General features: G+C 36.2%; 6 protein-coding genes and 2 long non-coding RNA genes across 10 annotated transcripts in view; 2 read left to right on the top strand and 6 right to left on the bottom strand.

Annotated features, from left to right (window-relative positions):
- The window catches only part of LOC131005156 (cineole synthase 1, chloroplastic-like), a 3439-nt gene extending 368 nt beyond the window's left edge, over positions 1 to 3071 (bottom strand). Inside the window, exons 1-7 of the mRNA XM_057931972.1 lie at positions 2834 to 3071; positions 2419 to 2707; positions 1932 to 2313; positions 1624 to 1842; positions 1399 to 1537; positions 144 to 392; positions 1 to 65 (exon numbers count right to left, since the gene is read on the bottom strand). The exon at positions 1 to 65 is cut by the window's left edge and continues 368 nt beyond it. Coding sequence (XP_057787955.1) covers positions 1 to 65; positions 144 to 392; positions 1399 to 1537; positions 1624 to 1842; positions 1932 to 2313; positions 2419 to 2707; positions 2834 to 3046 — 1556 coding nt within the window. The 5' untranslated portion in view covers positions 3047 to 3071. The remainder of the gene's footprint in view (positions 66 to 143; positions 393 to 1398; positions 1538 to 1623; positions 1843 to 1931; positions 2314 to 2418; positions 2708 to 2833) is intronic.
- Positions 3072 to 8805: 5734 nt separating this feature from the next.
- Positions 8806 to 11549, bottom strand: LOC131005155 (uncharacterized). The gene is made up of 5 exons (XR_009095209.1): positions 11018 to 11549; positions 10208 to 10317; positions 9889 to 10021; positions 9287 to 9365; positions 8806 to 9081 (listed from the first exon to the last, which is right to left on the bottom strand). It is a non-coding gene; the product is annotated as an uncharacterized LOC131005155 (long non-coding RNA).
- A 22429-nt stretch (positions 11550 to 33978) lies between these two features.
- LOC131005154 (sabinene synthase 1, chloroplastic-like) lies at positions 33979 to 36619 on the bottom strand. Its single transcript, XM_057931971.1, has 7 exons — positions 36372 to 36619; positions 35950 to 36238; positions 35463 to 35844; positions 35141 to 35359; positions 34910 to 35048; positions 34598 to 34846; positions 33979 to 34523 (listed from the first exon to the last, which is right to left on the bottom strand). Exons 1-7 carry the CDS (start codon positions 36594 to 36596, stop codon positions 34230 to 34232), a joined length of 1797 nt encoding a protein of 598 aa, XP_057787954.1. The 5' UTR covers positions 36597 to 36619; the 3' UTR covers positions 33979 to 34229.
- A 5478-nt stretch (positions 36620 to 42097) lies between these two features.
- On the top strand, positions 42098 to 45032 carry LOC131005152 (putative late blight resistance protein homolog R1A-10). Its single transcript, XM_057931969.1, has 2 exons — positions 42098 to 42867; positions 43150 to 45032. Exons 1-2 carry the CDS (start codon positions 42261 to 42263, stop codon positions 44868 to 44870), a joined length of 2328 nt encoding a protein of 775 aa, XP_057787952.1. The 5' UTR covers positions 42098 to 42260; the 3' UTR covers positions 44871 to 45032.
- Positions 45033 to 45095: 63 nt separating this feature from the next.
- Positions 45096 to 47614, bottom strand: LOC131005153 (cineole synthase 1, chloroplastic-like). Its single transcript, XM_057931970.1, has 7 exons — positions 47373 to 47614; positions 46966 to 47254; positions 46479 to 46860; positions 46179 to 46397; positions 45944 to 46082; positions 45622 to 45867; positions 45096 to 45552 (listed from the first exon to the last, which is right to left on the bottom strand). The coding sequence occupies exons 1-7, from the start codon at positions 47595 to 47597 to the stop codon at positions 45253 to 45255; spliced, it is 1800 nt and encodes a 599-aa protein (XP_057787953.1). The 5' UTR covers positions 47598 to 47614; the 3' UTR covers positions 45096 to 45252.
- Positions 47615 to 48335: 721 nt separating this feature from the next.
- On the bottom strand, positions 48336 to 49944 carry LOC131005151 (uncharacterized). Of its 2 annotated transcripts, none has more exons than XR_009095208.1 (3): positions 49251 to 49944; positions 48658 to 48740; positions 48336 to 48574 (listed from the first exon to the last, which is right to left on the bottom strand). It is a non-coding gene; the product is annotated as an uncharacterized LOC131005151 (long non-coding RNA). The 2 variants fall into 2 exon arrangements; XR_009095207.1 differs by lacking the exon at positions 49251 to 49944 and adding an exon at positions 48828 to 48912.
- Positions 49945 to 53856: 3912 nt separating this feature from the next.
- LOC131005149 (putative late blight resistance protein homolog R1A-10) lies at positions 53857 to 56793 on the top strand. Its single transcript, XM_057931966.1, has 2 exons — positions 53857 to 54639; positions 54922 to 56793. Exons 1-2 carry the CDS (start codon positions 54033 to 54035, stop codon positions 56640 to 56642), a joined length of 2328 nt encoding a protein of 775 aa, XP_057787949.1. The 5' UTR covers positions 53857 to 54032; the 3' UTR covers positions 56643 to 56793.
- Positions 56794 to 66348: 9555 nt separating this feature from the next.
- Positions 66349 to 70021, bottom strand: LOC131005150 (sabinene synthase 1, chloroplastic-like). Of its 2 annotated transcripts, XM_057931967.1 has the most exons (7): positions 69721 to 70018; positions 68166 to 68454; positions 67711 to 68092; positions 67403 to 67621; positions 67137 to 67275; positions 66810 to 67058; positions 66349 to 66740 (listed from the first exon to the last, which is right to left on the bottom strand). In XM_057931967.1, the coding sequence occupies exons 1-7, from the start codon at positions 69943 to 69945 to the stop codon at positions 66447 to 66449; spliced, it is 1797 nt and encodes a 598-aa protein (XP_057787950.1). In that variant the 5' UTR covers positions 69946 to 70018; the 3' UTR covers positions 66349 to 66446. The 2 variants fall into 2 exon arrangements, with proteins under 2 accessions (XP_057787950.1, XP_057787951.1); XM_057931968.1 differs by lacking the exon at positions 66349 to 66740 and having other exon boundaries at positions 66813 to 67058; positions 67133 to 67275; positions 69721 to 70021.
- Positions 70022 to 71103: the final 1082 nt, after the last annotated feature.

The raw sequence follows: 71103 nt of genomic DNA, 5'->3' as shown, positions 1-71103 counted from the left end.
GCATTCTTGTTGTCATTCATGTAGCACTGGATTGATTTCGGCACGTCGCCTCTGCTCACCTCATCCTGTATATAATTAATTAATTATATACAAAATTGTAAAGAGGCAAAGAAATAATGAATATTATATTGCTTGCAACTAACAGCAGAGGTTCCCAAATCATCAGCAAGCCGCAGAAGCATTGATGACAAACGAACTATCTCGTGGTATCCGTAAAAACTGTGGATAGTCTCATTTGTAAGACAAGTTGTTCCTCCGAAAAAAGCATGGGTTAGTACAACAGTGCTTCCGATTGACCTCCATCCGTTCTCCACATACTCTTCCAGACTTGGTTTGTATCCTCTGTGGTACCACTCTGCCTCTACCATAAACCCCTCTGCCATATCCGTCCACTGCAATCCATTCATTGCATTCTTAGTTTGCTAAATAAGGAGGTGATTGGTATGATGGAATGGAATGATAAACCTTAGGTGGTTCCTATGCTTGGTATGTATAAGGAATACCAAAAGAATGAAATGGTGATTCTTTGTTCGATTCAATTCGTATGATTCATAGCTAGAAATAAAGTTTATATATGTAATGAAATTATTTTATTTTATTTTATTAATTTACCTTTTACCTCACTTTGAAAGTATAAAAATTATAAATATAATTGAGTAGATAAAAATTTTAAGTTTTATTTAAAAAATATATATATTTATTCAAAAAAATATTTTATATATTTTGGGTAAAAAAATGAATAATAATAATAATAATGTGTTTCGTACAAATATACATGTCAAAACTTAAATTTATAAGGATTAAGAATGTAATGGAATGGCTAATACCATGGTTGATGGAAGGAATGGTGGAATGAAATCAAGGTAGGAATCACCATTCCATTCCCACCTTAGGTATTCGGTTACCCAATAACCGCTTCGGTTACCCGATTCGGCTATTTGGGTATCCGAAATACCCACTTAAAAAATTAAAATTCAAATAATTTGATAGATGATTTGAACCTTAGTCTTTAGAAAATACACAAAGCAACTTATACTAGACTAAAGCTTATTCTTATACTTTAAATATATCATAATTTTATTTGAGCTAAGACTCGATTTTTTTTAAAAAATAAATAAATTAATGAATTAATAATTTAAAAATATATAATATATATATTAAATCATTTTCGGTTATTTCGGTTAATCCGTTTCGGTTATTGGGTTAACCGATACCCGAAATTTTTCTAAAAATGATACCCGAAACCGAACCGATAACCAAAAAATTTGGTTATTGGATACCCAAATCCGGAAATTTCAGATCAGTTAACGGATTATCCAAAATCCAATAACCAATTAGACAGCCCACCTGCATTCCATCATACCAATCAAATGTCAATGTAATTACGTACATACGTACCGATTTTCGCAGATACGGGATAATGTTGATACCTTGCTCCTTTAGAACATCATAGGCTGTGTCGTTAATGAAGTTGTTCAATGCAAGAAAACACAGCTGCATGTAACTAGGGAGTTGTTCCATTGAACTCATATCCCATCTGAGATTTTTCATCATCATATAACACTCACAATTTCAGTCCAAGATATATATATATACATGTGATTGATCGATTGATTAATTAACCTTCGAATGACGTCTGTGAATTGTTCGAGTTCTTCTAAGGTGCCATACACATCATAAACATCGTCTATAACTGTTATAAGAGCGATGGATCTGTCCACAGCCATCCTTGCGGTTCCATGTTGTCGATGCTGCACCACCCCAACACCCCAGAAGTAGCTTTCCACGAGCCTGTTCCTCACGAAGGGGAGTTTCTCTGCAAGGCTCGTATTTCTCCACCACCTATACGTATGATAATATATGCATCATGCAAGATTCATTCATTCAAGGATTTAATCTAGATAGATAGATATATGTTGCATGCACTTCACTGTAAGTCCTGTTTGAGTTCTTCTTGATATAGTGCTTGGGCGATATTGGAGTCCAGTATGGCAAGCTCCAATACTATTGGGTTCATGTCGGCTCTTCCCTTATATGCATCAATCCACACACTTGTATTTACCCTTTCAATGCTCCAATGAATTGGGATCTCCAAAGAATGGCGTATCCATATTAAAAGGTTATTGTCATCAATTTCATCATTTACTAGTTTTTCCTGCAGAATCTTGGTGGCGAATTCTCTCGCTATGTCGAGTGTGTTTTCACCTTCCGTCGACAAGAAAGAAGCTTCATAGAGTTGCAACAATCCTCTGGTGTCGTCCCTGAGGCTTGCTTTGAACTCCCCCTCCTCGTTCTTGAAACATTCAAACACTTCTGCCAATAACAAGGAAATCAAACCAACTTTATTATGTTAACTGTGAACAATGCATTAATTATGGTAATACACAAAAAACATCATTTATTATGTATATAAAAAACCTTGAGCAACTTGAAAGCCATGTTGTCTAAGGAGTCTGAATGCAAGAGCTGTGGAGTACAAATTCTTTTTGCCAGCCTCTTGCGTGATGATCTCACCATTCTTGTAATATTTATTTTCTAAATATCCAGAGTTTAAGATTTCTTTGAATTCATTGTGGAAATGTTCAGACAGACCCAACCTCTGCAACTCATCAATCAACTCAAGCTGTCGAGTGGGATCCGTTTCTTTCTCCAGCATCTTCTTCACTTGCATAATTAGCTCACTAGCCCTTCTCACATGCCTGTCTTCCTACATAATTGTTTAATATACATTAACACTTATTATTAGAATACATATATACACACGCAGATCACTTAATTTGGAGTTAATTAATTTGTATTGATTAATGAGAGATGATGCATGTGTATATGATACCTTATAATCACTTTGGAGTGATTGAATATAGTCGACATCCCAACGGGAAGGACTGTAGTTTCCAGATCGTCGTGGGATTGGGAGTTGATCAGCATTTAGTTGGGAGGAGCAACGCAGGCGGAGGCAGCTACTAGAAAGTTTTGAAGACTTGCTGCTGTGTAATTTATGGAGATGATTATAAGGAATCGCCATTTGCAATATAGAGATAGACATTTTGAGATCAACCTTTGCTCTCTTGAACCGCTTTCTTTGTGTTGGGTTACACATCTATTTATAGAGGTGCTGCATCAGTTTCCTTTTTTGTTAGGTACATGAACAGTTTTGAAGGAACATATTGTTCGCGCACGTGCCATTAATGAAATGCTTCTGCTCATTTCATTAGTATTAATTTATGCCTAGCTGCGTTTGTGTTAACATTCTTCTTAAATACATTTGCATAGTCATATTATAAACATATAATGACACGTACATATTAAAGGTGGCACTAGGGATGGCAACGGGCCGGATCTGGACCGGGTCTGGCCAATACCAGATCCAGATCCGTTTGCATATACCAGATTCAGATCCGGATCCAGATCCACGGATCTGAAAATTTTGGATCCAGATCCAGATCCGTCAGATCCACGGATCCGCGGGTCCAGATCCATGGATCTAGTATTTTCAAATTAAATTCAAAAATAAATTCACAAAATCAACAACTTTTAATATCCATCATGAAAAATATTGTACAAAATCAACAATATTTAATATCCATCATGAAAATCAAGTCATCAAAATATCAAAATAAACAAATCTCAATGCATGAGTCTACGAGAAGTCGAGAACAAGTCTTCCCCAATCCAAATTAATTCTATTTTTTTTAATATATCTAATATTATTAATAAAATAAATATAGAAAATAAATAATATATTTTTAATTAAATCGGATCCACGAGTCGGATCTGGGTCGGATCCGGATCTCAAATGTCAAGATCCAGATCCAGATCCGTTTTAGAAAATGAGATCCAGATCCGCGGATCCAAAAAATTGAGATCCAGATCCGTCAAATCGGATCTGGACTGGGTCCAGGATCCACTGCCATCCCTAGGTGTAGGGATGGCAACGGGCCGGATCTGGACCGGGTCTGGCCAATACCAGATCCAGATCCGTTTTCATATACTAGATCCAGATCCAGATCCGTGGATCTGAAAATTTTGGATTCAGATCCAGATCCGTCAGATCCGCGGGTCCACGGGTCCAGATCCATGGATCTGCTATTTCTAAATTAAATTAAAAAAAATTCACAAAATCAACAACATCTAATTTCCATCATGAAAAATATAACACAAAATACTTTTATCTAATTACTTTTAGTTTTTATTCTTTTGAATATAATTTATTTATTATTTTTAATTTAGTTAATATTATTAGTAAACTAAATATAAAATATAAAATATATATATATAAAATAAAACGGATCCACGGGTCGAATCTGGGCCGGATCCGGATCTAAAATTTTAAGATCCAGATCCAGATCCGTTTTCAAAACTGAGATCCAGATCCGTCGGGTCCAAAAAATTGAGATCCACGGATCTGGATCCACGGATCTGGACCGGGTCCAAGATCCTCTGCCATCCCTACCTAGGTGGCACTATATTCTCTTAATATATACAGTAACATATATATAGTACTTCAAAACTTAAAATGTATAAATTCTAGTTATTCTATGAATAAACAAAAATATCCTTTTTAGTTATCTTTCCTTCTATTATTAAATTTTGAAAATTGAATATAAAAATTGTTAAAATTGTTTAAAGGCCTCTCTTGTTATTCCTGATCCTGATCAATTAATTGATTGTGTCTAAAACCTAAAATCCTAGAAGCACGTAAATTTTTTTGGCACGCACCTAATTAATTTTTTCTCGATATATCTTTAATAGGACTGCATGAGAGTCAATTATGACTATAGAGAGTGACACCCTCATAAATAAGGATTTTCATCAAAATTCTTCTCTGCCACGCTATTAGATTCAAAGTTTAAAAAAGAACTATCGATTAACACATCCCACAATGCAAAACCCTTATTTATGATTAGAAAATAATGCTAATATATCTTGAGACGACAATTATGCAAACGTACCTTCCAAAATAAAATTCGGAACAAGAATCAAAATGGTGACTCCTCAGATCCATCGCGTTAGCCTTTTAACGACCGATTTTATATTTTCAACTATCGATTTTCGATAGTTAATGCCACTTTTTTAGAAATATTTAATTGTAAATATAATTATTTATATAAATATATATGATATCTAATAATTAAATTGATAAAATAATTTAATGGTTGGAGATGGAAATAGATTACTCTATATTTTACAATGACGTGAAATTCATTGTATTATTATAGTGTGGTCCGTGAAAATGCTCTAAAATATTTTTTTATTGTGAAATTCATTGTATTATAGAGTGGTCCGTGAAAATGCTCTAAATAATTTATTTGGCAACTAACTAAAGATTCTCTCGATATAACTTTAATGAATGAAATAGAGTTTTATTAGAAGAAAAGGAAAAACAAAGACGGAAACACCCTATATATTTAGTAGGACTGCAAGAGTGTTAATTATGACTACATAGAGTGAAGACATATAATATTTTTAGTTATTCCAATCTTTTTGATCCACACACAAATTTGAAATTAATATGAAACAATAAATATATGCAGCCACATTGTGGCCACCCACACACTAGTATAATAAGGAAAATCTTAATTTATTTAATTTATTTTTTAAAATAAAAATAAGATTTAGTTATTTTACTAAATTCTCTACATTGTACTTATTTTTTTTATTTTTAATTTATTTTTTAATAAAAATAAAAAAAATTACCAAAAAATTATAAAAAAATAATTATAATGTAAAGAATATGATAAAATAATTAAATCTTATTTTTATTTTAAAAAATAAGTTAAATAAATTAAATTATTTTTTATTTTAATAAATTGTGGGTGACCACAATGTGGCTGTTTAGCATATGAAAAGTGTTCGTTATGTAAACCTGCCATTTGTGAAAGCAGGAGAAGTTGTTGTTTATATGCATACTGAAAATATTCGTCCATGTTATTTGTGAATAGGGGTGGAGCAAAATACCGAAAAATCGGTATACCGCACTTACCGTACCGAAAAAATACCGAAAATACCGAAATTTCGGTATACCGAAAATTTCGGTACGGTATTGTACCGTACCGAAGATTTTCGGTACGGCAACGGTATCATTTTCCTCATACCGCGGTATACCGATACCGCGGTATATGCCGAAACACCGGTATATACCGGTGTTTCGGTATATACCGTGTTACGGTATATACCGAAACACCGGTATATACCGATTTTTCGGTATATACCGATAGTATATACCGAAAAAACCCGTATACCGTCGGAATCAATTATATATATATATATATATATATTATTAGTGGTAAATTATTTTTTTGTAATTACTAAAAAATTAATGACAACTTGTAAAATATATATTTATTAATAACTAAAAACATGTAAATAAATAGAATAAATATAAAATAAGTTGCATCTATTTTATTTAACTAAACGACTTTGAAAAGTGAACAAAAAAAATTATATAACTATACAAGTATGAGCTAAATATATAGCTATATTTATGAATTAAGAATTCATAAATTTTAATTACAATAAATCTTACCAATTCAAATTTAATAAATAAAATTAATTAATTAAAATGAGATGCACCCAAATTTTTGGCACTAATAAATACTGCACATTGAAAAATATCACATATATGAAAACTGAAGGATGTTAGATCACATGCAACGATTGGTGAACCACATAGCCTAGCATGTGATGATGGGTCCATATAGCAAGTGAGCTAACAATTTTCCCTTTTTCGTATAGACATAATGGGGCCAACCAGCCGAGTCACAATTAATTCACCAATGATGCCCACATGCATTGGCTAATGCCCATGTTACTTGTTTATATCCACAGGTGTCATTCTCACATTCAATACAAACTAAGGTACCATGCACTATACTGTCTACATACTATAATTCTAATTTTAGAATAACTATTTCTCTAAAATAAGTTACATCTATATAAAAAATTAACTAAAGATAATAATAAGTAATAAGTACATTTTAAAAAGTAAATAAATGGAATAAATACAAAATTCAAATAATAATTACAAGATTTACTGGTTATTGAAGAAATTAGAGTATTAGTCAATTCTAATATATAACTATATATAACTATGAGCTATGGAGCTATATCGTTATATTATATATGTTGATAATAACTACTAATTTTAGAATAAGTTAAATCTAGTGATGTAAAGTAAACAAATCGAATCGAAGCGAAATAAATATCATTGGATTCAATTCATATTCGTTAAAATAATTGCATATACCAATGGATTACTCGAATATCTTTTGAATTTTATTTGCCATTCGTATTCGATTCGTACACTGATTCACGAATATTCGAATTGAATCGAATATCCGTTTTAATTTTTACAAGTGTATTCGAATATCCTATTCGAAATTACCTACTATTTCATTTGACTTCCTACTATTTAATTCAAAATATGAAATACTTTCGTTTGAATTGAATTTGAAATCAATTTTTTTAATGCTTTGATTATTGTATTATTTTTTATGTAAGTAAATATTAATTTTTTTGTTTATTTTACTTTATATCTATTTTATTCTTTATTTTTAGGTACTGAATCGAGTATCATGATTTTGGGATCATATTTGATAACTAATCAAATCAAACAAAACTAGTGTGTAACCCGTCGAATTTCGACGGGAATCATTTGGTGTTATACTAATTTATATAAAAAAACGTAAAATTTATTTCTTAATATATTTATAAATTATGGACATTATTCACTTAAAAATTGTTAATATGATATAGGTCTACGTTACACATTAAATTCAAATGAAAAAATAAATTAAAGAGGACTTTTATCCTTAACATGACTTAGCAAAACGTATATTTGAAAAAATTATTTGCCACCCACTACTATTTGTCACCCATATTCGTGCCCCGCGGATACCCGCCACCCGTTGGATACCCGCCACAGTGCCACCCACTACCCGTCAGATACATGCCGAGGCTTGAGAGGTAGGGACACTATTGCTTTTCGGCGTCGACATCCTGCAATCAACCACCCAACAAATGCAATAAATCATCCAATAAATAAATCACCACGAAACTGCAGCAAATTTTAGAGAAAATTTCAACTTCTTGTATACTACTATTTGTCACCCTTACCCTTACCCGCGAAGACCCGTCACCCGTCGAGTATCCACCAACCCGCTACCTGCTGGATACCCACCACCCACTACCCATCGAATATCCATCTAGACGTATTCTCTTAACTATGAATGCGAGCAAAAAGTATTAATGAAAATAATATAATGAAATTATCATAACTATCACTTTGCTCACGTATTCTTTGACTTCAATTTTGTATTTTAATTAATTAAATCTAGTCATGTTGTTACAAATTAAATGCGTTTATTTTGAGATTTAACATCAATTGATAAAAAATACTTCTTCAGTCTATCAAAGTTATGTCATTTTACTTTCGGCACGAGTTTTAATAAAATGTGAGTAAAATTGGTAGTGGACTTTAAATGTGAGTGGAATGATGTGGACCCTATTACTAAAAATTGATGTGACATATTTTTTGGGAACGGACGAAAAAGGAAATTGTGGCATATCTTTGGTGGACGGAGGGAGTAATAAGAATAATTTCTTATTTGATAAGATAAATTGAAACTTTGGATATCTTAAAAACCTATCCATTTAAGTTGATTCTACTTTATTTAAGTCAATAATGATCATTTTTAACTTAATTACCATTGATACTTATAGGAATACTTTTAATAACTTGCTAAAATCTTTTTCCCAAGAAATAAAAATGTAAAAAAAGTCCACCCATTTATGTAGAATGATAAGTCAAAATAAAGTATCCATTTTTTTTTCTTGTTTTTCATACCTTCTTCCCACTGCTCCTTTTTGTTCAGTTATTGACATTAATAAAAGTAAAAAAACTACAAAACGAAAATGAGAAATTAAAAAAAATAAAAAAATTGGAGACATTTCAATAAAAGAGAAACAAAAAATTTCAAAGCTCAGGGGCTTAGGATTCCAAAGCTCAATGTTGCCGCTGCCAAGTCACAAGGCCACCAACGATGAACCAGAGTGGGTACTCCTCCGAATTCCAGGGGAAACCTGCAAATCTAGCACTGTTACCATCTTCTCAATTAGATAAACAAAAAACTAATAATTAAGAGATGTTATCAACTTAGAACTATAAAGCAATACAAAAAAAGAACCAAAAAAAAAAAAAAAGGAATTAGAGTGGGACAGAGGGAGTATATGTTGGAACTTGAAATATATTGCAAAAGTAAATAAGAAACAAAAAAGCCCATTATACCTTCAAACCCTGGAACATAATCTCCTCTTTTAATAAACAGGACTCTTTGCTGCCCTCCATTGTGCTGTGTCCATTCTATCTATATGCCAATTCAATCAAGCTAATCAATAATCCATAATCAAATACAGATAAACATGCGCGTTAGAATATATATACTGCAAGTCCAAACAAACACATAGAAGACAACATAGTACTATAAGCACAGGTATGTTGGGCTTTGCGAAATTTAAAATCCAGCGAGCATCAAGTAGATGGTCCTTAGCTCTCCTTTATATCTAAACGAAAGTGAAAGAAAACTATATGCTGAGCTCTTCCAGTTGTCTATTTTTTCTCTCTCACCCATGTAAGTCAGGAAGCTTTTCCGAGTATATAGTTTTATATCCACTCATCATAACTCCAAAATCCCAAGCATCTTACTAACAAAGCAAAAGTGTGAGTTCATACTTCTAAGAGATATTCTAAAGTTTACCAATAATCATTCTATGTTTATAATAGTCAAATGCATTCATTTTTTTTTTTTTCCAAAATTTGTTCTTTCTAAAATACAACTAAGCATTCTATATATATAGTCAAATCGTAATCTTTCCTTATAGATTACCTACCATTACCATGGCTGATCAAGAACCAATTCAAAGCTAACCGGCGGAGCAGTCATTGACGGCGACTGACTGCAACTGTGTACAGTTTCCCAGCTCTGGAGAAATTGCCCCATATAAATTGTTGTCATGAAGAGCCCTATAGAAAAGTAGTTTAAGCAGCATTAGCAAGGGTTTGTGAAAATGTGAAGTATAAGAAATTAAGAATCAAAAGTTACATACAGAATCTGCAGGGCTTCTAACTTCCCTATATGTGGTGATATGGGTCCACTCAGTCTGTGAAATTAAATGAATTCTAATAAACAAACTATCGTAATTAAGTTACCTGCTGTAACCTATGAAACGGATCGAGGACCGAGACTCTCTTCTAAGAGAAAACACGGAATGCAGTTCCTTTTCTTCCTCTTCCCTCGTATCTTCAATATTCAATCCAGCCTATCCATATTTAAATTGAAATCACCCATCAACATCCATCGAAAATCAGCCCAATATTTAAATTGAAATAACCCATATAACTAAATAATCTTTCCATATAACACTTTAGAGTGAAACAGAACATTTAGAGCATAGAGAATCAAAACCAGACAATCTGTAATCCCACCAACAACTAAATAGCACACAATCTAGAACTACGAGCTTCAAATCAAATGTCAACCAAGAACTCCTTAGTAGATCTGACCTCCAAACAACTAAGAGAATTTCGGGAACAGACAAAATGCTACATATTGGCCCAAAAGAACCTAAATCTATCTCCTGCGCCTTTAGCAACCACGTCGATTGGATAAGGAGACGGATGAAGATTATGCAAATACAGATTAAAATAGAACAATCAAGCCCAAGCACCAAATACTTGGATCAATAAGAATATGTAACTGAACTCATTAGCACGTTAAGCAACAAACAGAAAAAGTAATACGATCGCGACTCAGTTCCCAAATATCGACAAAGCTACTAAACCCAGTTCATGTATTCAACAACCCAATGAACTTTAAATTAAAGCTCCAAAACCCTAGGTCTTTTTAACACATTTCCATGTTAGCCCCCCAAAAAACACCCGCACAAAAATCATAAAAAATACATCAATACGTACACGCCTCTCATAATTAAATACACATCAAAAGGGAAAGGAAATTACCCGGAGAAGTAGTTGGAGAGACAGCAGTCGGAAGTTGTCAAAATTGAACCGTTTTCGAATTGAAGGTGGCGCCGACGCTAGATGAACCGATGCTGGTGTAGGATCTATCGGACGATTCGGGGCAGAATTTGTGGTTGGTGGAATTGGAATTAGACCTCAAGATGGAAACTGGGGGTTCGCATATTCCATTGGAGAATCCAACAATTAGAATCCTACCTGGCGCGCAACTGGCGGACTGCTCTGGTCGCGACGGGCAGGGCGGCGCAGGGGCGGCTGAAGGCGGTGCGACGGGGTCTTGTCGCGCCTCAAAGGACCGGACTGCAGCGAATCGAAGCGGGAGATGAGAGTGTGAAATTAGGATTTGGGAATTTTGGGGGAGAAAGAACCGGTGTGGAGATGGGAGAGGGAAGATCGCGGCGGTGGAAGGGAGCGGTGTGGTCCGGCGAAGCAGATCGCAGCGATGGGAGGGGCGGGGCGCGGTGGGGCAGATTGCGACGGCGGGGGAGGGGAGAACCGAACGTGAGAGATGGGAGAAGGGGAATTGGTTTTAGGGTTTGGGAAGTGGGGTAGAGAAATACTATTAGATTTTGTATTTTTTTAAAATCAAATAAGTGATGTGGATGCATATTGCCACGTCACCGATACAGAATTGAGCTAGAAGCTCTAGAATTGCAGGGATTTTGAATGCTAAATTCTTAGCTATGCCACGTAAGACCCCAGATTAAGGAGAGCGCATGAATCCTTAATCGTATTATATATTGATATTTATATTTGCTTTCGAGTTAATCATAAAATTTTGTATTCGAAATATCAAAAATTTGAATCGAATACAAAATTGAACCAAAAATATTTGATTTATTTACATTCCTAGTTACATCTATGTTATATAACTAGGTAACTATAAGATTTTGAAAAGTAAATGAATGGGGTAAATACAGTTGAATGATATTAAATAGAATAATATATAAACTATAACTATAATCGAATGATAAATATTCAGCTTTTATGTATAATTCTAGAATACGGTACATCTATATTATTACATAGAAAATAAATTTTTGTAGCCATGGTACACTAAGGGAAAAAAATATAATCATGTTATTTTTATAATATAAATTAAATTATTATTCAATACTCATCAAATAGTTGAATATAAATTAAAACAATATAATGCATTATTTCACAATATATCCCATAAAAAGATAAATACTAATATAACTATTTATTAAGTATTAAATATATAATATATATAATTTCAATGTTAGCTAAGTTGATAATTTAACTTAATTGTATTGAGTTAAAATAATTTTAAAAGTTATAGGGTTACGTGGATATTACATATATTAATATTAATATTAATAAAATTTAAAATATAATAAACTAAAATCACTCTATTCATTCAAAGGTAAATAAGAGGGTTGAAAAATAAAGTATAACTAAAGCCCTTCGTTCTAAAATATGTATTAAAATTACCAAAAGCCTTTTTCTTTTCATTCAAAACTCAAAAGTCAGAATCCCATCTTCAAGTTCAAACTTCATTACTTCAAACCCTACAAAGAACCAAGCACACTGACGCACCCATTGACGCACGCATCTCCATGTGAGTACTTGTGGTGCTTTTTCTTTTTTTACTAGATAGTAAATTTTTATTTTACAGTTAGCAGATTTATTGTATGGCTAAAGTTAGCAGTTGATTTATTGTTAGCAGATTAATTTATTGTGGTGCCTAAATTGCTGTTTTATTTTTCATAAAACAAACGTTTCCTGAATATTCTTCCATGGCCATCGCTTGTTGCTCACTCGCACTTTTGTGCATCGCTTGATATTATTTTACTGTGATGTTATTCTCATGATAGAAATTAGTAGTTGCTTAATTCATTGACCAATGAATAAATGATTGATTGAAATTTTGGACTTTTTTTACAGAATGGAATCTGAATGTAGTCACAAAAATCCATCTGATTTTGAAACAGAAAACACACCAACAAATGATGGTTGTATTAGTCAAAAACGAGATAGAGAAATTTCAACAGAAAAGCCCGGCCCCTATAGCTCCTAAACGAGCAAGAGAAGTTTCCACACAAAAGGCCCCTATAGTTCCTAGAAAGAGAAGTCCATACTGGGAGCATTGTGAAAAGGGAACAAGGAAGACAAGTGATGGGAGCCTGCAAGATATAGGAATATGTAAATACTGTAAAGGTGAAATACCAGCGACTTATGGAAGTACTAGCGGTTTGAAACATCACTTGGTAAAGAGGTGCAAGTCAAGTCCATTATACGAAGTGAGCGCGAATGAAAAAGGGCAAGCTGTATTGACTAATGAGAGTTTGGGGCAAGGGAATCACATTGTTTCTCATACATTCAATCAGAAAAGGTGTGAATTGAAGCTCACAGAGTATGTGCTTATGGATGAAGCATCCTTTCGGGCTGTTGAAGGGAAGGTGTTTGTTGGGCTTCTTCATGAACTACAACCAAGATTTCGAATTCCTGGTCGAAAGAAAGTCGCAGGTATGGTTTATGCTTTGTATTTATCTGAGAAAAAGAAAATACAAAGTGTGATTAGTGGCCAAAGGATGAGTATCACCACTGACACTTGGACATCTATTCAAAACATAAACTATATGGTTGTCACAGCTCACTTTTTGGATAGTGATTGGAAGTTGCATAAAAGAATAATCAACTTCACAAAAATAACTAGTCATGTTGGGGATGAAATTGGAAAGATGATTGAGGTTTGTTTGAGAGAGTGGGGGATAGAAAAAGTGTTTTCTATAGTAGTTGATAATGCATCATCCAATGATGTTGCCATTGATTACTTAAAAAGAAGAATGAAAATTGAAAAGACTTTGCTATTTGATGGGAAATACTTGCATTTGAGATGTGCATGTCATATATATACTTAACTTAATTGTTAAGGATGGCTTGAAAGAACTTAATTCTTCAATTAAGTCAATCAGAAATGCAGTTGTCTTTCTTCATTCTTCACCTGCTAGATTGAATAAATTTAGGGAGTTTGCCATACTAGCCAAGTTTTCTAGTACGTCAACGGTACCTATGGATGTTAAAACTAGGTGGAATTCAATCTATAAAATGCTTGAAATTGCATTGAAGTACAGAAGGGTATTTGAAAGGATGGCTGAAGAATGGTTGCCTTTTATGAGATATTTTCGTGAAAAGGATGACAAAGGCAAAGAGAAGATGGGGCCTCCAATTATAGATGACTGGGAGAATGCAAAAGCATTTGTATACTTTCTCAAAAAGTTCTATGATGCCACTTTAGAGCTGAGTGCATCAAAAAATGCTACATCTCATTTGATTTTTCAATCAATGATTGCCATTCAAATTGAGATTGAGAAGAAGTGTTGTGATGATTCAGATAGAACTCTTAAAGAGGTTGCAATTGCCATGAAGGTAAAATTTGAGAAGTATTGGGGGGATTGGAGTAAAATGAATTCTTTGATATTTGTTGCTAATGTCTTGGATCCAAGAAACAAGCTTCAGATGATCAAAGTCAGTGTTAAGAAATTGGGAGGTACTGCGCACAAGGTCCAGGAATTCATTGATCGAGTTAAAAATGACTTGATAACTTTATGGGCAGAGTTTAAGGGAGTAAATGATACTTTGGTTAGCGAGAGACAAAATACACTCTTGGCGTGTGGCGATGGAGACAGTACTAGTAGAGATGGTGATGGTGGTGGTCTTTGTGATGAATTGTTCAATGATATTGATGCACAAAATGAAGAAGAACAACTTCAACAAATTTCTAATGAAGTGGATAAGTACCTAGCCGATGAGATTGAGAAGCGATCTAATCCCACTTTCAATCTTTTGGAGTGGTGGAAAGGAAGTGAAATTAGATATCCTATCATTTCCTTAATTGCAAAAGACATATTTGCAATTCCGAGCTCAACGGTTGCTAGTGAGTCCGCTTTTAGCTTGGGCAAAAGGGTTGTGGATCCTTTTAGAACTAGTTTGAGTCCGAAAATGGTAGAGGCATTGGTGTGCACCAATGATTGGCTCAAAGGAGAGGATTTTAGCTTATTTAAGGATCCAACCGATGATGACCTTGAGTTATACAAGGAAATTGAAGAAATTGAAATGAGTAATGGTTTCTTCATTTTATTTATTTATATTTATATTTTATTTATATTAATCTGAAATGAACTATATTGATATTTTTGTGTTTATTTTACAGGTCCAAATATCATTCAAGATTAATTTCAAAAGTAACTTCAAAAGTAAGATTATGTATGTATATTCACAATCTCCTGTTTTTGCCTAAGTTATTATTCTGGTATGTTAACAAATTTGTATCTTGTTTGTTGTGGTTCCTCTGCATCTATTCGTCTGGCTAATTACTAGAGAATGTGAATATTATAATGCTTAGATGCATGTGAAAACATGATGCTCAAATCCCTTTATATTAGAAGGCATTGAAGCTGGTGTTAAGGGCATGAAAATCCCTTTATTATAAACATTAGTGCAGTTAGTTATTTATATATTATGCCACATAGACCTATAGCAATTAAAGAGCAACTCCATTATAAATGCAATCGTTTATTTTATCTTAATTTATAATCTTGGTAGTTCTTGTTGCATTATTTTATTTAATGGATACCTCGTATTTTAGCTACAGATTTTAATACCCGTATCAAATATCTAACATCTCTTAATTTTTTGATAGATGGAGTAATGTTGTTGGAGTGGTCATTGGAGGTTCAGAAGAAATAATTTACAGATTTTATCGCTGGAGTGGACAATTTTTTTTGTTTATTTCCAATTCTATTCATTTTAAGCAATTATTTACTGATGAGTTCATGCGAATTTAAACATATTTACTTTCTAAATACTTTGAAGATTTTATATATGTTTATTTTTCTTGTTTTGGAGTTATAGTGATTTTTTTTTAATATTGAAGATGTGGAGTTTAATTGTTAGAAAGTTATTTGTATTTGTTTAATGAAATTTCGATATGTACAAATATACGGTATATCTTAATGGTTTGGCAATTTAGGCATGAAACGATATAACAATAATTTCGGTAATATCGTAAGGTATGGTATACCGACTTTCGGTATGGTATACCGCACTATCGGTATGACAACGGTATGAAAATTCTCATACCGAAATTTTCGGTATACCGAAGATCGGTATACCGAAAAGTACGGTCCGGCAACGGTATGAAAATTCCCATACCGCAATTTACGGTATGGTATACGGTATGACGAAAATTTTTCGGCATACCGTACCGATCCACCCCTATTTGTGAAAGCAGCAGAAGTTGTCGTCGGTGGTGGATCTATTCTTATATATATTTTTTATTTTAATATGAAAAATATTGTGCGTATGAATTTAAGGGAATTATTTCCTTGGTTTCAATTCAAAAAATCACATGGTTTGGACATAATGTAAACAATTTATCATAAAATATAATAGAAAAAATAACCCTTAATTTTCGATGATAGATTTATCAATAAAAATAAAAGAGATAAATAAAGATAATTTTTAAGTGAAAAGAAATAATTATTTATGAGTGACAGTGACATTTAATTTAAGTAACTAGTACGCCCGCTCGTGCGATGCACGATCAATATTGAAATAGAATGATATTTTAAATAAATAAATATACATACTAAATATAATTTAAAGGGTGGAAATTTAAAGTACCCACTTTGATAAGTTATCTTATAAAATTACCCACCTATATAAGATGTCTTATAAAACTACCCAAAGCACAATTGATGGTGATAGGTTTGCATAGTTTTTTGTAAAAGTTCTTACACTTTTCTTACACAAGTACAATTGTGTAAGATAATGTGTAAGAGAGGTAGTTAAATATGACTCAAAATCTGAGAAAATTACATTATTTGTAACTTTACGTCACTTTGTAACCCTAAAATGCCTTAAGTTTGAAAAAATAAGGACACGTTTTCGTGTTATAAAACATCTATAAGAAATCTGAAAAATTTCCAAATTAAACGTAGTATGAAACAATTTTTTTTTTGAAGCTAATGCAGCATTTTGCCGCCGGTTAATCCTAGCCGCTCACAGTAGCCGCCGGAAAATGGATCCCGGCGGCTACTGTGAGCGGCTAGGATTAACTGACGACAAAATGTTGCATTAGCTTCAAAAAAAAATATCGTTTCATACTACGCTTAATTTGAAATTTTTAAGCCTTCGTATTTTTGTTTTATAATATACGCTAGTGATTGGACAATTCATACGGCTACAATGCAGCTTTATAGAGTGTGAATCTCATGCCTTTGCAGTAAATTCACGAGAAGGAGATTGACAAATAAACTCAATAAGTCTCAATTTATTGAGTTTATTTGATTGAATATGAATTAATATCGTAACACATAAAATAATAGCAAATGTTGGATAAAAAAAATTATAGAATCATATATTATAAACTAATAAAACATTATAGAGCTTACAAACAATTACCTGCTACAAATTAGTAGCCGGCTGAAATAGCCGTGTGTGAGAAACCTTCACGGCTATAGCTTACGGCTACGGTTTACTGGCGGGTACTTTGTTAATTGTTTTTAAAATAATTTTTAATATCATTGTATAGAATATTGGATTTTTTTAGCCTTAATTTACTACTATTTCTTCTATTTATACATGAAGACCTAATTTTTTTATTTTTATTATAAACTTAAAGGGTGATTGGACAATTGAAACGGCTATACAAGAGACGAGAATCTTGGAAGCTTTACTGGGGGGATCTACACGGCTTTTGCAGCAAATTCACAAGGCAAGTTTGACTAAGAAATTTGAAATTGGGCCCATTTCATACATATAAGAATTTGAAATTTACCCTAGCCGCATTCACTCACTTACGGATTTGAAATTTGAGACGGCAATAATTTATTTGAGAGAGAGTGAGAGAGAGAGGGAGCCGAGAAAGAGAGAGAAAGGAGAAAGAGTTTGGGAGCATCGAATTATTTTTTAGAGAGAGGAGAGCATTCACGACAACCATATATATAACCGAAGGTAAATTTGAATGATTATTTATTTGTTTTATTTGTGTTTATTCCATTTTTGAATGAGAACCAAACTATATAGAACATTATTTGATAAATTCACATATACTTCACTAGGTTCCCTCTTCGCACGAATAATCAACAAATTTTTCAACTTGAAGGCATACTCCATGGCTTCTTCTTCAAACTAAGTAAGCATCGTATTTCGTTGAACTTAAATTCGTATTAGTTGTGTTTAATTATTTGAAGCATGTTATTTTCGTGAATAGTTGAAGCATGTTATTTTCGTGAATTATTTTCGTGACATTGTTTAATTCGAATTACTTGTGTTTAATTATTTTCGTGAATAAGGATATTAGTTTTTAACGTTACTCAAATTCGAATTAGTTGTGTTTAATTATTTGAAGCATGTTATTTTCGTGAATAGTTGAAGCATGTTATTTTCGTGAATTATTTTCGTGACATTGTTTAATTCGAATTACTTGTGTTTAATTATTTTCGTGAATAAGGATATTAGTTTTTTCACATTACTCAAATTCGAATTAGTTGTGTTTAATTATTTGAAGCATGTTATACTTGAATTAGTGGTGATATGAATGCCTTGGAAATTGGAGAGCCGAAAGTAACAATGGTGGATTTTTCTTGATATATGTTATTTCGAAAATAATACTATTGTCTATTTGTTTGAATTAATAATATATTAATCCTATATATTTAGATTATTAGCTAGAATTCATTTAGATATATGTTATTTCAAAAATAATATTGTCTAATATTATCTTGATATATGTTATTTCGAAAAGATTTGTTATAGAATTAATCGTACATTTAGATAATTAGGTGTTTTTTTTTACTGTATTATGCATAAAATAATAACCTTTTTTAGTTTTTTCCGAATTTTAAAATTTATTATATATTATTAAAAATTATATAATCATAATTAGTATATTTGCAGCCACAAATTAATGGTTTTTTAGCACTAGCCGCCGGGTTTACGATAGCAGCGGCTTAAAAACCGTAATTACTATAACGGCTAAATATTTAGTTATGATTATATAATTTATATGTTATTTTTCTATTGTATATGGTAAGTAAACATGTTGAATAAGTATTTATGTCACGACCGGCCTTAATTAAGGATAATTAATCCGGGAAAACCATGACTGGGGAAGGGAAATTAAGGAGCGGGTTTAGAAAGGGGTGCATAAAAGAATACTCAAAGAACTTGAATACGCGAAATATTCCTTAAAAGGAAAAAGGCATCGTTAGGGGCTTGGCTAAAACATTATCAGAGTTTGCAACGGAAGGTGTAATTGAAATAATCAGTGTTTACAGCGGAATGCATAACTGAGATACATGTATGAAGACATGTATCCTTTCTGAGCCTTCTTTAAGTTCAACAAAAACTCCACTCAGCAACACTTCATCGCCCATCACAACTCAACCTGCACAAACATAAACATACGAAGGGCTGAGTACAAGAGTACTCAGTGGGCAGTGCCAAGCATATAACATAATATCAACAACAAAACACAACTTCGCATAAGAGGCATAAGTTTCTTTCAAATCCTTTGCTCATTAAACATTTCCATATTCATAAACAGCATGAGGGCATTCTTCATCATTAACAATCATCAACACGCATCGTGTCGTGGAGAAGGCCTTCCCCAACGAACACGGGCATCGCACCGTGAGGGGAGGCCTCCCTCAGCGGTCACGGCATCGTACTATTGAGGGAGGCCTCCCCCAATAGACGCTGTAACACTGCCATACTGGCATACTAGCATCGCGCCGCGAGAGAGGCCTCTCTCAGCGGACACGGGCATCGCGCCGTGAGGAAGGCCCTCCTCAACGGACACGGCATCGTACTGTTGAGGGAGGCCTCCCCCAACAGACGCAAGCATCAAACATAAGCATAAACTTATCAGCATAAAGCATTCAAGCGTAAATAAGTGTAATCAAGCGTAAATCATTTAACGTGCAGCATAATAAAGCTTAACTCATTTAAGCGTAATAAAGCATACCATACTTGAAGATCCAATTTGCATTTTAAAGCATAACATTTGCATAGCATTTTATTTACGCGTAAGGAATTGCCCACCTGATAGCAAAGTTTTGCTAAGGTACTCTAACTCCTTGTGTAGTTCTTACTCTCGCGCTTGACCTTAATCACGAGAATATAAAATAAGACATTGCCTCGAGGAAAATTCTTAATTAATGAGAAAGCGTAATTTAACTATGCATGAATCTGGTATGCATGAACTAATACTCTGAGCGATAATCGGGAATTCTGCTATTAATCCTCGTTAATAGATTTAGCTAATTCTCGTCTAGCGCGGTCGAATAAAACTGTGATTCTTCCTTCCTCATCGGAATATTCTAGTCGTGAAATAAACCTCACATTTGTACTTGATTGAAAAAGGACTAACTCGGCTTTAAACGAGGTGTGACCTTGTAGAAATTATCGGGCTTTTCGATAGAAGCATCATTACTAGCGTAACCTCAAATAATTAATAGGCTCAAAAGAGAGTAGCCAATTAATTAAATAAACCAGTGGCTTAAATGAAATAAACAATAATGGCTTGCTTTAAAGTCGGAAGTCCAAAAACATTAATTAATAAACTGGGCGGCTCATTACTGATAAATAATTGGGCTCCATCAAAAATTGATACTGTTAGGCTTAGCTCAAAGGAGTAACTTCAGCTCAAGCTTTAAAAGAATTAAAGCCCAACTTAAAAAGTCTTCGACCCAAAACAATTAAAATAGGGGTCCAAATAATAATTAATGTGGACTGAAAAGAATTAATCTTAGCCCAAAAAGGCAATTTACTCGGCCAAAATGATGAATTAAACTGGCCCAACGAAATATAAATGGGACTAGAATAATAGCCCATCATAAAATATGCATCAGCCCAACTCCTTAATTAATCGAGCCCAACTTAAAATAATTCGGCCCACAATAAATTAAAAGGGAAAGCCCAATATATGCTAGCCCATGTGAAATTAAGGGATATGGTTCTGGGCCCAAATTAATGGGATAACAAACAGACTATCTAAAAAAAATACTCCAAAATCGGCCCAAGCAAAGGAAATAAACTTAAGCCCAAACAATTTAAAATAAATGAAGCCCAAAGAATTAAATGAATCAAGCCCACTCTCTCTCTCAAAACTGTCGGTCATCTCTCTTCTTCAAGGAGCCGCTCGCCTTCACAAAGCCAATTTCTCTCCCTCTCTCTTGCCCGATCAGCCCCCAGCCGAGGAGTACGTCGCCTCCAATTCCGGCCATTCTAGTCGGCGCTGCGCCTGAGCCCGCGCTCTTCTCCTCTCTCTAAAACTCGAACCAGACGCCGCCCAGCCCCTCTCTCAAGAATTCATCGCCGCTGTCGCTGCTACTTCTTCGCCCGGAATCCGGCGATTCAGCCGGCGCTCTCTCATCCGGCCGTTCAGCCGTCGCCTGCTACCACCGGCGTCGTCTATTGACGCGTCTAACCCAGCGCCGCCCTTTTTCTTCATCGTCAAACCCAGGTCGCTGCTGCTGGTTTTTGGTGAAGGTACGCCGCCCCTGCTGCCATCCAGAATCGGCGAGGGCCATCGCCGAGGTCGTGAGTCGTCTACGGCTCCGTTACCTCGACAAAGCAGGGCAGTCATCGCTTCTCGGCCCCACACCTAAACACGAGCATAGCTCTCCCGGCTTGGTTCCAGACTTGGGTTCTTGAACTTAGTTAAGCAAGGTAAGGTCTTTATTCTAGTTTTCATTCCCCAGTTGAATAGTCTATTGTGAAGGCAAGAAATTAATCTAGGAGTTGATTGCTTCTGTATCATATGAATTCTCATTGCTTGTGGCTCGCGTAAAAAAAAAATATAGAATGTAGATTCTTATGAAATAAAAGATTATGCCATTAATCTCATACTATGCATTTCTAATAACTGAACATGTCTCTTGTTGGGGTGTGAAGCATATGACATCAAGAGAGCAACTGAGATAGGAATTACCTGTGATTGCTTTGTTTTTGGGTGGCTGTTGAAGCTTTTGAGTTTAATGATAAAATGGCTGAAAAAGAGTCACATATCTTGTTTTTCTTTAACAATGCAGGGAGAACTAAGAAGAAAAAAAAATGGATAAGGCTAAGCCAATCTTACCTCTTCGAAGTTTTGCAGCTAGACAACTCTCTCAAGCTGTTGATGCTTAAAGAAATAAGGACGACTGTTGGCTGAATATAAAAGCCATGGAGGTGGTGGTTGGCTGTAAAGGTAAAGAATTGGAGATAATGGTGGTGGTTGGCTGAGGGAGAAAAGAAAAAGGTGGTGGCACAATTGGCTAGTGCGTAGGTCTCATAAATATATGTTGAGTGGAGTTGGTGGCTGAGTAGGCCACGTAGAGTCTATAGCTTTTGTAATATACTAGACGATTTTCCCCAAGCTGGGAACTAATCTGTAATCTGTGAACTGTAATAAAATACTGGTTTCGATTTTCAATCATCGCATTTCTGTATCTTGCTTGATATCTTTTTCCTTGCCTGCTAACTTGATAAACTGTAATATAACTTAAATTAAATCCGTAGATTTAATCTGCGTTGCAGTCGGAATAATTCCTCGACTTTTAGTAGCACTAATAAAATATAATTGCTTCTGTTTTTCGCTTAAATAACATGACTTTGCTAAGTCAGTTATAACTGAAATAATAATTATTGAATGGCTCAATAATCCTCGTCGCGTTTTTCTCATACGTTATAAAAGTATAAAGCTAAAATAATAACTCCGTTTCTGATATAAAAAAAAATCAGGACCATAAACTGGATTCATTTATAAAAATTGCATTTACTAATTTTAATCATAATTAAAAGAGCGGGCTACTACATACTACCCCTCTTAACAAAAATTTCGTCCCGAAATTTGCATATCTCTGCTAAAACAGTTCGGGGTATTTTTCCTTCATCTTGTCTTCAAGTTCCCACGTAGCTTCTCTTGTCTGCGGTGTCTCCATAAGATTTTCACTGATGTGATTGAGACTGATTTCGCAAGTGTCTACGTATTGCTGGCAAGGGGTGCGGGTGTTCTCAATTGCTGAACCTCGTTATCTGTTGGGGCATTGCGTGGAGTAGTGACCCTTTTGTCCACAATTGTAACAACCGTTAGTTCCAGTCCGACAGACACTCCTACGCATCTTACCACAATTTGGGCAAGGTAAAACTCCTTTCTGACCTTGGTTACCCCCAGTTGACTTGAGGTTAGTCTGTGCCTCGTACCTTGGTTGAATAAACTGTTCGGCCCGTTCATTTTCTTGCCACACTTTCTTACTGGTCTGATTGATATTGTCTTCGTTGTTGTCCCACTTGCGCTTCCCTTTGAGAGTATGTGAGACTGCTGGTAAGTCGTTTGGCGTCGAGATAAATGGTGAGGCTAACTTGTCCGACGGCATTGCAGCTTCAATGTCAAGTGCCCTGTTCAGAGACTCCGTGTATGAGAGTCCTCCGTGGCTTGCTAGAGCCATCTTAATTTCGTAGCGCAGTCCGGCACAAAATTTCTCTGCCATCTTCTCCTATGTGTCCACTTGTTGTGGAGCAAACCTCGACAGGTTGCAGAATTCCTTGTCGTATTCAACCACATTTTTCTTTCCTTGCTTCAACTCGTAGAACTCAGCTTCTTTCTTCTTCCTATAGCTTTTTGGAATATATTTATCATATAATCCTGTCTTAAAATCTTTCCAAGTATAACTTGCCCATTGTTCAGGTGTCAGAATTTTTCGTCGTGCTTCCCACCAGAAGTCAGCCGATCCTGTTAGTTGGAAAGGGACGCAAGATAGGCGCTCCTCATCAGTACAACGTAGGAAGTTGAAGATGCGTTCCATTGCACGCACCCAAATCTCAGCTTCAGCCGGTTCACTCGTTCCGTTAAACGTAGGTGGGTTCTGCCTTAAAAAGAGTTCTTCGACTCGGTGGGTTATGTCCTCGAGCATCTTGTGTTTTTTTTTTTTGGTACAGCGTTATAGTTTCTGCGATTGTTATTGTTTCTCGCAGGGCGTCCTCTCTTAGGCGGCATTCTGGTAGCAAAGATGTGCCAATTAGTACACTCTAGCATAATCTAATACAAGCCTCTAAAGAATTCTTGTACAGGTTAACTTATTCTAACTTGTAAACAAGTCATAACTCCAATGACAACATTGATGTAGTAAGCTAGCATCTCATTTCCATGAGTCATATCAATTCTTAAGCATATAATATCTCATCATCTAAACTGGATACTTAGGCATAAGTCATGGAGATTTATAGCGGCTATAAAATCATGAGCTTAAAAATTATTCTATACGCATCACTTATCTTGCTGCCTTCACTATAGCCACCAAAAGATACAATCTAATTTCTTCTATGTTTGCTTCTATGTTCTGTAGTAGTGGTGATCTCATAACTTAATAGCTCTATGTTCATATGGATTCATTCCATAGGCATACTTAATCGCGCATGCGTAAATCATTTCATTCAATAACAACATAACAAAGCTATTGACAGTTACTCACTTTGTTATTACGATAGTTCTCACTTTTTGTAAACATTAACTCAAAACTTGGAATAGCTTACCATTCTGCTTCGTTGAGTGTGATGCGATGAAGTGCTGAGCTTTGTCGATTGAAATCTAGACACTTTAGTGATCCATTCTAAGTTTGGCTTAAATAAACTCTTAGGCTCAGAGCAAATGAACTGCTCTGATACCACTCTGTCACGACCGGCCTTAATTAAGGATAATTAATCCGGGAAAACCATGACTGGGGAAGGGAAATTAAGGAGCGGGTTTAGAAAGGGGTGCATAAAAGAATACTCAAAGAACTTGAATACGCGAAATATTCCTTAAAAGGAAAAAGGCATCGTTAGGGGCTTGGCTAAAACATTATCAGAGTTTGCAACGGAAGGTGTAATTGAAATAATCAGTGTTTACAGCGGAATGCATAACTGAGATACATGTATGAAGACATGTATCCTTTCTGAGCCTTCTTTAAGTTCAACAAAAACTCCACTCAGCAACACTTCATCGCCCATCACAACTCAACCTGCACAAACATAAACATACGAAGGGCTGAGTACAAGAGTACTCAGTGGGCAGTGCCAAGCATATAACATAATATCAACAACAAAACACAACTTCGCATAAGAGGCATAAGTTTCTTTCAAATCCTTTGCTCATTAAACATTTCCATATTCATAAACAGCATGAGGGCATTCTTCATCATTAACAATCATCAACACGCATCGTGTCGTGGAGAAGGCCTTCCCCAACGAACACGGGCATCGCACCGTGAGGGGAGGCCTCCCTCAACAGTACGATGCCGTGTCCGTTGAGGAGGGCCTTCCTCACGGCGCGATGCCCGTGTCCGCTGAGAGAGGCCTCTCTCGCGGCGCGATGCTAGTATGCCAGTATGGCAGTGTTACAACGTCTATTGGGGGAGGCCTCCCTCAATAGTACGATGCCGTGACCGCTGAGGGAGGCCTCCCCTCACGGTGCGATGCCCGTGTTCGTTGGGGAAGGCCTTCTCCACGACACGATGCGTGTTGATGATTGTTAATGATGAAGAATGCCCTCATGCTGTTTATGAATATGGAAATGTTTAATGAGCAAAGGATTTGAAAGAAACTTATGCCTCTTATGCGAAGTTGTGTTTTGTTGTTGATATTATGTTATATGCTTGGCACTGCCCACTGAGTACTCTTGTACTCAGCCCTTCGTATGTTTATGTTTGTGCAGGTTGAGTTGTGATGGGCGATGAAGTGTTGCTGAGTGGAGTTTTTGTTGAACTTAAAGAAGGCTCAGAAAGGATACATGTCTTCATACATGTATCTCAGTTATGCATTCCGCTGTAAACACTGATTATTTCAATTACACCTTCCGTTGCAAACTCTGATAATGTTTTAGCCAAGCCCCTAACGATGCCTTTTTCCTTTTAAGGAATATTTCGCGTATTCAAGTTCTTTGAGTATTCTTTTATGCACCCCTTTCTAAACCCGCTCCTTAATTTCCCTTCCCCAGTCATGGTTTTCCCGGATTAATTATCCTTAATTAAGGCCGGTCGTGACAATTTATTTGAATAATTCGTTTGTATGGTATAATGTTGAATTCGTGTTTATGCATAAAATAATAATATTTTTTCATGTTTTTCATAATAGTTCGTGTTTCTTTAGTTATTCACTTTATTTGAACTTAAATGGATTTTTCCCGCTATAAATTATAGATACATAAGTCATGATTTTAGGTAGCAACAATGGAACAAGAATAATTCAATTGGAATTTGACAATCTAATTTTTTATTTTTTGAGGTAAGTTAAGTTGATAGTTTGCTAAAATCTCATCCTATAGTTATGGGATCAATGATATTAATCTCTCAACTACAAATGTGACAATAGAGTACGATAAAGTATGTGTGCTAGCTTTATATATATATATAGAGAGAGAGAGATAGGGAGAAGAAAAAAGGGAAATGATTTAGTAAGGTGAGAATGAGAATTAATATGATAAATCAATATAAGTTTTTTTGTAATGCATAAATAACTCTTCAAAAATCGGTTTGAATTTTGGACGAGGTGAAAATTTCAACAATTAACTAAATTACGGTTGTTATTACAAGCAGCTTATTCATGAATTTATACTGATTTATTCGTTATTTTAATTTATCACGAAAAATAGTATTCTCACTTGATCCCAACCTGATGTACTAATTTCTTAGCAACAAAAATGACTGCAACTAACACATGTAATTGTAGCAAGCAACAAGTAATCGAGTATCGTATCCTCAGGGACTGACACAACGAAATAACTCTAGCTATCTCCTAAATAGACTATAACAGTAGACAGGCAACCGAAAATGAAGAGGGTTTACTTAAAACTAAACTCAAACAGCAGCAAATAAAATCACGTAGAAAAAATCAAATAATAAAAACAACTAATCCTAGGGTAGTAATTTCATTAACTAAATCCACATGATAAATCTATTAATCCTATAATTCCTATTAACCAATTTATTCCAGTTATGATGAGAGATCACTTAATTAATTAATTACTCTCGCTAGAGCAGCAACAATCGTAGATTAGTAAATTCCCTATCTCCGCTAGGTCTCAAGAAAATCTACTAACTCCTAATAGCTCATAAGAATAGCTCTCTATAATCCACCTATCTCCGCTAGGTCTCAAGGTTAAGATCATATCATACATTCCTGAATCCGCTAAACAGTTATCTCCACTAGGTCTCAAACCGAATAGCTACACATGCAAATTATTGGCCAGATAATCCACAAGAAATCAAGCACCAGGAATTATGAATCATAAACTGGAAGGTAAATAGGTACTAACAAATAAATCACATGAATCTAATTAACTATTGGGTTAATAGCCGAAAAATACACGAACTATCGTTGAATTTGCATATTGCACATGACCTTCAAAAATAGCTCCATAATACATCACCTTTTAATTTAATCGTGATTTTCACACGGCTAAAGTTCCGATCACCCTTAAGTTTGACCGGCAATGATGTGGACAGTATTTAACATTACATGGTAGCCACGTCGTTTTGCCCAGAAAATAGGTACTAACAAATAAATCACATGAATCTAATTAACTATTGGGTTAATAGCCAAAAAATACAGTAACTTTACACGCCAATGCAAAAATCTCAGTTCTCATTTATATATAGGGGTTTGTATATATACTATTATACTTATAGTGAAAATCGCAATTTAAAATGAGAACTAAGAATAAATAGTTAATTGCACAATAAATATAATAATTTTATACGTCAATGCAGTATTCTCAGTTCTCATATATATATAGGGGTTATTATATTCTCAGAGCTCGACTTCAGGACTGGAACAAGAATACGTTTCACAATGTGGATGTGATGTTGGCTGAGCAGCAGCAAGAGCTTTTGGAGGCTCAAACGTTGATCTCGGATAATGGTTATTCGGATGAGCTTTTCAATAAAGAAATCCAGATTCAAGCCCGGATTAATATTACTCTTACTAAAAAGGCTTGCTTTCTTCAGCAGAAGAGTAGGGTGAAATGGCTGCAAGATGGCAATAGAAATACTTCCTTCTTCCATAATATGCTCCGTTACAAGAGGCAGCACAGAAGCATTGAGAGTCTTATGATCGACGGCAATCTTGTTCATGATGAGGAAGCGATTACTAGACATGTGACGCAGTATTTCTCTAATCTTTTTCAGGAACCTGGATCCATTGCTAGCGACATTGTTCACATTGAAGCTATACTGGATCCCATCATATCGGACCTTCATAATGAAGAGCTCTGTAAAATTCCGGAGGAAGCAGAGATTGTGGCGGCGGTTTTTGACATGGATGCGATGAGTGCCCCTGGACCGGATGGTTTTTCTGGTAAATTTTTTCAGAATTGTTGGTCTATCATTAAAGATGACGTTATTCCTGTTGTTCGTGCTTTCTTTCTGAATACTTATCTGCCTTCTGGATGTAACGCCAATACCTTAATCCTAATTCCTAAAAAGGACAATATCACTACTGTTATGGACCTTAGGCCGATTGTCTTATCGAACTTCTTCTTTAAGATTATCGCTAAGGTGTTGGCGGTTCGCTTGAGTAAGGTGGCGGCGATTTATGTGTCAAGGAACCAATTCGGTTTCATTCAAGGACGTGTTATACATGATTGTATCATGCTTGGTTCTGAGGGTGTTAATTGCATGAGACGTACGAATAAAGGTCAGAACATGGCATGTAAAATCGATATCAAGAAGGCTTTCGACACACTTCATTGGGGTTTTCTGATTAATGTGCTCAAGATTTTGGGCTTCCACCAGAGGTTCGTCGACTGGATTAGTGTGATTTTACATTCTGCTCGGCTCTCAATCCTTTGCAATGGAAATTCTTGGGGTTATTTTGCTTGCTCTCGGGGAGTGCGACAAGGGGATCCTCTCTCGCCGATTCTTTTTGGAATTGCAGAAGATGTCCTCAGCTGTCTCTTTAAAAATTGCGTGTCGTCTGGACACTTGGCACCGATGATGATGACTAAGCTGCTGCCCTTCCCTACTCATTTATTTTATGCTGATGATATCTTGCTCTTCTGCAAAGCTTCCATACAAAATGCCATCACCATCAAGAGGATTTTGGAGTTCTATGGAGAAATTTCGGGCTAAATTTGCAGTGAGGAAAAATCGTTTATATATTTTGGAGATAAGGTTCCGACTCAGTTAAGACGTCCCATTCTTAACGCTCTAAACTTTGCTCCGGGATCTATGCCGTTCAATTATTTGGGGGTTCCTATCTTTTATGGTAGAGCTCGGGCTTCTTATTTTCGTGCCATCCACGATCGTATTGTTAACAAGTTCTCTCGTTGGAAGGGTCGGCATCTCTCTATGGCAGGTCGCTTATGCCTCATCAAATCGGTTATCCAAAGTTCTGTCACTCACTCCATGTTAGTTTACAGGTGGCCCAAAGCGTTAATCAAAGATCTCGACTCCAAATGTCGAAATTTTCTTTGGACCGGCAACACTCTCAAGAAGGCAACCTGTCCGGTGAGCTGGTCGAGAGTTTGTGCGAGCAAGGACGAGGGGGGGCTCGGAGTTCGCTCCTTTGAAATGATGAATAAAAGCTATCTGATGAAACTTGCTTGGAAAGTCATCAAAGGTAAGGAGTTTGGTTATAATTTGTTGCATAACCGTTACCTGACTCCTCATAGTCGTATCTCTTCTTTTACGGCTTCTTCTTCCATTTGGCTGGGCATACGTCAAGAGATTGATGACATTGTGGACGAGACTTATTGTCACGTGGGGTTTGGGCATCTCACTAATTTTTGGTTGGACGATTGGCTTGGATATGTCATTGGCGAAAAATGCAGCCTCCCTGCGTTTTTAAAGCCCACTTTCTCGGTGGCCGACTACTTCTTCGAAGGCGTTTGGCACTTTACTCAGGAGTTCGTCAACAACTACCCCGAAATTGTTTGCGACATTCTCCTTATTCCGATTGGGGAGGAGGAAGATACGAGATTTTGGAAGCCTGCTACTCATGGAGAGGTGACTGCCAAGCTTGCATTCAAACATCATGGGCATCGGCATCCTTCGGTGTTATGGGGAAAATGGATTTGGGCGAAACATATCCCTGACAGAAGATCCATTACTTGTTGGCGCATTATCCACAACCGCCTTCCTACACACGACAGGCCTATCAAGTATGGGATGATCATGCCTAACTACTGCATCTTCTGTTTGCAGCAAGCGGAAACGATTGACCACATTTTCTGGCAATGCAGTCAAATTGCGCCACTTTGGAAAGATTTCTTCGAGTGGTTTCGCTTTGAGCAGGCTCTCTCTTGTCCTGACATTCATAGCATGCTGGTGTGTTCTTGGAACATAGATCTTAGTCCTCAAATTGGAGCTTATTGGAAGTTGGGAGTTATCACCATGCTTTGGGCTATTTGGAATGCTCGCAATCAATGTATCTTCGAGAATACTAGGTGGAATAAAACTGCTACTGTTAAAATTCTTCGTTTAGCATGGGACATATTCATAATACTTGGAATGATTATATCATCTTGCGGCAGATTGGGGTTGATTCTCGCGCAGCTCCCCCACCTGAAGTTATTAACGTCCATTGGTGGCCGCCTGCTACTCACTGGATAAAGGTCAATACCGACGGCTCGGCGCTTGGTTCGCCTGGTAAAATCTCGGCTGGGGGCGTGTTTCGGGACAATTGAGCTTGGGTTCGTGGTTGCTTTCACGTTAAAGGCGGCATTGGTTATGCTTTCGAAGCGGAGCTTCTGGTTGTTATTTATGCTATACGGATTGCCCATGGGAGGGGTTGGTTACATCTGTGGGTGGAATCCGACTCGGCTTATATCGTTCACATTCTTCATAACCGTTCCACTTCGGTCCCTTGGAGATACTTTGCGGCTTGGAGGGAGGTGCTTAGATTGCTTGGAGATTTTAATCTCCAAATAACTCACATTTATCGTGAGGGAAATAAAGCGGCGGATATTATGGCGAATGACAACAGAATTGAGGGATGGTGGCCTCATGAGATCAATGAGATTAAGAATGCAGTTCGTATGGATATGGCAGTTCATAGTCATCTTCGCTTCAAGATGTAGAGGGAGAGGTCCGAGGCTCACACGGTCTTTGGGTTTGAGGAAGGGCGGTGATATGTTTGTTGGTTTTAAGTGGGAGCCTCGTCTACGTGCTTGCACGGAGCGGTTCATTGGCGCTTATTGCTCGATCGTCGCTTGGGTGTTGAGCTGCTACTTTAGCAGCTTTCTTTCCGAGTGGAGCAGCATGATCGCTGGGTTTGTGGCAACGATGGGTGTGTTGGAAGTGATGGCATCGCATTTCATACTGCGAAGGAAAGGTCCTGAACGCACCGAAATTCTCAAGACTTCTGTCGAACAGCTGGTACGCATGCTTCAGTTGGTTCAGACTTTTCATCGATCACTTGGTGATCAGTTTTTTCCTTGGCACTGGTGTCTCAGCGGTAGAAAGCTTCAGCCGGTCGGTTTGAAGGACCGGTTTGGTTTCATGGGGCACTACCGGCGACGGCGTATAACCGGCCGTGTAGTGCTTTTGTTGGGGTCGAAGGTTTTGGAGAGCTCACGGCGACGGCGTATAATCGGCCGTGTAGTTCTCTTTTTGATTTGGCTTTTTGTGTTGGAGGATGTCGAGAACTTACGGCGACGGCGTATAACCGGCTGTACAGTTTTCTTTATTTTTGATTTGAGTTTGCTTCAGCTCACGGCGACGGCGCCTAACCGGCCGTGTAGCTTATCTTCGCTGGGTAAGAGCCGGGATTGTTTGGGGACGATGGTTAGGCCGGAGTTCCGGAAACTTTCCCTTCCGCTCTTCCCTTTTTTTCCTCTTTTGTTTTTTAGACGAGTACTCTTTTTCCTTTTCACGGTTTTTCCCACTGGGTTTTCTGTGAAAAGGTTTTAATGAGGCTTGGCCCTTAGTCTGCTTCTTCTGTGCTTTCAAGGGTTGTTTTTAGGTTTTTTCTTTTCTTTTTCTAATAAAATCGCAATTTAATAATAATATACTTATAGTGAAAATCACAATTTAAAATGAGAACTAAGAACATTGCACTTGCGTGTAAAGTTACTGCATTTATTGTGTATTAGAAAAAAAAATCACTTTTTTTCAGGATTCGAATCCAAATGATGTATTCATCCGTCAAAATGATATATTCACTGTAAATCTTCATATTCCAATAATTAAAAATAATTCTACATTCTTATTTTAAATTTTTATTGTAATTGAACTTCTCCCTACGTGTAATTTCGGTATATGGTAGTTAATTTATTAATATTAAAGCATCTATTAAATCAAGCCACCATAGTTAGTTACTCATAATTATGACCTCTGTTTTCATTTATATCTAAAATGACATTATAGATTTCTTCCATTATAGTAATATATAAATATCTTATATATAGTAGAAAAATAGAACTTGCCTACATGGTCTAGTGTATAATCTCATCATTTCATTTTCCTCAAACTTCATTCATTCGTAACTTATCATTCTCATTCATACACGTTTTACATTTTTTTTTTGAAGCGTACGTTTTACAATTTGATTATTGGACTTCAATATCTATTAGTTTCTCATTGCTAGTAGTAGTATTTAATACTCTCTAAACGACACATTTACTTTAGGCATGAAAATTTAGAATAAGGTACTAGCTATTAAAAATGTAAAATAGATAGAGACCATTTATTTAATATGTATAGAAAATATAGAGATCAAATATTATTTTTAGAAATATCATTATAAATGAGACAAACTAAAAAGGAAAGTGTATTAAGATAAGTGGGACGGAGGGAGTATGGTTTATGGATTGAGATTCAATGTACAACGTTTGATGTCTCACTTTGTGTTCCATTTTTAATTTTATATATTTTCTTATATATTTTTTCTCTAATTTCAATTTTGTATGCTTTAGTTTAATTTTATGATTATTAACTAGGGTTTATTCCATCAAATTAGGGTATATAATTATTTTTTATCATTTAATTTCACTTTTATTAGCTTATAGTAGGTTGATAAATTAAAAGTTATAGTATATATTTTTTTCAAATTTTTTTTAAATAAAAGTTAAATATAATTCACAGTATTATAATAAATTTTGTTTTTATAAAAATTATTATTAAAATAATAATTATATATACATATAAAATTGTGGGACACTAAATCTCATCCTATGATTTACTTTTCCAAATCGTATATCGTTTAATTGTTTGAGTATGATTAGAATTCTAATTCATATTATGAATTTTATTTTAAATATTTTAAATATGATTCTTGATTGATTTTTAATCTTACATGTGATGATATATACGGAATTTTAGAAGATTTACACTTTAGTTTACATATTTTTTTATTATTTTTTTTTTTTTTATCATTTTAAAATTGATTGTGTTGTATAAAACGAATAATCAGGTTAAAAATTAAAAGTTGTAATTTTAAGTGGGTTAAATGCATCTAATTAAATTTACAAACTTTAGTCAAATCCATTTTTAACACAGAATTTTCAAAAATTCATTTTTATACATCAACTTTGAGACCCTATTCAATTTTAACAATGATTCATCTTCGACGATTTAAAAATACTCGTGGAACTTTGAATAGGCTCGCTACCTTCCCCAAAACACATGGGAAGACTGATAGGTTGGAAGATAAAAGGTAATAAGCCCTACACGTCAGTACCACATGTATTTTTAAATTGCTGAAAATGAATCGTTGTTAAAATTGAACAAAGTCTCAAAGTTGATCTATAAAAATGAATTTTTGAAAATTCGTGCTAAAAATGGATTTTGACTATGTTCGTAAATTTAGATGCATTTAACTCTTTTTAAGTTGATAGTTGTTATTTTTAGTGAACAATTTCTTAGCCAATCGTGCGTCTAATAATTTTACTAATATGATTAAATAATGATTCTCCATCTATTTTCGATTGCTTAACACATAACCAACCATTTTAACAATTTATTTTTAACTAATTAAATATTTTATAAATTTAAATGAGTTTGGGTAATTAGCATATATGACTAGGTATGTGTTTAGGAGGAGAATGAGTACTAGAATCATTTTTTAGGCTGAACATTAATCGATATGTCTACGCAAATTGTTGTTTAATGTTTAACCTCTTGTAATTTCTTCTAATTATTTCAGCATGCATGTTTCTTAGGTTTATCATACTTATTAATAATACTATATAGTATGCGGGCGTAGGTAGCTAGGCAAAAGGGTGGAACAAGCAGACACCCATCTGTTGGTGTATGATAGATTGTTGCCTCCCATGCCCATCTCCATAGTGGTACATATACTGCGCCATTTTCCCCATACCCAATGCACATTCTATAAAATCTTGCGAGAATGGGTGATCCGTCGCTACCCTCTCCTTGTTCATCTTCTTCAACGTCTCCTCTATCAACCATTTCATGTGCTCTCGCGCCTCTTCTTCCGAAGCATTATTATCATCCATGTAGCACTGGATTGATTTCGCCACCTCGCCTCTGTGCGCCTCATCCTGTCCATAATTAATTAGTACATAATTGTAAATTAAGAAGCAAGAAATAATGAATAATATTGCTTGCAACTAACTGCAAAGGTTGCCAAATCATCAGCAAGCCGCAGAATCATTGATGACAAACGGACTATTTCGTGGTATCCGTAAAAAGTGTGGATAATCTCCTTTGTAAGAGAAGTTGTTACTCCGAAAAATGCATGGGTTAGTGCAACACCGTTTCCGCTTGACATCCATCCGTTGTTCAGATACTCTTCTAGACTTGGTTTGTATCCTCTGTGGTACCACTCTGCCTCTACCAGAAATCCCTCCACCATATCCGTCCACTGCAATTAATGCATTTCTTAATTTAATTGCTTATCTTTAAATGGATGAACAAATGCACGTACCGATTTTCGCAGATACGGGATGATGTTGATACCTTGCTCTTTCAGAACATCATAGGCTGTGTCGTTAATGAAGTTGTTCAATGCAAGAAAACACAGCTGCATGTAACTAGGGAGTTGTTCCATTGAACTCATATCCCATCTGAGATTTTTCATCATCATATAACTCTCACAATTTCAGTCCAAGATATATATATATATATATACATGTGATTGATCGATTGATTAATTAACCTTCGAATGACGTCTGTGAATTGTTCGAGCTCTTCTAAGGTGCCATACACATCATAAACATCGTCTATAACTGTTAGAAGAGCGATGGATTTGGCCACAGCCATCCTTGTAATTCCATGTTGACGAGGCTGCACCACCCCAACACTCCAGAAGTAGCACTCCACAAGCCTGTCTCTCGCGAAGGGGAGCTTCTCCGCAAGGCTCGTATTTTTCCACCACCTACGCACAAATATATATGCATCGTGCAAGATTCATTCATTCAAGATTTTAATATAGATAGATAGATAGATAGATAGATAGATATATGCTGCATGCACTTCACTGTAAGTCCTGTTTGAGTTCTTCTTGATATAGCTGTTGAACAATGTTGGAGTCCAATATGGCAAGCTCCAACACTATTGGGTTCATGTCGTCTCTTCTCTTATATGCATCAATCCATACACTTGTATTTACCCTTTCAACGCTCCAATGAATTGGGATCTCCAAAGAATGGCGTATCCATGTTATAAGGTTATTGTCATCAATTTCATCATTTACTAGTTTTTCTTGCAGAATCTTGGTAGCGAATTCTCTAGCTATGTCGAGTGTGTTTTCACCTTCTGTCAACATGAAAGAAGCTTCATAGAGTTGCAACAATCCTCTGGTGTCGTCCCTGAGGCTTGCTTTGAACTCCCCCTCCTCGTTCTTGAAACATTCAAACACCTCTGCCAATAACAAGGAAATCAAACCAACTTTATTATGTTAACTGTGAACAATGCATTAATTATGGTAATACACAAAAAACATCATTTATTATGTATATAAAAAACCTTGAGCAACTTGAAAGCCATGTTGTCTAAGGAGTCTGAATGCAAGAGCTGTGGAGTACAAATTCTTTTTGCCAGCCTCTTGCGTGATGATCTCACCATTCTTGTAATATTTATTTTCTAAATATCCAGAGTTTAAGATTTCTTTGAATTCATTGTGGAAATGTTCAGACAGACCCAACCTCTGCAACTCATCAATCAACTCAAGCTGTCGAGTGGGATCCGTTTCTTTCTCCAGCATCTTCTTCACTTGCATAATTAGCTCACTAGTCCTTCTCGCATGCCTTTCTTCCTACTCAAATTATTAGATATATATATATATTAACACTTGTTATTAGAATACATATATATAGACGCAGATCACTTAATTTGGAGTTAATTAATTTGTATTGATTAATGAGAGATGATGCATGTGTATATGATACCTTATAATCACTTTGGAGTGATTGAATATAGTCGACATCCCAACGGGAAGGACTGTAGTTTCCAGATCGTCGTTGGATTGGGAGTTGATCAGCATTTAGTTGGGAGGAGCAACGCAGGCGGAGGCAGCTACTAGAAAGTTTTGAAGACTTGCTGCTATGTAATTTATGGAGATGATTATAAGCGGGGCTGCTAGGAATCGCCATTTGCAATATAGAGATAGACATTTTGAGATCAACCTTTGCTCTCTTCAACCGCTTTCTTTGTGTAGGGTTACACATCTATTTATAGAGGTGCTGCATCAGTTTCCTTTTTCGTTAGGTACTTGAACAGTTTTGAAGGAACATATTGTTCGCGCACGTGCCATTAATGAAATGCTTCTGCTCATTTCATTTATGCTAATCAGTATTAGTAAATTAATTTATGCCTAGCTGCGTTTGTGTTAACATTCTTCTTAAATACATTTGCATAGTCAAATCAAATTTAAAAGTTCACATAAGGTTAATATATTTAATTTTATATTGGGAAAATTGCACCTAAATACACAAACTTTGTCGAAAATTCACTTTTGACGCGATTTCAGAATTTTACATTTTAATACACCAATTTAAAAAGTTGTTCAATTTTGACACAATTTTGAATTCCGGCGACCGGGATATTGACGTGGCAGCCGGAATCGCCATGTCACACACACACACACACACTCCACCCTCTCTCTCACACCCACTCTCTCTCTCTCTTTCTACACGTCAGCTTCCCCCCACCCCCCGATCGGACCCTCCCCCTCCCCAGAATTGCGTCGAACCGCCTCTTCCACCACCGGCTTCCCCCACCACCATCACTCTCTCTCACCACATCTTCCACTGCCGCCCCTGCTCTCCCCACCACCACATCTCTTCCTCCACTTCCTTTCCCCACCACCATCACATATCCGCCGCCCCAGCAGAGGGGCCTGGAGAAGAAGCGTGGGCAGGCGGGGAGTTGCAGAGGTGAATTCGGGTTTTGGGTTTTGGATTTGAGGAGAAATAGAGCCCTAATCCCTTGTCGATTTTATTGGTGGGGAAGGGCGGTGGAGGGAGAGAGTCGTGGGGAGTGCGGTGGTGGGGAAGGCGGTGGAGGAAGAGGTGTGGTGGTGGGGAAGAGCAGGGGCGGCGGATCTGTGATGGTGGTGGGGAAAGGCGGTGGAGGAAGAGGTGTGGTGGTGGGGAAGAGCAGGGGCGACGGATCTGTGATGGTGGTGGGGAAAGGCGGTGGAGGAAGAGGTGTGGTGGTAGGGAAGAGCAGGGGCGGCGGATCTGTGATGGTGGTGGGGAAAGGCGGTGGAGGAAGAGGTGTGGTGGTGGGGAAGAGCAGGGGCGGCGGATCTGTGATGGTGGTGGGGAAAGGCGGTGGAGGAAGAGGTGTGGTGGTGGGGAAGAGCAGGGGCGGCGGGTGCGACGCGGTTCTGGGATGGGGAAGTGGCTGACGGCGGGAGGGAGGGTTTGCGGTTGGGGGCTCGACGGCGGCGGTGCGACGCGGTTCTGGGGGAGGGGAAGGGTCCGACTGGGGGTGGGGGGAAGCTGACGTGTGGAGAGAGAGAGAGTGGGGTGTGAGAGAGAGAGGGTGGAGTGTGTGTGTGACGTGGCGATGACGTGGCGATTCCGGCTGCCACGTCAATATCTCAGTCGTCGGAATTCAAAATTGTGTCAAAATTGAACAACTTCTTAAATTGGTGTATTAAAATGTAAAATCCTAGAATCGCGTCAAAAATGGATTTTCGGCAAAGTTTGTGTATTTAGGCGCAATTTTTCCTTTTATATTTAATAAAGTTACAATTTTTATAAAATTTAAATTAATTTTAATTGTCGTTAATTTGACCTCAATTATATTGGATTTGTCTATACAATACAAATCTATATTTCTATAATATGTTTTGTGCAATAGACTTTTGATATAGATTTCTTCCTTATCTTTTTGAGTTGGGAGAAGGTGGGAAGTGAAGATTAAACCTTTAACATTGAGGGTGTTAAGTTGTTCACCCTCGGAGAGTCGGAATGTCGGGAAGACTTTTTATTTTTAAAATTTATATATTGATACGCATTCAAGAAAATATAGTGCTTAAACTATATGCAATAGGTGGTTTTGTAAATCTTAAAAAATTTATGTGATTCATAACTGAGAATTATTATCATTTATATTTATTTTGATTTTTGATGAATCTATATATTTACATTTATTATCAATTAAAATCAATTAATTGGTATTTAATTTCAACTGTTGAAAATTTATATATTTTTAAATTTAGGTTCTTTATTGAGTAATTGGTGTGGACTATTTTATTTTAAAAATAATACACATTTACTTATATTTTAATTGTATTAATATTTATATTTATTTATTTAAAATATTTTTCAATGTCGATGGTACTAATATTAAGTGAGAAGATAATATCGTGCTCAAATTTTGGAAGACTAAAAAAAGGTGTGGCATGATATATTTTCAAGATCTAACTATTTTCTAATGATTAATTTGTTGCTAGCATAGAAAATTTTTGAGCATATTTATTTTCTTACATTTTAAAATTTAGGTTGAATATCATATTAAACTCCAAACTATACCCGTTTCATCAAAAATATTTTGAATTATAAGAAATATTCTCAAACCTCAAGCTATTAGATTTGTAACAAAAATGTTATGCGTTCATTTTTCGGTCTCCAGAATCATGACATGGCTCGCCGGATGTCACCATGTAATTTATATTTTATTGTTTTAAATGCCATATCAATTTAAAAAAACAACAGTGTTTTGTATCACGTCAGTTGATTCAATCGTATTGAAGGTCAGTTTATCCAATATCGACTTAAATTTTTAAATGATATGACATAAAACGACGTATTTTTGTGTCATGCATTTTACAAAAATAAAATATAAATTATACGGTGGCATCCGACGAATCAAATAATGATTTGAGAATAAAAAATGAACGCAAGACATTTTTAATACAAATTTAATAATTTAAAAAATTTAAAAATATTTTTCCTAATTCAAAATATGATGTTTGCTCTTGTACTCTCAAGGATTTTTTATAGGTTTTTTTTTTTTTTTTATATATATATAATAATCCCATTTAATTCAATTAGATCATCAATGAAACACGCTCTGGTTGTATTAGCCCTCCAGCTATGGCCCACGAATGTGTTTAAAGGCCTCCATTGCTATTCCTGATTAATAGAGATTGTATCTAAAGTTCTAAACCCCAAAATCTGCAAATTCAACGGTGATTTTAGAATGGCGGCGCCGGCTACTGCTAGACATGCGTTACTTTCCAACAACACGCCTTCTCCTATGTTTTTGTCAACAAATTAAACAGCGTATCGCTATATCCAGCCTGCACTGTTCATCTTGCTACGCCTGCTATTCTTATCTCTTGTGCTATTTTCCAGTATTCTATTTGTTTCTGAAATATCTTTATTTTTTTATTTGTTCCTAAAATATTTTCTTAATACTCCCTCCGTCCGCCAAAATTATGTAAAATTGCTTGGGCACGGGATTTAATAAAATTAGTGATGAATTTGATGTAGTGGAGAAATGGTTCCACCACTTTATGAGATGTGTGGTTGAGATTGAGTTTTGAGTGAGTTTTTTGTAAATAAAGAGTGTTAGTAAGGATAAAATATTAAAGAAGATGGTGGGACCATTGCCATAAAAGGAAAGTGACATAATCTTGGCGGACGCCAAATATAGTATTTTTTACATAATTTTGGCGGACGGAGGGAGTATATTTTTTAAAATAAATTAACTTTACATTTTTCACATATTTATACACGTTGCTACTAATGGACCCGTCTCTTCTCATTTTAATTGATTCACTAGTCAGTATCATCACTTTTTATATTATCACTTTTCTAAATTGGTGAAACTCTTTATTCACTTTATTAAATAATTTATTTTAAAAATATTTAATTATAAATATAATTATTTATATAAATATATATGATCTATAATAATTATATGGATAAAATAATTTAATAGTAAAAATATAAAAATAAAATATTCTATTGTAGAATTGATGGTTGGAGATGAAAATAAGATCACTCTATAGTATTTTACAATAACGTGAAATTCATTGTATTACAGAGTGGTCCGTGAAAATGCTCTAAAATAATTTATTTGGCAACTAACTAAAAATTCTCTCGATATAACTTTAATAGGGCTGCAAGAGTGTTAATTATGACTATAGAGAGTGAAGACACTCATAAATATACATATTTTTAGTTATTCCAATCTTTTTGATCCACAACCAAATTTGAAATTTATATGAAAAGGGTTCGTTATGTAAACCTGTCATTTGTAAAAGCAGGAGAAGTTGTTTATATGCATACTCAAAATATTCGTCCTTGATATTTGTGAAAGCAGGAGAAGTTGTCGTCGCCGTCGCCGTCGCCGTCGGTGATGGATCTATTCTTATAATTTTTTATTTTATTTTGAAAAACATTGTGCGCATGAATTTAAGGAACTTATTTCCTCGATTTCAATTCAATAAATCATATGGTTTCGACGTATATAAATATTAAGAAATATAAATAATTTATCATAAATAGAAAAAGTAACCTTGTTAGATGACAAATTTATCAATAAAAATAAAAGAGATAAATAAAGATAACTTTTAAGTGAAAAGAAATAATTATTTACGAGTTACGGTGACATTTAATTTAAATACTAATAAATTATGTGAGAGTGTTTATTATACATTAATATTTCATTTTAAAGAGTCTTATTAAAATAAAACGTTCAAATAAAAGAATATGATTTAATAAATTGAGACTGTGATACTATTCTCAGTAAAAGTTGATTTGTGATAAACATGCACTTTTGTCTCTTTGTGTGTCACATTTGATGCTTAGTTGTGAGAATTTTGTATGTTTGATGGTTTATTTGAGTGTATATTAATTTATTGTCGAGAACTTGTTACTTCCTTATTATTTGAGCGAATTTTCAAAAATATTGAAGCTTAATTTGACAAAATGATCTAAATGAAAGTTGACGTTCATCTCAATATGAGTTCTTGGGCGCAAACGGATTGAAAATCGAACCTCGGACAAAAGAGAATGGGCCGAAACAAAGAAAAATACACGCAGCCAGGATGCGCAGGCGCGCGTCGAGGTCGCGTGGTTGGCCGTTTTGTGCTGTTTTGGCCGCGTTTCAACATATTTTTGGCATAAAAATCGATTTTCACTTGATTTACTGCATGATTGAGTATTTTTATCATCAAGAATATGATTTCTCTAATCTCACATTTTCAATGAGATAAGAATCAAGCAAAATTAATTTACATGATATAAATAATCAAAGACTTTGGGATATCTCAAAGTTCCATCAATCAAAGTAAACAAAAAATTAATCTTACTATTTTTATCAATCAAAACTAATCCTTCAAAGTAAACGCTCCCTTAAGGCATTAATAAGTCCTTAATTTTTTGGTTCAAACATTTGAACCCCTAATCCTATTATTTTCCTCGTTCTCTCTCAGTGACTCTCTCTCTCTCAAAAGTCAATCTTGACGTCTCTTTCTCTCTATCACGATCGAACTTAATTAAGGATAGATAAGCTAAGAAACCATAACTAGGGAAGGGAGATTAGAAGATGGATAGATAAGCTAAGATTGAACTATGATTCCAATTTTACTTTTGATCTTTTTTTGTTATCTTTTAATTTAATATTACCGTATTGTATTAATTTAATTTTGGTAGAAATACAGTAAAACAATAGGTTAAATTGTTGTTGTCCTTTTCTTTTTCTCCTTAAGGGGGGTTCAAACCGCCGGCTTCACCAACCTTCCCAACTCAGTCCCACCACCATCGACAAATCAACTTACAATAAATCTTTGAATTCGTCTCGACATCTGTAGCCTCATGGCTTTTGTTGCTGTGATTTCTCTCAAGGACACAATACGCCGCCTTCTAAATTCTCCTCATATCTCAGTCGCCTCTTCAACTCGAGAAATCCTTGAATTTGCACATGAGCGCGTCGAATCGCTACAGGAAGCACTCAGAACATACGACGACATCAGAAACAGCAGCAGAGGAGTGATGGCTTCCGATGCACGAATCAGAGAGGAAGCACGCAGTTTAGAAGATGCCATTGAATCCGATGCTTCAGCTCAGTTTCTCTCGCAATCTCAAATCCATGGCGCACTCTCTCTCAACCTCCACCACTTAACCCAACACATCCATCGCTTTGCTGAAACCGCAAATTATTTGGAACACGAATACATCATGGAATTAAACAAGCCCTCTGATAAAGAAGAAAATGTTGCTGCTGCTGCTGGTGTTACGACCTTAACTGATTCTGGTGGAAACGAGTGCGAGATGGTTGGTTTATCCGACCAGTTTCTCCAAATCAGAAAACTGCTTATTGAAGATGTGAATTATCAGGAATTCAACTCAACCTTCGAAATCGATGTGGCAAATTTTGGTCAAATATTGTATACAATTGGAATCGATGGTATGCCGGGTATCGGTAAGACTACTCTTGCTAAAAAACTTTTTCATGATTCCTTGGTCAAAGCAAACTTCGAATGTCGGGTCTTTGTCACGCTTGTTGGAAAGTGTAAGTCTGAAGAAATTTTGCGAGCTATTATAGTTCAAGTAAATGTTGATAACGAGAAAATAATTATGAGCAGGGATGAGGATTTAGTGAAGTATACGCGGAGAAGTTTGATTGGTAGAAAATTTCTTATTGTGTTGGATGGTGAAATTGACACTTATTTGTTACATGAAGTTCGAAGTTATTTTCCTGTAGAAAACAATGGAAGCCGGATCATGGTGACAGCCAGAATATCAGCAGATTTTCACTGTATTGACTTTCACAAGATGCGATTTATGGATCAAGAAGAAAGCTGGGATCTTCTGCGGAAGACGGTTTTTGATGAACAAGGGTGTCCGCCTCAGCTTGTGAAAGCTGGAAAGAAGATTGCGGAGAATTGTGAAGGTCTTCCTCTTCTAATACTGACGGTTGCCAACCAACTATCCCAGGTCCAGAAGAATCTAGAATACTGGAACCAGGTAGCCGAGATGCGAAATTCAGTTTTCGAGGATGCGCTTGATGAATTATACGAGGTACTATTACCAACCTACCATTGCATCCCTCAATATATGAAAATGAACTTTCTCTACATGGGAGCTTTTCCTCGAAATTATTTAATCAAGGGTTCCAAGTTTGGAAATTTATGGTGGGCTGAGGGGTTTTATGATTTGCCCTCCTTCAATGCAGTCCATCTCTTAGCTTCGTGCAATCTTGTTGTAGTTCGCCTCATCAGCACAATAACCGGCGAGGCTAAAGCTTGCACCCTCCATTGTGCCTATAGGCATCTAACTAAGAAAGAAGCTGAGAGAAACAAGGTTTTCCATATCTTGAATACTTGTGGAGATTGTTCGATTGAACTTGTTGAAACCCATCGTTGTCTTGCCATCCATCAGAACGTGTTGTTCGCGGTTAAAGATGTGCATAACACAATAGCATCCGTTGCAGCTGTCCGTTCTGTGCTATGCATGGGGCTGTATCATCGATATCAAGTGCCAATATGCTCGGATTGGGAGCTGCTGAGGGTGCTAAATGCTCTGAGTATCCGTTTCTATGAATTCCCTCTAAATTTGGTGAATCTGATTCTGTTAAGATACCTCGCCCTCACTTGTGATGCGAATCTCCCTTGCTCGGTGTCCAATTTTTGGAACCTCCAATACTTGATCATTCATCAACATCTCAGAATCAAATCCATGGTAGACAGTTCATGTCTGCCTATGGAGATATGGGATTTGAAAGAACTGATGCATCTTCAAATCATGGGAAGAAACCTACCCGATCCTCCTATTGGAGCGATCTTGCCCAAGCTTGCAGAACTTTTAGATGTTGGTGTCCAAAGTTGTAGTACAAAGGTTCTTCAAAGTGTGCCTAACTTGGAGAAACTACGAGTTCAAATTGAGTCTGCTGCAGAGTACTTGAATTGGTTTGATCATGTATCCTGCCTCCATCAACTAAGATCTCTTCAAAGTGTTGTCGTGTATCCCGATCTCTTTCCTGAGCCTATAGTCCTACCTCTTACTCTTTCAATTCCCACATTTAGTCTTCAAAAGTTGAGTTTGGAGGGATTTGGATTTTCTTGGATGGAGATGATCAAGATTGCTAAATTGGCTAATCTTGAAAAGCTGATATTGCGATGCTACGCCTTTCAAGGAGAAAAGTGGGATGCAAATGGAATAGTATTCTCTAGATTGTGGTATCTTTGTGTTGAAGATACAGATGTTGTGCAGTGGATGGCCGGAGATGGAACGTTCCCTCGGCTTAGGCGGCTAACCATGAAAAACTGCTATAATATAGAAGAGATCCCGCGATTTGCATCTAATGATGAGAAGGTTGAAGCATCATCTGTTATAGTTATTGAACTGGTTGACTGCAACCCCTTGGCTGAGACTTGCGCGAAGCAATGGTGTCCTTGTGTTATTGCCAACTATTCATGGAAATGAGGACAAACTCAGCTCATCATCATTTCCATTTTGGTTCAAAAGGTTAATTAGGCTTTCAATTCTCTCTTTCTGTCTCGTCCATTTTTAGGGAGCTCTGTATAGAAAAAATATAGCAATATTGGTGGAGCTCCACAGATTTTCAGCTTTCTCTTTCCACTCCGACCACTTTTACATAGTACCGCAGTAAGCCAATAGCTATAAATGAAGAAATAGTTGCATAGGACATAAGATTAAAATACGTTGGCGTGTCACCGCCTTTGATATGTATTTGAATCATGCATGGATTATTCCAAATTAATGACGCTGGGGGAGTGGGCATGCATGTTTGCTAGGTTTAACATATACTCCATAATATATATATATATGTGGTGGGTGGTTAGAGCTAGCCATAGACACAAGGGTGGAACAAGCTGGCAACCATCTGTTGGTGTACGATAGAGTGTTGCATGCCATGCCCATCTCCATAGTGGTACATATACTGCCCCATTCTTCCCAGATCCACTGCACATTCTATAAAATCTTGACAAAATGGAGAATCCGTTGCCACCCTCTCCTTGTTCATCTTCTTCCACGTCTCCCCTATCAACCATTTCACGTGCTCACGCGCCTCCGCTTCTGATGCATTATTGTCGTTCATGTAGCACTGGATTGATTTCGGCACGTCGCCTCTGCTCACCTCATCCTGTCCATAGCTTCATCAATACATATAATTCATGTGCAGAAGCTAGAAATTAATTAACAGATAACTAACCACAGAGGTTCCTAAATCATCAGCAAGCCTCAAAATCATTGATGACCAACGAAGTAAATCGTGTCCGTAAAAACTGTCGAGAGCCTCCTTTGTAAGAGAAGTTGTTCCTCCGAAAAATGCATGGCTTAGTACAACAGGGTTTCCGACTGACATCCACGCGTTGTCTAAATACTCTTTCAGATTTGGTTTGTATCCGCTGTGGTACCACTTCGCCTCCACCAGATATGCCTCCAACAAATCCCTCCACTGCAATTCATTCATTGGTACCACTTCATTTCTTAATTAATTTGCTAAATCACTAAATGAATGAGTGCGTCCCTACCGATTTTCGCAGATACGGGATGATGTTGATACCTTGCTCTTTCAGAACATCATAGGCTGTGTCGTTAATGAAGTTGTTCAATGCAAGAAAACACAGCTGCATGTAACTAGGGAGTTGTTCCATTGAACTCATATCCCATCTGAGATGTTTCATCATCATATAACTCTCACAATTTCAGTCCAAGATATATATATATATATATATATACATGTGATTGATCGATTGATTAATTAACCTTCGAATGACGTCTGTGAATTTTTCGAGTTCTTCTAAGGTGCCATACACATCATAAATGTCGTCTATAACTGTTATTAGAGCGATGGATCTGTCCACAGCCATCCTTGCAATTCCATGTTGACGAGGCTGCACCACCCCAACACCCCAGAAGTAGCATTCCACAAGCCTGTCCCTCACGAAAGGAAGTTTCTCCGCAAGGCTCGTATTTCTCCACCACCTACGTACAAATATATATGCATCATGCAAGATTCATTCATTCAAGGATTTAATATAGATATATATGTTGCAAGCACTTCACTGTAAGTCCTGTTTGAGTTCTTCTTGATATAGCTGTTGAACAATGTTGGAGTCCAATATGGCAAGCTCCAACACTATTGGGTTCATGTCGTCTCTTCTCTTATATGCATCAATCCATACACTTGTATTTACCCTTTCAACGCTCCAATGAATTGGGATCTCCAAAGAATGGCGTATCCATGTTATAAGGTTATTGTCATCAATTTCATCATTTACTAGTTTTTCTTGCAGAATCTTGGTAGCGAATTCTCTAGCTATGTCGAGTGTGTTTTCACCTTCTGTCAACATGAAAGAAGCTTCATAGAGTTGCAACAATCCTCTGGTGTCGTCCCTGAGGCTTGCTTTGAACTCCCCCTCCTCGTTCTTGAAACATTCAAACACCTCTGCCAATAACAAGGAAATCAAACCAACTTTATTATGTTAACTGTGAACAATGCATTAATTATGGTAATACACAAAAAACATCATTTATTATGTATATAAAAAACCTTGAGCAACTTGAAAGCCATGTTGTCTAAGGAGTCTGAATGCAAGAGCTGTGGAGTACAAATTCTTTTTGCCAGCCTCTTGCGTGATGATCTCACCATTCTTGTAATATTTATTTTCTAAATGTCCAGAGTTTAAGATTTCTTTGAATTCATTGTGGAAATGTTCAGACAGACCCAACCTCTGCAACTCATCAATCAACTCAAGCTGTCGAGTGGGATCCGTTTCTTTCTCCAGCATCTTCTTCACTTGCATAATTAGCTCACTAGCCCTTCTCACATGCCTGTCTTCCTACATAATTGTTTAATATACATTAACACTTATTATTAGAATACATATATACACACGCAGATCGCTTAATTTGGAGTTTGTATTGATTAATGAGAGATGATGCATGTGTATATGATACCTTATAATCACTTTGGAGTGATTGAATATAGTCGACATCCCAACGGGAAGGACTGTAGTTTCCAGATCGTCGTTGGATTTGGAGTTGATCAGCATTTAGTTGGGAGGAGCAACGCAGGCGGAGGCAGCTACTAGAAAGTTTTGAAGACTTGCTGCTGTGTAATTTATGGAGATGATTATAAGCGGGGATGCTAGGAATCGCCATTTGCAATATAGAGATAAACATTTTGAGATCAACCTTTGCTCTCTTCAACCGCTTTCTTTGTGTTGGGTTACATATCTATTTATAGAGGTGCTGCATCAGTTTTCTTTTTTGTTAGGCGCTTGAACAGTTTTGAAGGAGCATATTGTTCGCGCGCGTGCCATTAATGAAATGCTTCTGCTCATTTCATTTATCTAATCAGTATTAAATTAATTTATGCCTAGCTGCGTTTGTGTTAACATTCTTCTTAAATACATTTGCATAGTCATATCAAATATAAAAGTTCATATATAAGGTTAATATATTTAATTTTATATTTAATAAAGTTACAATTTTTTTAAAATTTAAATTAATTTTAATTGTCGTTAATTTGACCTCAATTATATTGGATTTGTCTACACAATACAAATATATATTTCTATAATATGTTTTGTGCAATAGACTTTTGATATAGATTTCTTCCTTATCTTTTTGAGTTGGGAGAAGGTGGGGAGGTTGGGAGTGAAGATTAAACCTTTAACATTGAGGGTGTTCAGTTGTTCACCCTCGGAGACTCGGAATTAGGGATGGCAATGGGCCGGATCTGGACCGGATCCTGCTTGGTCCAGATCCAGATCCATGTTTTTTTACTTAGATCCAGATCCGGTCCAGATCCATTGGATCCAAAAAAATGGGATCCAGACCCAGATCCATAAGATCCACAGGGTCTCGGGTCCAGACCCAGATCCATATCATTTTTCTAAAAAATAAATTCTAAGCTAATTAAACATTAAAATAAAAATCATAACAATTGTCTAAAGTTTCAACAATCATTCAAGAATACAAAATACACCATAATCCATTTAAAACTAAACAATCCAAAATAAATAAGAACATCATAATTCATTTAAAACCAAACAATCCAAAATGAGAACATAATAATCATAATATTGAAACGATCAATTTCTGTAATCCTCAAAGATGTCTTCCATATTGCAGCTACTTTCGACATCATCAACATCCTACAAAAATTAAGAACAAGATATAATGAGAAATAAAACTTATTTCAATTGTAAAAAATATAAAATGGATTAAAATCAAATACCATATCAATATAATCAATTTGATCTCCATCTTCATCACAATCTTCGGTAACAATAGAATAAGAATGTGTGTCCTCCAATTTACCTTGGAAAAAAGAAAAATTATATTATGAATACAAGTAAAAGAGATAATAATAATAAAATTTAAAGTAGCATAAAAGTAAAGTATTACCTTTGATATCATCAACCATCCAATTTTGCAAGCACATCAATGCTTCCACAGTTTGAGAGTGAAGTCTAGAACGATGAGAACTAACCAATTTTGCAAGCACATCAATGCTTACTGATAAACACAACTCAAATATATAATGCACATCATAAACCATAACATAACATTGCATTAACCACAACACAAGTAGCAGAATCATCTCATCAAAATCAAGAGCACAACATATGCCACCAATTGCTAAATAAAGATTAGCTAACAAAACATCACTAGGCAACAACAACTCCACATCACATGTTCCAGATATTATTCTTAAATACAAATGCATCATCAACTTATCATCTAGTGATATACAAGAATTGATACACAAATTTGAATAGACAACAAAAGTAACAAAAGTAACAAAAGTAAAGCTGAATGAAGGTTTACCTGATGAGAGGATCAGCAGCGGCCGGAGAGGAGCGGTCGGAGAGGACGAGCAACGGCCGGAGAGGAGCGGCCGGAGATGGATTGGCGTTGCCTTGCGCTGCTCTGCTCACGCCGAGAACCTGCTCTGCAGCAGAGCCTCCGCTCAAGTCCACAGATTTCGGGTGGGGGAAAGGCCGAGACTGGAGGTGGACGAAGGTGGACGGAGATGGAGCGGCCGTAGATGGATTGGCGTTGCCTGCTGCTCACGCTGCTCTGCTCACGCTGCTGCTCTCAGGTGGGGAAGGCCGGAGGGGCTGATTCGGAGGTGCACGGCCGCCGGCCGGAGGATAGGCGAGCGGCGCGGGTGGCGTGGAGGATAGGTGAGCGGCGCAGGTGAGGTGAGACCGTGAGATGATTAGATGAAGTAGGGTTTTGATTTTGAAATTGAATTGCAAAAGTTAGATATGTTTAGGGTTGGATAAAATTAAAAAAATAAAAATATTATATCTATAATATTACCGGGTCCAGATCCGGATCTGGGCCGGATCTGGACCGGATCTGGGTTTTATACCTTCTACTCCAGATCCGGATCCGGTTTTTTAGAGAGTGGTCCAGATCCGGTCCAGATCCGCCGGGTCCAAATTTTGCAAGGTCCAAATCCGGAAAAAAGGGTCTGGATCCGCGGATCTGGACCGGGTCCCGGATCCATTGCCATCCCTACTCGGAATGTCGGGAAGACTTTTTATTTTTAAAATTTATATATTGATACGCATTCAAGAAAATATAGTACTTAAACTATATGCAATAGGTGGTTTTGTAAATCTTTAAAAATTTATGTGATTCATAACTGAGAATTATTATCATTTATATTTATTTTGATTTTTGATGAATCTATATATTTACATTTATTATCAATTAAAATCAATTAATTGGTATTTAATTTCAACAGTTGAAAATATATATATTTTTAAATTTAGGTTCTTTATCGTGTAATTGGTGTGGACTATTTTATTTTAAAAATAATACACATTTACTTATATTTTAATTGTATTAATATTTATATTTATTTATATTTAAAATATTTTTCAATGTCGATGCTTGCCGTACATTACACATGCAATGGTACTAATATTAAGTGAGAAGATAATATCATGCTCAAATTTTGGAAGACTAAAAAAAGGTGTGGCATGATATATTTTCAAGATCTAACTATTTTCTAATGATTAAGTTGTCGCTAGCATATTTATTTTCTTACATTTTAAAATTTAGGTTGAATATCATATTAAGCTTCAAACTATACCCGTTTCATCAAAAATATTTTGAATTATAAGAAATATTTTCAAAACCTCAAGCTATTAGATTTGTAACAAAAATGTTATGCGTTCATTTTTCGGTCTCCAGAATCATGACATGGCTCACCGGATGTCACCATGTAATTTATATTTTATTATTTTAAATGTCATATCAATTTAAAAAACAACAGTGTTTTGTATCACGTCAATTGATTCAATCGTATTGAAGGTCAGTTTATCCAATATCGACTTAAATTTTTAAATAATATGACATAAAACGACGTATTTTTGTGTCATGCATTTTACAAAAATAAAATATAAATTATACGGTGGCATCCGACGAATCAAATCATGATTTGAGAATAAAAAATGAACGCGAGACATTTTTAATACAAATTTAATAATTTAAAAATTTTAAAAATATTTTTCTTAATTCAAAATATGATGCAAACTCTTGTACTCTCAAGGATTTTTTACAGGTTTTTTTTTTCTTTTTTATATATAATAATCCCATTTAATTCAATTAGATCATCAATGAAACACGCTCTGGTTGTATTAGCCCTCCAGCTATGGCCCACTAATGTGTTTAAAGGCCTCCATTGCTATTCCTGATTAATAGATTGTATCTAAAGTTCTAAACCCCAAAATCTGCGACTTCAACGGTGATTTTAGAATGGCGGCGCCGGCTACTGCTAGACTTGCGTTACTTTCCAACAACACGCCTTCTCCTATGTTTTTGTCAACAGATTAAACAGCGTATCGCTACATCCAGCCTGCACTGTTCATCTTGCTACGCCTGCTATTCTTATCTCTTGTGCTATTTTCCAGTTGCTATTCTTATCTCTTGTGCTATTTTCCAGTATTCTATTTGTTTCCGAAATATCTTTATTTTTTTATTTGTTCGTAAAATATTTTCTTAATATATTTTTAAAAATAAATTAACTTTACATTTTTCACATATTTATACACGTTGCTACTAATGGACCCGTCTCTTCTCATTTTAATTGATTCACTAGTCAGTATCATCACTTTTCTAAATTGGTGAAACTCTTTATTCACTTCATTAAATAATTTATTTTAAAATTATTTAATTATAAATATAATTATTTATATAAATATATATGATCTATAATAATTATATGGATAAAATAATTTAATAGTAAAAATATAAAAATAAAATATTCTATTGTAGAATTGATGGTTGGAGATGAAAATAAGAAAACTCTATAGTATTTTACAATAACGTGAAATTCATTGTATTACAGAGTGGTCCGTGAAAATGCTCTAAAATAATTTATTTGGCAACTAACTAAAAATTCTCTAGATATAACTTTAATAGGGCTGCAAGAGTGTTAATAATTTTTTATTTTATTTTGAAAAACATTGTGCGCATGAATTTAAGGAACTTATTTCCTCGATTTCAATTCAATGAATCATATGGTTTCGACATATATAAATATTAAGAAATATAAATAATTTATCATAAATAGAAAAAGTAACCTTGTTAGATGACAAATTTATCAATAAAAATAAAAGAGATAAATAAAGATAACTTTTAAGTGAAAAGAAATAATTATTTACGAGTTACGGTGACAATTAATTTAAATACTAATAAATTATGTGAGAGTGTTTATTATACATTAATATTTCATTTTAAAGAGTCTTATTAAAATAAAACGTTCAAATAAAAGAATATGATTTAATAAATTGAGACTGTGATACTATTCTCAGTAAAAGTTGATTTGTGATAAACATGCACTTTTGTCTCTTTGTGTGTCACATTTGATGCTTAGTTGTGAGGATTTTGTGTGTTTGATGGTTTATTTGAGTGTATATTAATTTATTGTCGAGAACTTGTTACTTCCATATTATTTGAGCGAATTTTCAGAAATATTGAAGCTTAATTTGACAAAATGATCTAAATGAAAGTTGACGTTCATATCGATATGAGTTCTTGGGCGCAAACGGATTAAAAATCGGACCTCGGACAAAAGAGAATGGGCCGAAACAAAGAAAAATACACGCAGCCAGGATGCGCAGGCGCGCGTCGAGGTCGCGTGGTTGGCCGTTTTGTGCTGTTTTGGCCGCGTTTCAACATATTTTTGGCATAAAAATCGATTTTCACTTGATTTACTGCATGATTGAGTATTTTTATCATCAAGAATATGATTTCTCTAATCTCACATTTTCAATGAGATAAGAATCAAGCAAAATTAATTTACATGATATAAATAATCAAAGACTTTGGGATATCTCAAAGTTCCATCAATCAAAGTAAACAAAAAATTAACCTTACTATTTTTATCAATCAAAACTAATCCTTCAAAGTAAACGCTCCCTTAAGGCATTAATTAGTCCTTAATTTTTTGGTTCAAACATTTGAACCCCTAATCCTATTATTTTCCTCGTTCTCTCTCTCTCAAAAGTCAATCTTGACGTCTCTTTCTCTCTATCACGATCGAACTTAATTAAGGATAGATAAGCTAAGAAACCATAACTAGGGAAGGGAGATTAGAAGATGGATAGCATGGGGCAATAAGTAATACCAAGGGACTCAGACTAAGGGTGCGTTCTCTTTGATGGATGGGAAAAGAAGAGATAAAAAGCAAACACACCTTAAGACTTAAACATAGTATAACAAGATACATCTATATAAATAATAACTCATAATCGATCATGAGGATCCGATTAGAATGTTTAAAAAACAACTTGATTTGCAAATTCTAATACATATATAGATTAGACTACATCTTAACTGAAATTTTGCATTGGAAATAAGAACATCATAACTCGAACTATCCTTCCTATTACTCTTTTCGTCCCACGAAACTTGAGCAGTATTTTTTTTGGGTTGTTCCGCGAAGCTTGAGCATTTTCCTTATATGACAAAAGATTTTCTTTTTATTCATCTTTCCAGTTTTTCGCATATCACACTTAACACATAAAATACTAACTCCTTAAAGACTGTGTTGGAAAGAAATTGCTTAAGCTTTGCAGGACGGAGGGAGTATGTCACTATGTTCCGCCAATCGTGATCAAATCTGAGTCAAATCTTTTAAGTTTCAATTTCAGGCTCGCTCATTCCCATCTTCTTTCTCGGAAATCTAAGATCAACGATGATTTAGAGACTCGATCTAAGATTGGGCGATGGTTGATTGTGGGACGTCAAAGATAAGTCGTTGATGACAGCGGGGTCGAAGAAGAGAAAGGTGGAGATTGGAGAACCGATGCTGTCAAATAGTATTAATTGTCTTTAAAAAAACGTACTATGATTCCAATTTTACTTTTGATCTTTTTTTGTTATCTTTTAATTTAATATTACCGTATTGTATTAATTTAATTTTGGTAGAAATACAGTAAAACAATAGGTTAAATTGTTGTTGTCCTTTTCTTTTTCTCCTTAAGGGGGGTTCAAACCGCCGGCTTCACCAACCTTCCCAACTCAGTCCCACCACCATCGACAAATCAACTTACAATAAATCTTTGAATTCGTCTCGACATCTGTAGCCTCATGGCTTTTGTTGCTGTGATTTCTCTCAAGGACACAATACGCCGCCTTCTAAATTCTCCTCATATCTCAGTCGCCTCTTCAACTCGAGAAATCCTTGAATTTGCACATGAGCGCGTCGAATCGCTACAGGAAGCACTCAGAACATACGACGACATCAGAAACAGCAGCAGAGGAGTGATGGCTTCCGATGCACGAATCAGAGAGGAAGCACGCAGTTTAGAAGATGCCATTGAATCCGATGCTTCAGCTCAGTTTCTCTCGCAATCTCAAATCCATGGCGCACTCTCTCTCAACCTCCACCACTTAACCCAACACATCCATCGCTTTGCTGAAACCGCAAATTATTTGGAACACGAATACATCATGGAATTAAACAAGCCCTCTGATAAAGAAGAAAATGTTGCTGCTGCTGCTGGTGTTACGACCTTAACTGATTCTGGTGGAAACGAGTGCGAGATGGTTGGTTTATCCGACCAGTTTCTCCAAATCAGAAAACTGCTTATTGAAGATGTGAATTATCAGGAATTCAACTCAACCTTCGAAATCGATGTGGCAAATTTTGGTCAAATATTGTATACAATTGGAATCGATGGTATGCCGGGTATCGGTAAGACTACTCTTGCTAAAAAACTTTTTCATGATTCCTTGGTCAAAGCAAACTTCGAATGTCGGGTCTTTGTCACGCTTGTTGGAAAGTGTAAGTCTGAAGAAATTTTGCGAGCTATTATAGTTCAAGTAAATGTTGATAACGAGAAAATAATTATGAGCAGGGATGAGGATTTAGTGAAGTATACGCGGAGAAGTTTGATTGGTAGAAAATTTCTTATTGTGTTGGATGGTGAAATTGACACTTATTTGTTACATGAAGTTCGAAGTTATTTTCCTGTAGAAAACAATGGAAGCCGGATCATGGTGACAGCCAGAATATCAGCAGATTTTCACTGTATTGACTTTCACAAGATGCGATTTATGGATCAAGAAGAAAGCTGGGATCTTCTGCGGAAGACGGTTTTTGATGAACAAGGGTGTCCGCCTCAGCTTGTGAAAGCTGGAAAGAAGATTGCGGAGAATTGTGAAGGTCTTCCTCTTCTAATACTGACGGTTGCCAACCAACTATCCCAGGTCCAGAAGAATCTAGAATACTGGAACCAGGTAGCCGAGATGCGAAATTCAGTTTTCGAGGATGCGCTTGATGAATTATACGAGGTACTATTACCAACCTACCATTGCATCCCTCAATATATGAAAATGAACTTTCTCTACATGGGAGCTTTTCCTCGAAATTATTTAATCAAGGGTTCCAAGTTTGGAAATTTATGGTGGGCTGAGGGGTTTTATGATTTGCCCTCCTTCAATGCAGTCCATCTCTTAGCTTCGTGCAATCTTGTTGTAGTTCGCCTCATCAGCACAATAACCGGCGAGGCTAAAGCTTGCACCCTCCATTGTGCCTATAGGCATCTAACTAAGAAAGAAGCTGAGAGAAACAAGGTTTTCCATATCTTGAATACTTGTGGAGATTGTTCGATTGAACTTGTTGAAACCCATCGTTGTCTTGCCATCCATCAGAACGTGTTGTTCGCGGTTAAAGATGTGCATAACACAATAGCATCCGTTGCAGCTGTCCGTTCTGTGCTATGCATGGGGCTGTATCATCGATATCAAGTGCCAATATGCTCGGATTGGGAGCTGCTGAGGGTGCTAAATGCTCTGAGTATCCGTTTCTATGAATTCCCTCTAAATTTGGTGAATCTGATTCTGTTAAGATACCTCGCCCTCACTTGTGATGCGAATCTCCCTTGCTCGGTGTCCAATTTTTGGAACCTCCAATACTTGATCATTCATCAACATCTCAGAATCAAATCCATGGTAGACAGTTCATGTCTGCCTATGGAGATATGGGATTTGAAAGAACTGAAGCATCTTCAAATCATGGGAAGAAACCTACCCGATCCTCCTATTGGAGCGATCTTGCCCAAGCTTGCAGAACTTTTAGATGTTGGTGTCCAAAGTTGTAGTACAAAGGTTCTTCAAAGTGTGCCTAACTTGGAGAAACTACGAGTTCAAATTGAGTCTGCTGCAGAGTACTTGAATTGGTTTGATCATGTATCCTGCCTCCATCAACTAAGATCTCTTCAAAGTGTTGTCGTGTATCCCGATCTCTTTCCTGAGCCTATAGTCCTACCTCTTACTCTTTCAATTCCCACATTTAGTCTTCAAAAGTTGAGTTTGGAGGGATTTGGATTTTCTTGGATGGAGATGTTCAAGATTGCTAAATTGCCTAATCTTGAAAAGTTGGTATTGCGATGCTACGCCTTTCAAGGGGAAAAGTGGGATGCAAATGGAATAGTATTCTCGCGATTGTGGTATCTTTGTGTTGAAGATACAGATGTTGTGCAGTGGATGGCTGGAGATGGAACGTTCCCTCGGCTTAGGCGGCTAACCATGAAAAACTGCTATAATTTAGAAGAGATCCCTCGATTTGCATCAAATGATGAGAAGGTTGAAGCATCATCTGTTATAGTTATTGAACTGGTTGGCTGCAACCCCTTGGTTGAGACTTGCGCGAAGCAATGGTGTCCTTCTGTTATTGCCAACTATTCATGGAAATGAGGACAAACTCAGCTCATCATCATTTCCATTTTGGTTCAAAAGGCTTTCAATTCTCTCTTTCTCTCTCGTCCATTTTTAGGGAGCTCTGTATAGAAAAAATATAGCAATATTGGTGGAGCTCCACAGATTTTCAGCTTTCTCTTTCCACTCCGACCACTTTTACATAGTACCGCAGTAAGCCAATAGCTATAAATGAAGAAATAGTTGCATAGGACATAAGATTAAAATACGTTGGCGTGTCACCGCCTTTGATATATATTTGAATCATGCGCATGGATTATTCCAAATTAATCACGCTGGGGGAATGGGGGGTAATTAAGTTATTTCAGCATGCATGTTTGCTAGGTTTAACATATACTCCATTGTAAAGAACAGTGGAATCACACCAAAGCAAGAACACACAAACAGAGTATAAAATCTAAAATGGCACCGGCGATTACGTGGTTCAGCCACTAAAGGGCTTACATCCACGGCAGAAGAGATGACAATCTTATTAACACCAATCCACAGTTTACAAAGATGCTTCGAGCTCCCAAAACTATCAAGGCTACGCTTAGCAATCACTCAAGAAACTGTATATAGCTCTCCAGATCTTTCCACTCGGAATAGAAGAAAAACTAGAGATTAACCTCTCGCAAAACTAGTGAGAAATAGTATATATACTCAGCAGAAGAAAACGTACAAAAGAATAGCTAGAAAACAAACTCCAACGGCACTCAATAACAAACTGCAAGTTGTTATACCAGAGAAGTAATCTTCTAGTTCTGGTCCATGCACGTGTGTATGCACCTTCACATGCAAGCATATATATAACAATCTCCACCTTGCTTGCTTTGATTGCCAAAACCTCTTCTGCATAATCTCCTTATTTCAGACAACATTGACAAGCTCGAGACAATGCTCGAACTTAATCCTCTGCAATGGCTTTGTAAGGTAGTCAGCTGGATTCTCTTCTATAGGAACCTTTGAAACCTGTATTATGCCTTTGTTGACCAGATCTCGAACGAAATGGTAACGCACATCAATGTGCTTTGAGCGCTCATGGAAAACTTGGTGCTTTGCTAAATGCAAAGCACTTTGGTTATCACAGAAAATTGTAACAAATTTCTGAGAAATCCCAAAATCAGCAATCATTCCTTTGAGCCATACTCCTTCTTTTACTGCCTCTGTCATGGCCATATATTCGGCCTCAGTGGTGGATAAAGAAACCACAGGTTGCAACAGAGACCTCCATGACACAGCTGCTCCATACAAAGTAAAAACATATCCAGTCTGCGACCTTCTTGAATCAATATTTGCTGCAAAATCAGCATCAACAAAACCAAGTAGAGGATTTCCTTCATACTTATCTATTCTCTTGAACATAACCCCACAATCTGCAGTACCTTTTGTGTACCTCAAGACTTGCTTCAGAGCTTCCCAATGAGCCCTACCTGGATCAGCCATGAACCTGCTCAGTATACTAATAGCATAAGCCAAATCCGGCCTAGTACATATCATCATATACATGATGCTCCCCACTGCACTTGAATATGGTATAGATACCATCTCTTTTCTTTCTCCAGCTGTATTTGGACTCTGAGCAGTAGACAACTTTGTTTGTGTTGTCATGGGCACTACAACACTCTTGGATTGATCCATCTGGAATTTCTTAATGACTTTAAGAATATAATCCTTTTGCATCAGATGCAATTCACCACCTGCCTTATTTCTAATAATATCCATTCCTAGAATCCTTCTAGCTTCACCTAAATCTTTCATCTCAAAGGCTGCCTTCAACTTATCTTTAATACAGTGAATTTCAGCCTTACTTTGACTAGCTATAAGCATGTCATCAACATATAAAAGCAAGTAAACAACAGGCTTTCCACCATCTTTCTTAATATACACACAACTATCATGTTTAGACTTGATAAAACCAGAATTCATCATAAAACTGTCAAATCTAATATACCATTGCCTTGAACTTTGTTTAAGGCCATAAAGTGACTTCTTTAAAAGACATACCTTGTTTTCATCTCCTGGACTTGCAAAACCTTCAGGCTGTTCCATGAAAATGGTCTCCTCAAGGTTTCCATTCAGAAAAGTTGTTTTAACATCAAGTTGCTCCAAAAACATGTTCTGTTGTGTAGCTAGAGATAGAAGAATTCTTATTGAGCAGTGCTTAACCACTGGAGAAAAGATTTCATTGAAATCTATTCCCTCCTTTTGTGTGAAACCCTTAGCAACAAGTCTAGCTTTAAGCCTGATAGTTTCCTTGCCATTTAAAAGTTCAAACTTTTTCTTAAAAATCCATTTGCACTTCACAGTTTTTTGCTGCTTTGGCCTATCAACCATGATCCATGTGTGATTCTTACTCAAAGAATCCATCTCTTCTTTCATAGCCTGCAGCCATTGCTCTCTTTCCTTCCCTTCCATGGCCTCTTTATATGTGCATGGCTCATGATATTCAATATTTTCAGCTACTGAGAGTGCATATGCTATAAGATCAGCATGGCCATATCTATCAGGTGGTTTGATCTGCCTTTTAACTCTATCTCTAGTGAGTTGATAATCTGTTGTTCCTCTCTCTGAATTTGCTTGAACTTCAGAATCTGATTCCTGTATATTCTCAAGAGTTTCCTCTTCTTCTGAGGAAGATAGATCCTCATGTGGCTCCACCTCAACTTCTGCAATTCTTATTTCCTTAGATCCTGTGTCAGTTTCAACCTTTTCTTTCTTGAAAGGCATAATATTCTCTCTGAATATTACATCCCTGCTTATGATAATTCTGCCGAGTCCCTTTTCAGTGCACCATAATCTATAGCCTTTAACCCCATGTTGATATCCCAACATAACACATCTGTATGCTCTAGGTGCAAGTTTACTTTGCTTGACATGTGCAAAAGCCTGACACCCAAAAACCTTTATATCTGAATAGTTTGGAGCAATGCCTGTCCATATTTCGTCTGGTGTTTTGAAATCAACCGCAGAGGATGGACACTTGTTGATGAGGTATGTTGCAGTTGATAGAGCTTCTCCCCAAAACTTCTCAGATAGTCCTAATGAAATCAACATACATCTCATTCTCTCTAGCAAAGTCCTGTTCATCCTTTCCACAACTCCATTTTGTTGTGGATTGGATGGAACAGTTCTATGCCTTTTAATCCCCTTATCTTTGCAGAAATCATCAAATTCTTTGGACAAAAACTCTAGTCCATTATCTGTCCTAAGACATTTAAGTGTGAGTCTCTTTTGATTCTCCATTTCCAGACACCATTCCTTAAAAAACTTGAAAGCATCTGATTTTAATTTGAGTAAGTATACCCATACCTTTCTGCTATGGTCATCAATAATGCTCAGAAAGTACCTAGCTCCACCCATTGTAGGTGTTGAAGAGGGCCCCCAGAGATCAGCATGAGCATAATCAAGTATATTCTCTGAGATATGTCTTCCCTTTGGAAAAGACAGCATTTTGCTCTTGCCTAAGAGGCATGGCTCACAGTGCTCCAGCTTGAAAGGATTTGGATGAGACATGAACTTCTTCTTGAGTAGCTCGTTCAAACCTCTCTCACTGACATGGCCGAGTCTCTCATGCCATGTAATAGATTCATCATTTTGACTGGCATAGCTGTGAGCTTCTTCCAAGACCTGCCCTTCAAGGTAATAAAGGCTCTGCCTTCTTTTGGCTTTCATGACCAGGTGTTTTCCTTTCCTGACATGTAGTTCACCACCTTGTGATTGCCAGCTACATCCTTTAGATTCCAGAGTTCCAAGAGATATAAGATTTCTCTTGAGATCTGGAATGTATCTTACATCAGAAACAATTTTTAAAGATCCATCATACATCTTGAACTTAATGCTGCCTACTCCTTTGATGTGGCATACCTGGTTATTCCCTAACAACACAGATCCACTATCCTTCATTTCAAGGTCAAGAAACCATTCCTTTCTTGGACACATGTGGAAAGTACATGCTGAATCAAGAATCCAGCTGTTTTCTGCCTTTCCATTCATGATGTTTAACACCTCAGCATCAGTGCCTTCTTGGATGTTATCTGCATCATTATTTTGAGATCCTTTCAGCTCCTGTTGTTTCCTTTTCCAAATGTAGCAATTCTTTTTGAGATGTCCAGGTTTTTGACACTCAAAACATTTCCTTACTTCCTTTCCATTGCCTTCCTTACCTTTCTGCTGCCCCTTTTTCTTTGAATCATCCTGAGGTTTCTTCCATTTTCCCTTATTCTTCTTGATGTGTAAACTCTCAGAGGCAGAATCTTGTTTATGATCATTCATCTTCTGCAATTCTTTAGCCCGAAGTGCAGTAAGAACTTCTTCCAGAGAAATTGGGGATTCCCTTCCAAAAATAATAGCATCCTTCATATGCTCAAAACTCTTTGGAAGGGCATTCAACAACAGAATGGCCTTGTCTTCATCCTCCAACTTTGAGTCCACGTTTTCTAGATCATCGATGGATTTACAAAACTCATCCAATTGTTCCTCGAAGCTTTTCTCTTCAGAGAATTTCATAGAATACAGCCGTTGCTTCATATAAAGTCTGTTGGCTAATGACTTTGTCATGTACAAAGTCTCCAGTTTACTCCAAATTGCCGCCGCCGATGTCTCCTTTGCCACTTCTCTGAGGACTTTATCTCCAAGGCAAAGGATGATAGTGCTGTGAGCTTTCTTGTCTATTTGCTCCAGCCTTGCTCTCTCTTCTTTGCTCAGATCTTCAACCTTGGCTTTGGATCTTGCACCAGGCAAGGCTTCATCAAGGCCTTGCTGAACAAGAAGCGCCTGCATCTTGATTTGCCAAAGGGCAAAATCATTTTTACCGTTAAACTTCTCGGTATCAAAACGAGTAGAACTCATGTCTACCGTCGTCTTCTTCTGTTGATTGGAAAAAGATCAGAAAACCACCGCCTCAAACGTGAGATCGATTCCACTGAAAAAACCTGATTCCCACAGACGGCGCCACGTGTAAAGAACAGTGGAATCACACCAAAGCAAGAACACACAAACAGAGTATAAAATCTAAAATGGCACCGGCGATTACGTGGTTCAGCCACTAAAGGGCTTACATCCACGGCAGAAGAGATGACAATCTTATTAACACCAATCCACAGTTTACAAAGATGCTTCGAGCTCCCAAAACTATCAAGGCTACGCTTAGCAATCACTCAAGAAACTGTATATAGCTCTCCAGATCTTTCCACTCGGAATAGAAGAAAAACTAGAGATTAACCTCTCGCAAAACTAGTGAGAAATAGTATATATACTCAGCAGAAGAAAACGTACAAAAGAATAGCTAGAAAACAAACTCCAACGGCACTCAATAACAAACTGCAAGTTGTTATACCAGAGAAGTAATCTTCTAGTTCTGGTCCATGCACGTGTGTATGCACCTTCACATGCAAGCATATACTCCCTCCGTCCCGTTATTAACGGCACGTTTCGTTTCGGCACGGAGATTAAGAAAAGTAGAATTAAGGGAATTAGATGTGTAGTATTATTTTAATTAAAAACACACACACAGTCACACACACTGCCTCTCTCTCTGCCTCACCGGTACATGGCGGCGCCGACGCCGGCGAGCGCCGCCTCGTCGGCTCCTCCCCCCGTCCTATCTCTCCCTTCCCTCTCTCCCTCTCTCCATGGCAGAAACCAAACAAAAATTAAAAATTCTTCCCAAAATTGAAGAAATTGCAGAAACCAAATTGAAGAAATCGAAGAAACCAAATCGAAGATTTCAGAAACCAAATCGAAGAAACCAAACAAATTTTTCAGAAATCAGATCGAAATTAATTCCAAACAAGTTTCGAAATTAAATCCCCAAATCGGAGCCCTATATTCCCAAATCCACGGCCTCTTCTCGAATCCACAACTCCACAAATCGGAGCCCTAGAGGAGGGCGGCGCGCTGGAGGAAGGAGAAGATGGACGGCGGACGTGGACGACGTGGAAGGACGACGCGGGAGGAAGGAGAAGATGAACGGCGCGCTGGAGGAACGAGGGCGGTGGTGGCGGTGGAGGCGACGGGCGGTGGTGTTTGAAAAGAGAAGGGAGGCAGGACTGGTAGGGGGAGGAGAGAGAGAACCGGGTGGTGGGGGGCGCGAGGGCGGTGGTGGCGGTGGAGGCGACGGACGGTGGTGTTTGAAGAGAAAAGGGAGGCAGGCGGCGACTGGTAGGGGGGGAGGAGAGAGGGAGAAAGAGAGAGAGAGAACCGGGTGGTGGGGGGGGCGCGAGGGCGGTGGTGGCGGTGGAGGCGACGGGCGGTGATGTTTGAAGAGAGAAGGGAGGCAGGCGGCGACTGGTAGGGGGGAGGAGAGAGAGAGAGAATAGAGTTATGATTTATTTAAGGTAATTAGGGAGTATTTTAATGCTTAATTCACCCCTTATTTTTTCCAAAAAAGGAAACGTGCCATCAATAACGGGACAACCCAAAAAGGAAAACGTGCCATTAATAATGGGACGGAGGGAGTATATAACAACCATAATATGTGGTAGGTGGTTAGAGCTAGCTATAGACACAAGGGTGGAACAAGCTGGCAACCATCTGTTGGTGTACGATAGAGTGTTGCACGCCATGCCCACCTCCATAGTGGTACATATACTGCGCCATTCTTCCCATATCCACTGCACATCCTATAAAATTTTGGGAAAATGGAGAGTCCCTCGCCACCCTCTCCTTGTTCATCTTCTTCCACGTCTCCCCTATCAACCATTTCACATGCTCACGTGCCTCTGCTTCTGATGCATTATTGTCGTTCATGTAGCACTGGATTGATTTCGGCACGTCGCCTCTGCTCACCTCATCCTGTCCATAACTTCATCAATACATATAATTCATGTGCAGAAGCTAGAAATTAATAATAATGCTTGCATTGCAACATATAACTAACCACAGAGGTTCCTAAATCATCAGCAAGCCTAAAAATCATTGATGCAACGAAGTAAATCGTGTCCGTAAAAACGGTCGAGAGCCTCCTTTGTAAGAGATGAAAACTAACTTTATTCTGTCATGCATTAATTATGGTACAGAAAAAACAGTTGTTAAATAGAACCTTGAGCAACTTGAAAGCCATGTTGTCTAAGGAGTCTGAATGCAAGAGCTCTGGAGTACAAATTCCTTTTGCCAGCCTCTTGCGTGATGGTCTCGCCGTTGTTGAAATATTTATTGTCCAAATATACAGAGTTCAATATTTCTTTGAATTCATTGTGGAAATGTTCAGACAGACCCAGCCTCTGCAACTCATCAATCGATTCTAGCTGTCGAGTGGGATCCTTTTCATTCTCCAACATCTTCTTCACTTGCATAATTAGCTCACTAGTACTTCTCGTATGCCTTTCTTCCTACTCAATTATTAAATACATATATATTAACACTTATTATTAGAATACATATATATACACGCAGATCACCTAATTTGGAGTTAATTAATTTGTACTGATTAATGAGAGATGATGCATGCGTATATGATACCTTATAATCACTTTGGAGTGACTGAATGTGGTGGACATCCCAGTGGGAAGGACTGTAGTTTCCAGATCGTCGTTGGATTGGGAGTTGAGAGGAGCAACGCAGGCGGAGGCGAGCGCTACTAGAAAGTTTTGAAGACTTGCTGCTGTGTGATTTATGAAGACTATTATAAGCTGGGCTAGGAATCGCCATTTTCATTATAGAGATAGACATTTTGAGATCAACCTTTGCTTTTCCGCTTTGGCTCTCTTGAACTGCTTTTTTTGTGTTGGGTTACATATCTATTTATAGAGGTGCTGCTTTTATGCATGCATTAATTTTCTTTTCTGTTTGGTTGAACAGGTTTGAAGGAACATATTGTTCGCATGTCATTGATGATATACGTACTTATGTTCATTCTTTTATGCTAGCTAGTCAATATTAATTTTTCAATGCTGTAACACCCCAATTTTCATAAACTTTTCAAACTAAAATCTTTGAAGAACTAATAGTTAAAAAATAAAATTTCTTGAATTGTAAAAATTTAAACCAATTTAAAATCAACTTGCCAAAACTAAGTAGTAACATGAATAAAATGATAAACTAAAAAGTAACATGTTCAACTTAAATTTTTATGGAAATACTAAATCTCTAGTCATTCTCGACTTTCATGGCCACCTCAACTCCAGAACTGCAAAACTGAGAAGATAAGGGGTGAGCATATTGAAAATATACTCAGTGAGAAACCATGCACATATTCACATACGCTTAAACATGCAAATAATTCACATTGTCATACACATATATTGATAATCTGATGGGCGAACTGAGAGCCCCTGAACATGTATTTCAACATGGCTAAATTTCTGAACATGTATTTCTACATGGCTGAACATGTATTTCTACATGGCTGAACATGTATTTCAACATGGCTAATATTCTGAACATGTATTTCTACATGGCTGAGCAAGTATAATCAAACATGAAATAAGAGCATATAAAAACATACATGAATATAACCACAAGCATATAATCCCTCACCTTAAACTTGTTTTGAAAATATCCGATGAAAACCATAAGCTAAAAAAAACGAAAGATAGAAAAATATGAGATTTGGTGTCCTCCCCATAATACGTCCCTGACCCCCTTATATATATATTCAATTTTTGAAGAATTCTTGATAATCATGAATCTACTTTGAGTAAATCACTTTTGTCTCTTATATATATATACGTATATATATTGCTTTACCATTTGGAGCTATATCCCCAAATACATATTGATCCTATTAATAAAACTTATAATAATAGAATAAGAATTAACTAAATACTATTTAAATAGTTTCCCATTCATATAGACCACTCGGTTAAACCATAAAAAAAATCACAATTAAAACACCAATCCAAATCTAAATTTTTAAGGAACAAAAGCATTAATTAAAATTTCTTTCGTATACATATATATAATGATTGCTTGCATACATATATATTTATAGAATCACATAAATCTATTTTTAATTAGACTAATCACCGAAAATAATTCAATAATAAATTATAGGATAAAAATCGTTTAAATGTTAACCATATATATATATATATATATCTGTAAAAACACTTTTGCCAAAAATAAATCGATTTACCTAAAACTCTAAATTTGAACTTTAAAAGGTTTAATAAAGAATATAACCCAAATCATAATTAATAATAATAATAATTACGGTCTAGATAAAAATTAATGGTGCATATTTATATGTTTCAGGTAATTATCTAAAAAAAACTACAAAAGAAAATACTAATAATTCAACTTATATATAAATCTAAATATTTGGGGTGTTACAAATGCTACCTAGCTGCATGTGTTTGTGCCAACGTTCTTCTTAAATTCATTTGCATAGTCATATTAAAAAAATATTATTATATAAACATATAATAACACGTTATCATATTAAACGTGACACTATTCGAATTCTCTTTAATACACTAACATATAAATAGTTAAAACTTAAAAAATGTATAACTTCTAGTTATTTTAGTGCTGAATAGACAAAAATATCCATTTAAATTAGTTATCTTTTCTTCAATTATATTAAAATTTTGAAAATTGAATATAAAAATTGTTTAAAGGCATCTCTTATTATTCCTGATCCTGTTCAATTAATTGATTGTGTCTAAAACCTAAAATCCTAAAAGCACGTGTCTAAAATATAGTAATTTTTTTGGCAACTAAAATTTTTCTCGATATAACTTTAATAGGACTGCAAGTGTGTCAATTATGACTATAGAGAGTGACAGTAAGGTGGGAAAAGATAAAATCACAAAGAACATGTTTGTGAGGTGTATAATTACAATAAAATATATAGTGGTAGAGCTAGGCATAAGGGTGGAACAAGAAGGTTGCCATCTGCTGGCGTATGATGGAGTTTCGGATTCCATGTCCATCTCCGTAGTGGTACATATACTGCCCCATTCTTCCCAGATCCACTGCACATTCTATAAAATCTTGACAAAATGGAGAATCCGTTGCCACCCTCTCCTTGTTCATCTTCTTCCACGTCTCCCCTATCAACCATTTCACGTGCTCACGCGCCTCTGCTTCTGATGCATTATTGTCGTTCATGTAGCACTGGATTGATTTCGGCACGTCGCCTCTGCTCACCTCATCCTGTCCATAACTTCATCAATACATATAATTCATGTGAAGATGAAAGAAATTAACTAACAGATAACTAACCACAGAGGTTCCTAAATCATCAGCAAGCCGCACAATCATTGATGACCAACGAAGTAAATCGTGGTATCCGTAAAAACTGTCGACGGTCTCCTTTGTAAGAGAAGTTGTTACGCCGAAATATGCATGGCTTAGTACAACAGTGCTTGCAATTGACATCCATGCGTTGTCTAAATACTCTTTCAGCTTTGGTTTGTATCCGCTGTGGTACCACTTCGCCTCCACCAGATATGCCTCCAACAAATCTCTCCACTGCTTTCATTTAATTTGTGATATAATATTAATTCATTTCTTTGCTAAATTGTGAATGGTATGTAATTACGTACGTACTGATTTTTGCAGATAGGGGATGATATTGAAACCTTGCTCTTTTAGAACACCATAGGCTGTGTCGTTGACGAAGTTGTTCAATGCAAGAAAACACAGCTGCATGTAACTAGGAAGTTGATCCATTGAATTCATATCCCATCTGAGATTTTATCATCGTATAACACTCACGCTTTTCAGTCCAAGATATATATTTACATGTGAATGATTCATTACACACACACATAGAGAGAGAGAGATGATGAATAATGATGTACTAATCAATTAACCTTCGAATGATGTCTGTGAATTGTTCGAGTTCTTCTAAGGTGCCATACACATCATAAACGTCGTCTATAACTGTTATAAGAGCGATGGATCTGTCCACAGCCATCCTTGCAGTTCCATGTTGAAGAAGCTGCACCACCCCGACACCCCAGAAGTAGCTTTCCACAAGCCTGTCTCTCGCGAAGGGGAGCTTCTGCGCAAGGCTCATATTTTTCCACCACCTACGTACAAATATATATGCATCATGCAAGATTCATTCATTCAAGGACATATAATAATGAATCATATTTATATATGCCATGCACTTCACTGTAAATCCTGTTTGAGTTCTTCTTGATATAGTGCTTGGGCAATATTGGAGTCCAGTGTGGCAAGCTCCAACACTATTGGGTTCATGTCGGCTCTTCTCTTATATGCATCAATCCACACACTTGTATTTACCCTTACAATGCTCCAATAAATTGGGATCTCCAAAGAATGGCGTATCCATGTTATAAGGTTACTGTCATCAATTTCATTATTCACTAGTTTTTCCTGCAGAATCTCAATGGTGAATTCTCTGGCTATGTCGAGTGTGTTTTCACCTTCCATCGACAAGAAAGAAGCTTCATAGAGTTGTAACAATCCTCTGGTGTCGTCCCTGAGGCTTGCTTTGAACTCACCCTCCTCACTCTTGAAACATTCAAACACCTCTGCCAATAATATGGAAAGATGAAAACCAACTTTATTTCTAGTATAGAAAATACATTTGTTAATTATTAGAACCTTGAGCAACTTGAAAGCCATGTTGTCTAAGGAGTCTGAAGGCAAGAGCTGTGGAGTTCAAATCTCTTTCGCCTGCTTCTTGCATGATGATCTCGCCATTCTTGTAATACTTATTATCCAAATATACAGAGTTTAAGATCTGTTTGAATTCTTTGTGAAATTGGTGAGACAGACCCAGCCTCTGCAAGTCATCAATCAACTCAAGCTGTTGAATGGAATCTGTTTCTTTCTCCAACATCTTCTTCACTTGCATAATGAGCTCACTAGTTCTTTTCACGTACTTTTCATCCTAAACAATTATTAAATATAGAGAAAAGTAGCAAATAGCCATCTATCATACAACCCTCTAACACGTTTACCACTCTATCTTTTGATTTTGGGCTGTTAGCCCTTAACATGTCATAAAGAGTGCAAAATGCCCCCTGCTCTTAACGGACACTTAACACCGTTAAGTATTTTTCATTTTTTTAAATTTCTTACTATAAGCATATAATTTTTTTTGAATTTAAATTTAAATGTTTGTAATATTTTTTTAAATAAAATCATTTTTGAATACACACACACTTTCACTGCGTTCTTGTAACAATTAAAGTTGGATGAGATTTAATATACATATATATTATAAACAAAAAAAATAAATCGTACCAATTAATATATAGTATATAAAAATAAAACATAACAAAATAACCTTGTACTCCCTCCGTCCCAGCTTTTTGTATCCACTTTTAGTAGTAAATATTAATTAAAAACCCCACGATATATGAAAATAGAAATAATTCGATAAACAAAGATAACCTTGTATTAATTAAGAACGCAGTGAAAATGTATGTTTGAATATTTTATTTAAAAAAAATATTAGAAACATTTAAATTTAAATTAAAAAAAATTATATGCTTATAGTAAGAAATATTAGTAACAAATTAAAAAAAGAAAAGAAAAATACTTAACGGTGTTAAATGTCCGTTAAGAGCAGGGGGCATTTTGCACTCTTTATGATATGTTGAGGGGCTGACAGCCCAAAATCAAAAGATAGAGAAGTAAGCTTGTTAGGAGGTTGTATGATAGGGGTTATTTGTTACTTCTCCCTTAAATATATACTCCCTCCGTCCACGAAATGAGTACCCATATTTCCTTTTTCGTCCGTCCACGAAATGAGTACCCATTTCCCTTTTTGGCAAGTGTACCCCACACATCTCTTTAATTAATACACTCAAAAAGTGGGACCCTTAAACTATTCACACTACACTCCATACATTTCTTAAAACCCGTGCCGTCCACAAATGGGTACTCATTTCGTGGACGGAGGGAGTATATTAGTAATACTTATTAGAATGCATGATACACGCAGTGACGTAGGAGTTTGTATTAACTAGGAGTAATTAATTAATGAATATATATTAGTAATACTTATTAGAATGCATGATACACGCAGTGACGTAGGAGTAATTAATTAATGAATATATATTAGTAATACTTATTAGAATGCATGATACACGCAGTAATTAATTAACTAGGAGTAATTAATTAATGAGTGGACCAATGTACAATATGATACCGTATAATGACTTTGGAGTGATTGGATATGATCGACATCCCAACCGGAAGGACTGTAGTTTCCAGATCGTCGTTGGATTGGGAGATGATCATCGCTTAGTTGCGAGGAGCAACGACCTATACTGATTCTGCTACTACAGAGTTTTGAAGACTTGCTGCTACGTGAGTTGTGGAGATGATTAGTTGGGATGCAAGGAATCGCCATTTGCGTCATAAAACTAAGCATTTTCAGATTAATCTTGATTTGCTTTTTCTCTCTTTAACTGCTTTCTTTGTGTTGGAATTGGGATACCTGTATTTATAGGCTACCTAGCTGATGCTTTTATGCATTCAATACTTCAACTTCCACATCTATTTATGTCATTAATTAATTAATTAATTATACTTGCATTATTTCAAGCTACCGAATCTTATCAACACTGACTAGCTGTTGCTTCTTCAAAAATATTAAAAAAATATCATTTGCATAATCATATTTAAAAATATTGTAAACACAATCAAACATATATCATATTTTTTGGGGGGTTATTGTCGAAAAATACTCATAGTTTGCTAATTTTCTAGTTTATAACATGACCTTAAAATTTGACCAGAAAATACACCAATTTTAAATTTAATCTCAATTTTAACATGATTTGAATTTGTGCAAAATAAAAACTTATGTGACCACTAAAGCCTACAAATTAAAATCCTAGGTGGAACTAAAATCTTACCTGGTTCAACTAAGATTTTAATCTTCCCAGCTTGGATTTCCCAGGTTCCACCTAAGATTTTAATTTGTAGGCTTGAATTGCCATGTAAGTTTTTATTTTGTACAAATTCAAATTATGTTAAAATTGAGATTAAATTTAAAATTAATGTATTTTTTTATCAAATTTTAAGGTCATGTTATAAATTAAAAAATTTGCAAATTATGATTATTTTTTGGCAGTAATTTTTTTTTTTTTTAAAGGCACTATTATCGTATTTTTAAGGGATTTTGTCAGCGCCGAATCCGGGATGCGTGTTAAGTTGAGATCTTTCAAAAGTTGAGAATATAAAACAAATTAAAGGCATTCAACCATAAACCACCGTCAGCCATAATTTTGTCAGCCATATCATTATCTTTCAATTCAACTAAATAATACTAGCTCCGTTCATCAATTCAAGGCCTACTTATCTTTTTGGTCCGTCCACAAAAACAAGGCCTACTTATTTTTGGTAAGTTTTTATTCATTATTTAATCAAAAAAGTCAAAGATTCTTTACAAAAAAGTGGGACCCTTTCTCCACTCAACTAATAAAAATACACTTTTTCTTAAAAAGTGGGACAATTTCTCCACTCAACTAATAAAAATACACTTTTTTCTTAAAACCCGTGTTTTTTCATATAGGCCTTTAATTGG

Source organism: Salvia miltiorrhiza, chromosome 1 (assembly GCF_028751815.1).
Source record: "Salvia miltiorrhiza cultivar Shanhuang (shh) chromosome 1, IMPLAD_Smil_shh, whole genome shotgun sequence".
Lineage (NCBI taxonomy): Eukaryota > Viridiplantae > Streptophyta > Magnoliopsida > Lamiales > Lamiaceae > Salvia > Salvia miltiorrhiza.
The sequence above is the reverse complement of the archived record's forward strand: the minus strand, read 5'-3'. Positions and strand labels throughout refer to the sequence as shown.

Excerpts from the sequence above, each read along its gene's own strand:
- LOC131005152 (XM_057931969.1), top strand. The coding sequence starts at position 42,261 with ATGGCTTTTGTTGCTGTGATTTCTCTCAAGGACACAATACGCCGCCTT. Across the intron at positions 42,868-43,149 it reads CGATGGTATGCCGGGTATCG|AAAACAATGGAAGCCGGATC; the intron begins GTAAGACTACTC and ends ATTTTCCTGTAG.
- LOC131005149 (XM_057931966.1), top strand. The coding sequence starts at position 54,033 with ATGGCTTTTGTTGCTGTGATTTCTCTCAAGGACACAATACGCCGCCTT. Across the intron at positions 54,640-54,921 it reads CGATGGTATGCCGGGTATCG|AAAACAATGGAAGCCGGATC; the intron begins GTAAGACTACTC and ends ATTTTCCTGTAG.
- LOC131005153 (XM_057931970.1), bottom strand. The coding sequence starts at position 47,597 with ATGTTTATCTCTATATTGCAAATGGCGATTCCTAGCATCCCCGCTTAT. Across the intron at positions 46,861-46,965 it reads TGGCTTTCAAGTTGCTCAAG|AGGTGTTTGAATGTTTCAAG; the intron begins GTTTTTTATATA and ends TGTTATTGGCAG. Across the intron at positions 45,553-45,621 it reads ATGATTTAGGAACCTCTGTG|GATGAGGTGAGCAGAGGCGA; the intron begins GTTAGTTATCTG and ends AGCTATGGACAG.
- LOC131005150 (XM_057931967.1), bottom strand. The coding sequence starts at position 69,945 with ATGCTTAGTTTTATGACGCAAATGGCGATTCCTTGCATCCCAACTAAT. Across the intron at positions 67,622-67,710 it reads GAACTCAAACAGGATTTACA|GTGGTGGAAAAATATGAGCC; the intron begins GTGAAGTGCATG and ends ATTTGTACGTAG. Across the intron at positions 67,059-67,136 it reads TCCCCTATCTGCAAAAATCA|TGGAGAGATTTGTTGGAGGC; the intron begins GTACGTACGTAA and ends AAATGAAAGCAG.
- LOC131005154 (XM_057931971.1), bottom strand. The coding sequence starts at position 36,596 with ATGTCTATCTCTATATTGCAAATGGCGATTCCTAGCAGCCCCGCTTAT. Across the intron at positions 35,049-35,140 it reads TTCACAGACGTCATTCGAAG|ATGGGATATGAGTTCAATGG; the intron begins GTTAATTAATCA and ends GAAAAATCTCAG. Across the intron at positions 34,847-34,909 it reads TCCCGTATCTGCGAAAATCG|TGGACGGATATGGTGGAGGG; the intron begins GTACGTGCATTT and ends CATTAATTGCAG.